Source organism: Cryptomeria japonica, chromosome 7 (genome assembly GCF_030272615.1).
Source record: "Cryptomeria japonica chromosome 7, Sugi_1.0, whole genome shotgun sequence".
NCBI lineage: Eukaryota > Viridiplantae > Streptophyta > Pinopsida > Cupressales > Cupressaceae > Cryptomeria > Cryptomeria japonica.
In genome coordinates, this window is record NC_081411.1 from 494,099,853 (window position 1) to 494,171,941 (window position 72,089).

A 72,089-nucleotide genomic window follows, 5' to 3' on the forward strand; every position below is an offset into this window, starting at 1 on the left:
GACTTGCCCTTTTTCTTCAATTCTGTGACCTCCATTCATAAGGCTAGTAATTTTTTGTGTACCATGAGTATAGTTGATTCTTTCTTTTTAGTAACGAGGGTCTGAACATCATATCTAGTAGGAAGTTTAGCACCTTGTTTTTCTAGTTCTAAGAAACAGTCTTCCTTCTCTCGGGTCATGATAGCTTTCATCATTTTTCTAAAGTCTTTGTCCTTTTGACAGTCAAGGATTTCTTTTTCTAGAGGTTCAGTGTCTTTGTCAGCCTCACTTGATGATGAGGAATCATTATCATTTTTAGGAATGTTATTATCATCCTTGTTTCTGTCATTGTGTTCCATCTCATATATAGTGGGAGATTTAGGCTCATCAAAAATTGGTTCGCCTGATGATGACGGTATGTTAGTGAGTGGATCCTTTTCATAAAATAGACTGTCAGTGTATGAAAAGGGTATTCCTTTGCCTTTGGCTTCTTTCTTACGAGAACTCCTAGTTTGTGTAGGCATTTTTATGGATTAGTGCGACCTAAAGCTATTTGTGATGTAGAGGTCAAGATCAATTTTAGAGCTAGTTGTTTGGTTAATGTATTTTTTGGGAGAAACAACTGAGATTCAGTCTGGTTTCAGGAATGATCTATCTTGTATAAGACGTTAATCTAAGTTGATTCTAAGCGTAGTGTAAGATTCAGTCTGGTTTTAGGAATGATCTATCCTGTATAAGATGTTATCTAAGTGACTAAAATTTGATAGGTAGTTGATTGAACTAGCTGAATGATGATCGACCAAATCATGCAACGCAAATGGAAGAGGTACACTATCTTGATTTGTTTATGCTCAGGAAAATTGATAACCAGTATTATGTTTGCTGTAGAGTGTTTTTAGGCAAGTTTAACTGTTCTATTCTAACAAAACCAGAGACTTGTACGACATGATTTTTTGAACCGAACGTCAATTTAGCAGTTAAAGGACGACAAAAGTTATGTTTCATACAAGTTGTTGTTTTATACCGTACGATAGATGGGTATGTTCAGGATGAAAAAAGTCTCAGAGCTGTTCTATTTCGTACGACATAGAATATAGAAATAGACGACAGATTAAAATGACTCGTATGACACAGGATCAGATGTAGGATGACAAATCAGAAGACTCATACGACATAGGATCAGATGTAGAACGATAAATTATCAGACTCGTACAACTGTTCATAGGACAGAGACTAGAAATTCTAAGTTTTTTCGATTGCTGAGTATGATAACTGAGTATGACCAATTCTGAGATGGACTGATTTTGGACCAGGATACAGATTTTTGACTTAAGATGGAAAAGTTTTTGACACGGGCAGATTTTTGACTTAGGATGGACTAGTTTCTGACACGGACAAAGTTTCGACTTTAGGATGGACTAATTTCTAACACGGACAGAGTTTCAACTTAGGATGGACTATCTTCTGACATGGACAAAGTTTTGACTTAGTATGGACTAGTTTCTGACATGGACAAAGTTTCGACTTAAGAGTTTCAACTTAGGATGGACTAGTTTCTGACATGGACAGTTTCAAATTAGTGAGTTGTTTCTTGTCTTCTCCAATTTTTGGTATTTTAATTTTTGTTTTAGGGATGAAAACACAAAATACAAGTAGTACATATAGTGACTCCAATCATAGCATGCAAACCCTAAGGAATTTGGTGAGGAAAGAAAACCTTTGCTTGTAGACTCAGGTACACACCCAATAGCTAATTAGAATACGGTCACTTTCTCATGCAATGGATTCTCAATGCCGTATTATCCGACTCCAAATGCTAATGGGGGCACAAAATGACAAGTATCTTGGGAGAGTTACTATCTCTCTTGCACAAAGATTATCTCCCTTTCGGAGGTGAACCGGGTAGCTTCTAATTTTGAATTGGATTTAGTCAGGGATCCATTCGATGCGTCGAGGTATAAACTCAATTAAGAGGTCTCCCAGCCTTGAAAACCAAGGTTTAATATACCCGAAGGTATGGAGGAGAGCTATTCCCAAGCACTATTGTTGACTTGATTTTCATCAAATCACATTTATTTTATAGTAGGTTGGAGTACTTGGCGTCTAGTCGTTCCCACTTAGGTCATTCCCCTCACACCGGTTGTAATGACTTTAAGAGTTTTTAAACCCCTCGGGAGGGCAGGCCTGCTAAATATGTACAAATCTCAAACAAAGAAAAAGCCTCAAGGGTCTGGATTTTTGATTGTCTAGAAAAAGACAAGAGCATACTCTCCTACCTCTCAGAATATTCTAAAAAAACATGAAAGACAGATTTGTTCTTTAACCAGATAGCAAGTTAGGTTCCTAAAAAATGAATTTAAAGAATACACGATGTTTAGTCGATTCTCCTTAGGCAACCTACAAAGACAACGAATCAGTAGTCATATTGTCTTTGTGCGACAAGCATATTCTTTGACAAGAGTTTTGCAAAAGCTAATTAGGCTATGAAAAATTCTGAGATAGACAGATAAACAGTCAGGGTCAGTCGTCAGAATAATCAAAAAATCATGAAAATTTGCCTTTTTTTAAAAAAAAAATTTACTAGAAAATACAGAGTCGTACAACAGTATAAAAACTTGTATGATATAGGATCCCAACTCATACGAGATAGGATTCCAGTTCGTATGCCACCTACAGTTTGTCATTTCATCCTGTGGGAATTGTCGTACGAGATGTACGGACAAAATCTGAAATCTGGAAAATAACAAAAACAAAGCAGTCAGTCTTAGAGGCCAAAAAATGTAATCTCCTACCCCACGGTCGGTGCCAGATATGTGTGTGTGAAAAAGTGGTCTGTAAGCTACAAGCACAACAGTTCAATTAAGTCATTATATGCATGGTTAGTAATCAATAATCAATAAGTAAAAAACCATAACAAAGCGACTAATTGCCTTCTAAAAGATGTGAGTATAAGATTGCTCTCAGATTTTTATAAGTAATACTAGTGACTAGACTACACCAAGATGAAGGATTTAATCTATATGATATTTAGCTATATGGATGCAAGATGGATGAATAATTCTAGCAAATAATCAATTCAAGCAATAATGGATGTAAAATGGGTGCAAATAATCTAAAATGCACAAAAATCTTCAATGACTCCAGAGCAAAATTAGTGTGATAATAATCTCCAAGCGTGTTCTCAAAAATCTCTGGGGTAAATTGGAATGAGAGCTGAAGATTGAATTTATAGAGAATTACCAAGAGAAAAGCTCAATTTAGGATTAATTGAAAATAATTGAGAAATCAAGTTTAGTTAACCTTGAGATAGATTCCAATTATAGTTTAATTGAAATGCATTCAAATTAGAAGTCCAAGTTGCATTGGAAATAATAATAAATTAATTCCATGCATTTGTGATAAAAATAGATAATTCTTTTATTTATTCAAGAAAAGAGTCTTTTCAATGCAACTAAACTTGTTTTTCTGAAAAGCTGAGTTCCAATTTTAGAGAATAATTCAATAATTCAATAAAATTGTTTTTCTGATTTCAAGTTCTAAATTTAGAAAAAGAAATAATATCTCAAGTTTGATTTCTCTCTCAATTCAATTCTTTTATTTTAATTTCAATTCAACTCTTGTTTTTTGATTAATTCCTCTTTTGTAATAAATTAATTCTTTTTGCATGATTAAATGGAAAATTATTAATTAATTAAATATGCAAGGATATTTAATAAATTAAAATAGGATAATTGATCAAAATGATATTCTTGGAAATGATTCAATTAATTAAATGAATATTTAATTAATATTGAGTAATTGATTTGCCATGTGATATTTGATGATTAAAGAATTAATAATATGCTCAAGATTGATTTAATTGCCTTTGGTTAGGACTTTGGTGATGTTGTTGAGATTAGGGGCCCATGGTTTAGATGACCATTTTTAGGGTATTACAATAACCATCTAGTTGCTCAATCTATACTTCTTCTAGTATCCCATTCAAAAATGCAGACTGTAGACGTCTAAAAATGGTCAATGCTTGTGTAATCATACTTTAACATTTGCGCATTGCCTTATTTTAGGGTTTTTGCGTCGCATTAACATTTCTCCTATGATTCGCACTTGTTCTTTATCATTTGCGAGCATCGAGTCTTTCTTCTGCATTTCTTCATTTGTCTCGCTTTCGAATTTGGTCTTGTTGATAACAACTTTCAGTCATGATTTTGGTCGATCCTTATCAACTTGTCAATCTTGTCATTTTATGATCAATTTGTCATCGATCATCGTCCTTCTCAATCATATCAATTTGGATCAATTAGTCATTGTTCCTCGTCAATTGGCGCATTTATTAATCAAATCGTTTGTCAGCATTGGTCCTTTATCAAGTCAAAATCATGATCAAATCGAATCGACATTAATTATCCTTTGTCAAGACCTAATTGTCATTCTTGCATTTTTCTAATTCATCTTTTAGGGTTTCATGATTTTATTCATTTAACTCTGTTTGTCATTTCTCCCTCTAGGATAAATAATTTGTTTATTTATCCTAGGTCTTCGTGTCACAATTAAATGTTTAATTTAATTGGCTAACTAATTATTCTTCTTTTTGTGAATTAATTAATAAATGACAAATTATTAATTCATTCACTAATTTCCTAATTCCTAATTTCCTCATTTTTCTAATTTCTTAAATTCCTATTTTCCAATTTTCTAATTTTCCTAATTTCTAATTCAATTTCCTCCTATTTTTCTCCTAATTTCATGGGAATGACATTTCAATTTGTCATAATTTGTCATAATTGACAATCAATCAATTTTTGACATAGAAATTTGTCATAAATTTTTATAAATTATCAATCAATCAATTTTGCATAAAAAGTGCAAATTTGTCATAAATTTGTCATAATTGACATTTTTTATTTGCAATTTCCATTTGAATATCTTCATGCTAATTTGATCATCTCTCCAATTTGTCTATAAATTGGATGAATTTCTTCAATCCCAAATAATCACATTATCGATCTAATAATCACTTCGTCAAATCAATCACGCTTCAAGTATTCTTGAGCAATCATCTTGTCCACTTGCTTTCATATCATGATCATGCACTAGTAGGTGAGATCCATAACAAAGCTATTTGAAGGAGAAAGAAGGACAATGGAGTCACATGAAGGAGACATTCAGATCTGCATTTGGTTTGCTTAATTTTCAAATCTTGAATGTTTTGTTTTCATGTCTCTATTGGATGTAATTAGGATTGATCATTGCATTTGTGCTTTTGTGATTGAGCTATGACTAATATTGATACTTGCTTTGATGATTTCCGATTTCCTATGCTACACAGACTTAACATGCATCTAGTATACCTTGAATTTCTTGCGTGTTGCAAATGCAAGTAAAGTTCTAACACCTTCCAGTCTTGCTACTGGTGCAAAAGTCTCACTATAGTCTTCTCCTTCCTCTTGAGCATAACCTTTACAAACCAACCTAGCTTTGTTGCGAACTACAACAGCATCTTCATTCAACTTGTTCCTGAAAACCCACTTAGTACCTATCACATTTTTATTTACTGGTCAGGGTACTATGGTCCATGTGTTGTTCTTCTCAATTTGATCTAATTCATCCTCCATAGCTTTAACCCAATGATCATCACCAAATACTTCCTTAGCAGTTCTTGGTTCAATAGTGGAGATCATGCAAGAATTCTCTGCGATTCTTCTTTTGGTTAGTACTTCAGCATCCTTATACCCAATAAATTGTTCAGGATTATGATTCAGTCTCACATATCTAGGAATAACATGATCATTATCTTCAAGTTTGGCTTCTTCAATATCATCATCTTCTTCTGAATTTATCTATTTCGATTGAACTGGTACATCAATATTTGCTTTGTTGGTTTCAGATTTCACAGTTTCTGGTTCCAAATACAAAATGCAAGGATCTTCATCCTTTTTCTCTGAACTAGTTTCCTCTGAGACTTTAGGATTTTCATCCACTCGAACATCATCACTCTCAATAATTCTCTATGTCCAGTTGTTAAAACACTTGTAGGCATTACTCTTGGTGGAATAGCCAAGGAATATACTTTCATCACTTTTAGCCTCAAATTTGCTAATATAATCACCTCTCTTAATAAAATATTTGCTTCCAAATATTCTAAAATAACTACCATCAAGTGATCTACCATACCAATATTCATAAGGAGACTTGTCCTTACCTCTCTTTACCAGAATCCAGCTCATAGTGTAGACAGTTGTGCTAACAGCTTCTCTCCAAAAAAATTTGCTACACCTACTTGTATCAACATTGTCCTAGCATATTCTACAATTGATCGGTTGTTTCTCTCTATGGTACCATTCTACTGTGGTGTCCTAGGTGCAGAAAGTTGTCATTTGATACCATTTTGTGAATTCCTTAGAAGTAAATTCATCGCCTTGATCTGCCTGAGACACTTTATCTTCTTACCGCTCTCTTTCTTAGCTAAGGCCCTGAATGCCTTGAACTTACCAAAAGTTTAAGTCTTATCCTTCAAGAATGTGACCCACGTTATCCTTGAGCAATCATTAGTGAAGATCATAAAATATCTATCGCCTTGAATACTTTTCATTCTTATTGGTTCACAAATATCTATATGAACCAAATCTAACAAATGTTTCGCTGAAAAATATTTTCTCTTGAAAGTTGAGGATGTCATCTTTCCCAATTGACATTCTTTGCACAAAGCATTAACCAATTTGTCTAATTGGGGAAAACCTCTCACTGTCTTGGACTTACTCACTTTAACAATGTTATCAAAGCTTATATGACAAAATCTCCTATTCCAAAGCCAGCTATCATCTATCTTTGCAATTAAATAGTTGCTGACTTTAGGATTAAGGTGAAACAAGTTACCTTTAGTTTGCTTCCCAGTTGAAATCAGTTCACCCTTGTTGTCATAGATTTTGCACATACCATTTTTAAACTCCAATGGGTATCCTCTATCACTGAGTTGTGCCACACTCAAAATATTATGCTTTAAACCTTCAACCCAGTAGACATCACCTGCACTACTCTTTCCATTAGGAGAAATACTTCCCTTACCTTTAACCATGCAGGGTGAGTCATTACCAAATCTTACAACTCCACCATCAAATTTTTTTAGAGAAATAAATTTGCTCTGATCACCAGTCATGTGATGTGAACAACCACTATCAATGATCCAATCATCAGAGTTATCCATCCTAGATACTAATGCCTTCTAATCTGACATCTCTTCTTTAATGGTTACAAACACAATGTCTTCATTAGCATCATCATCAGATTCCTCATCAGTGATACCACCATCAACAACAATAAGACAATCTCTTTTGCCTTTCCCCTTGTACTTCTTGAATTTCTCTTGTTTGTGCACATTATCACCATTAGGACAGTTAGCAGCAATGTGTCCAATCTTGTTGCATGCAAAACATTTCAAAGGTAATTTTCCTCTATATTTACCTGTACCTCTAGGCAACTGCTTGGCCAACAATGCTTCAAGCTAAATTAAATTGTCTTCATCATCAGCTTCTCTGCTGGATCTGGATTCATAACTATGACTGACATCTTTAATTTTCCTCATAGATGGGTTAGAAACAGAAGCTCTAAATGCAGACTCAGATTTCTGTACACTGCCATCATAACCATTTAATTCAAAAGCAGTAAGCTTGCCAATGATGGAGTCAAGAGTTACCTTAGATTTGTCAATAGACTTCAACTCCTGAATAGCTGCAACTCGAATAGCATAGACTGGTAGTAGGGTTCTCAGCACCTTACTGATCATTGTGGAATCTTCCACTTTACCTCCTGCACTCTTAATTTTGCTAAGTATCTCTTTTATCCTTTGACCATACTGCTAGATATTCTCACCTTCAGTCATTCGCATGTCATTAAACTTTCCTCTTAGAATCTCTTCTTTGGAAATCTTAACATGTTCATCACTGCTATAAATCTCTTCAAGTTTTTTCCATACCTCATATGCAGTTTCAAGACCATGAACATCTACATACGCTGCATCAGACAAAGAACTGATAATAGCCTCCAATGCTTGATGATTTTCTTGTTTCTCTTTCTTTCGATCATCAATCAACATCCCAGTAGGTGCAACATACTTAGTATCAACATGTTCCTAATACTAGCTTCCCAAACTCTTGATATAAATTTTCATTTTGTCACTCCATATCCTGTAGTTTTCTCTATTAAACTTTGGACCTTCCTTCTTCATCGTGATCTACAAATATTTACCTCTAGTTGTTAGGCTTAGACCTTAGATGACCTGAATTCTCTTATACCAATTGATGGTATGATGAAAGAATATTTGGTCAACTACTGAGAGGGGGGGGTGAATCAGTAGATAGAAAAACTGATGCAAACTTCACCAATCTCAAAAATTAATCTCTCAATGTAAACTTAGAATAATAACTCTGTCAAGATAAAAACTCATAGGATAAACCGGTTGATTGTTTCAACAAATTAACAGTAAACAACTTCTTCATATCTCAATACTTCTGGTTATCATGACTTATCAAAATAGTTAAGTAGTTAAGTAAATCAACCATGAAAACATAACCACCAAAACATTCACCACTTGCCACAAATATTTTTGATGTGGAAACCAAAATAGGTAAAAACCACAGTGAGATGAGACTCACAAGATAACTATATGAACTCTTCTGAAGCTCGCCCTATTAGGAGCCTAGCCTTTTAAAGCTTTACAAAAAGTCTTGTTAAGAACTGATCCTATTAGGAATAACCCAGTTAAGGGATTGACTACCAATGTCTTGTTAGAAGAAATACCCTAGAAGGAGTAACCTCAGTAGAGGATTTGAAAATCAAATCTAATGGACCACCTTGTTAGAGTATTTGAATAGCACCAAGCTTGTTAGAGATTACCCGGTTAGGGGATTTCAATTCTGCTGTAATTGTTAAAAAACAACAAGAGTTTGCTGATATGTCTGAATAGCACTACACTTGCTTGATTAGATCCATTTCATGCTCCTTATCCACCTTTACTCAAACTATAGATACATCATCTCATTTGGCAACCACACACTCAACTAAACTGTGTCTATCTCTTTGCTAACTCATTAAACTAAACAACTTCGTCGATCTTATAAACAAATCAATCAGGTCAGTAACACAAAAAAACCTTATTCTCATAGAGATTACAAACAAATCGATTCAAGTATGACCATTGGATTAAATAGCAATCTCTACACATCAATCAAGAAAACCTTGATCGCTCCTTGATCGCCGCTTCATCAAACTTAGTAGCTCATCACGCGCTTTGCATTAGATGCAATACATTTGCACATTCCCTAGACAAAAACTATTACAACAGCTCACCAAAATATCTTGGAATTGTCTTCATACAATAATCATATGTGTCATAATCATTACTGTTAGGGTTTCAAGCAGATCCGAAGCAAATATGAACTAACAATTATATGCAGATTTAAATACAAAAAGATAAAGAAATAAAATAGGACACAGATAACACAAAGATTTAACGTGGTTCACCCAAAATGGGTTACGTCCACCATACACAACCGTCCAATCTTTCTTATTATCTAGCAAAAATAGTACATCAACCTTCTAATGCCTTAAGCATCCCAGCCACTTATAACATGCATTTTTAGGGCAGCAAACAAAGTCGACCTTTTTAGGGTTTTATTACAATGTCGGTTTTCATCAACAAAAAATGGCAAAAAAAAATTTCTAGGGGGCTGCCGGCCCGGCCCCGGACCCCGGCGAGGATACATGCTGAGTGTACAGTACTTTGTCGATCAGTCACCACATTTCAACAATCTCCCACTTGAAGACTGATCAATCTCCACACCCAACAATATCTCCCACTTGGAGACTGATACTACACAACACCATTGTACATGCAACATCTGTTGGATAAAACACTAGGACTTGACTGGTATAAATTCCACAATTATCAATCAAGACCAACAGAAACTGATGAAGAAATCAGCTTCTCCTATGGAACTGCCTTTGTGAACATATCGGCAGGATTCTCACTTGTGTGAATCTTCTCAAGCCGTAACTGACCCTCCTCTAAAATAGTCCGGATGAAGTGGTACATGAGCTAAATGTGCTTTGTCCTTGAATGAAAAGCAGAGTTCTTCGCAAGATGAATGGCACTCTGGCTATCAGTATACAATGGGCTATCCTCTTGTGTCTAACCCAATTCCTTCAGAAAACATTGCAACCAAATCATCTCCTTGCTGGCTTCTGTAGCAGCAACATACTCAGCTTCAGTGGTTGAAAGTGCAACAACCTTTTGCAGCCTAGAAATCCAACTGACTGCAGTTCCCCCTATAGTAAAAACATACCATGTAGTACTCCTCCATGAATCAATATCACCCACCAGATTAGAGTCAACAAATCCACTCAGAGCAGCATTAGATCCTTTGAAACATAATGCCTTCGTAGTAGTTCCTTTCAAATATCGAAGAATCCATTTCACAGCATTCCGATGTTCCATACCCAGATTACTCATAAACCTGCTCACAACTCCCACTGCATGTGCAATATCTGGCCTTGTGCATACCATTGCATACATCATACTGCCAACAGCTGATGAATACGGGATGTTAGACATTTTATTAACCTCTTCCTGTGCCTTTGGGCACATCTCCTTAGTCAATTTGAAATGACTAGCCAAAGGTGTACTAACTACTTTTGCATTCTGCATGTTAAATCTTTTCAACACCTTCTTTATATACTCACTTTGGGACAAATTCAAGGTTCTATTTTTCTTGTCCCGTGTAATCCTCATACCAAGAATTTGCTTAGCTGCACCCAAATCCTTCATAGCAAATGACCTGGCTAATTTATGTTTAAGATTATTTATATGTTGCATGTTAGACCCAGCAACAAGCATGTCATCAACATAAAGCAACAGGATAATATAACTGCCATTATCAAATCTCTTAAAATATACACAATGATTAGAATAACATCTTTGATAACCGTGTTCAACCATGAAACTATCAAATTTTAAATACCATTGTCGGGGTGCTTGCTTTAGGCCATACAGACTTTTCTTCAACCTGCACACCAAGTTCTCCTTACCTTTGACCTCATATCCTTGTGGTTGCAACATGTAAATTTCCTCCTCCAAATCTCCATGGAGAAAAGTTGTTTTGACATCTAATTGTTCAAGATGTAAATCATCTGTAGCCACAAGACTAAGTACAGTTCTAATTGAAGTCATTTTTACAACTGGAGAAAATATTTCATCATAATCTATACCCTTTTTCTATGCAAAACGTTTTACCACAAGTCTGGCCTTATATCTTTTCTGACCTCCTTCCTCCTCCTTCAGCTGATAAACCCATTTGTTAGGCAAGGCTCTTTTTTCTGTAGGTAAAGGGACTAAGTCCCAAGTCTTATTTTTCATCAAGGAGTCCATCTTCTCTTTCATGCCTAGCTCCCACTGTTGTTTGGCATCTACCTGCATTGCTTCTTCATATTCTTCTGGTTCACTAGAATCCATTAATAAAATAGAATACAAAGAAGGAGAAAATCTTTTAGGGGGTCTAATTGTCCTCATAGAAGGTCTAACACTTGCAGGAGTTTGTGGGACAATCTATTGTTGCTGAGCATCAGGTACCTGTGGCATTTCATTTTTAGGAATCTCATCCAACACCACATATTCTTGTTTTTCCTATTCATGCTTCTTTTCCTGGATCTGTTCTTTATACATAACCTTCTCATTGAATATAACATCTCTACTTCTAATTATTTTATTATTTTCAAAATCCCATAACTGATAGCCATATTCATCTATCCCATATCTAATGAAGGTACATTTCTGAGATTTAGCATCAAGCTTGGTTCTGTTTTCTTTATCAACATGGACAAAAGCTTCGCAACCAAAAGTTTTTAGAAAAGAATAATTTACCTTTTTACCAGTCCATGCCTCCTCTGGAATACCACCATCCAAACGGGTTGAAGGTCCTCTATTTATCAAATAGATAGCAGTATGTACAGCATCTGCCCAAAAATGTAAGGGCAATCTAGCATGCAATCTCATGCTCCTCGCACGTTCCATGATAGTCCTATTCATTCTCTCTGACACACCATTTTCCTGTGGAGTTCCTGGAACTATCTTCTACTTTTGAATCCCATTTAAGGAGCAATAATCTTCAAATGCTTTGCTACAATACTCACCTCCATTATCTGATCTGAGACACTTCAACCTTTTTCCTGTCTCATTCTCAACCAAAGCTTTCCATTTCTTAAAAGTTTCAAAAACATTATGATTTTTGCTTTAGGAAATATACCCATGTTTTTCTGGTTGAGTCATCAATAAAAATAACATAATAACAAGAGCCACCAAGAGATGATACTTGAGCTGGCCCCCATACATCTGAATGTACAAGCTCTAACTTCTCACTCTTCTTCTCTTTCCCAACCTTGAGAAATCTGACTCTTTTCTATTTACCATAAACACAGTTTTCACAGAACTCTAAATCAATCTTCTTTAGTTCTGGCAATAGATTTTTGGAGTGAAGGATTTTCATCCCTTTCTCACTCATGTGCCCAAGCCTATGGTGCCACATTATTGAATCTATTCTTGCAACATTTATTATTGTTGTTCCTGCAGTAACTTTATCTGTAGCAGCTAAGGTAGAGTAAGTGTTACCAGTACACAGATATAATGTGCCTACCTTTGCACCTTTAGCTACTACTAATGATCCTTTAGTAACCTTCCACATACTATCTGAGAAGGTAACTATGTAGCCTTCACTACCTAATTGCCCTGTAGAAATTAAATTTCTTCTTAAATTAGGAACATGTCTTACCTCCTGCAGAAACCAGTCATTACCATTCTGCAACTTGATCTTTATCTTTCCTTTTCCAACAATTTGACAGGGCTCATCATCACCCAAATATACCTGTCCAAAATCACCTTGAACATAATCTAGAAAATATTTTCTATGGGGTGTAGCATGAAATGAAGCCCTAGAATCTATTACCCAAGAATCATTAACATTATCCAAACATAAGATTAAAGCATCTTGTAAAGTATTACTTGCAATATTAGCTTCCTTATTGTCATTTTCATTTTTGTCTCCTTCTTTGTTTTTCTGAGACCAACAGTCTTTCTTTAGATGACCAGGCTTTCCGCAGTACCAACAATCTTTCTTTCCTCTAGATTGAGAGCGTCCTTTCTTTGACTTCCCTCATGACTTCTCATTCCCAGGGCCTTTTCCTCTTTCCTTTGATCTTCCTCTATTCTCCACATTCAAAACACTACCCGATGATGTTGGAGTCTCACTTGTGCTTTTCCTTCGCATTTCCTCGCTTAGGATAACACCAACAATATCATCAAATACCAAAGTATTTTTACCAGAGACAGAGTTACTTACAGCCATAACCAAGCTATTCCAGCTTTCTGGCAAAGAACATAAAATCAAGAGAGCCCTAACCTCTTCTGCAAAGTTAATTTTTACCGAAGACAATTGACTGGTAATTGTATTAAATTCATTTAAGTGCTCCGCTACAAATCCTCCCTCACTCATTTTCAAATTAAACAAACGCTTCATAAGAAATACCTTATTCGAAGTCGAGGGTTTCTCATATAGCTTAGCCAATGTTGCCATCAAATCTACAGTCATTTTTGCTTCTGTTATATTGAATGCTACAAACAATGCAAGGCACAATCGAATGGATCCCATTACCTTTCTATCTAAAATGTCCCACTCTTCATCTGATATTGTGGTCGGTTTCTTTGCCTTTCCTTCCAATGGCCACCACAAATCCTTTTGATACAGGTAATCCTCCATCTACATTTTCCATAACTGATAATTTTGGCCGTTAAACTTTTCGACCTTGAATTTGGAATCCTCCATTGCTCCCACTCAAATCTAAAAGTCCTGCCAATTTACAGAAAACCTCACTCTGATACCAATTGTTAGGGTTTCAAGCAGATCCGAAGCAAATATGAACTAACAATTATATGCAGATTTAAATGCAAAAAGATAAAGAAATAAAACAGGACATAGATAACATAGAGATTTAATGTGGTTCACCCAGAATGGGTTACGTCCACCATACACAGCCGTCCAATCTTTCTTATTATCTAGTAAAAATAGTACATCAACCTTCCAATGCCTTAAGCATCCCAGCCGCTTATAACATGCGTTTTTAGGGCAACAAACAAAGTCGGCCTTTTTAGGGTTTTATTACAATGTCGGTTTTCATCAACAAAAAATAACAAGGATACGTGCTGAGTGTACAGTACTTTGTCGATCAATCACCACATTTCAACAATTATCACTCATCATCAGATCATAAACCAATATAACCAATTCACCAAGATTAATTGGCTAGGGTTTATCAAGAACAATAGGTAGGGTTTACCAGTTACAACAATAGATAAGGTTTACACCAGTTACTAATTCACTCTACAAATTCTTCCTACCGGTTACAGTAACAATATTACAACAATATCAACAATATCATTATCGGTTTAATTGACATCAATGACAACATAACATATCAATAATGCAATCTTCATGCAAATGCCAACACAACAATATCCCACTCAATCCACAATTTGTCTTTCTTGACAAAAATAGAGTCACGATCCTATATCCATGCCTCCTGCTCCTGCATAAATGAGGCCCTATCCTTAGCTTTGTATCACTGCTTTATAGATAATTCTAAACGAAGATGAGAAATCTGATCTTGAAGATTATGAATTTGTTCCCTAACCACCTATGGGTCGAGGATCTATGTAACATCCTTCCCAACCAATACATCCTTCAAATAAGACATTTGTACATTAGGCATATCAACTTCAATATGATCCCCACCCCCACCTACAATACCCTCATCACCCACATCATCATCATCATCATCATCACCCTTATCTCAATCATCATCATCATTTGAGTACTTTGAATCATCGTAGCTAGGTAATCCTGATGGCGAGTCATCACTATCATCCATAGACTCACTAACCTCCTCAATCTCCACCTCCATCTCCTCATCCCCATCTCCTACTACCACTGTTGATACCATCCCTAGGGAATCTCTCCTTACTACCAATCCTACATCCCTTACCCTAGCCCCATCTCCTCCTATAGCCTCAATTCCTATGTCTCTACCTCAACACCTACCTCCACATAAGAGCATGTTTTTCTTGTCCATCTCACACTCATATAACTCACATAATGCAGCAATACCTCAACATCGATCATATGCAATCCTTTCTCCATGAATGGGAATATGAAAAATATGCCAAACATACTTCACAGTCACATACACCTCTGTAGTGGGTAAATAAAACAAGTTTATCTCAAAGTGCCACCTCTCCACAAGCGTTGTGATCAAGCCCATGTTGGTTGTAACCTCTTGCATGTATAGAATATGGTAGAGATCAATATGTTGGAAGAAATCTTGATCCTCCTCATCTAACTAACAATGGAAAGTGAGGCCCTTCGGCCTATTCTCTCACATATGAAGCACAAAGAGAATTGCCTGCAAATGCACTTGATCATTGGCCAAAACTACTCAAAACCTTAAATAATCTAGTGCAAGTGCCTAAAATCATGCCTAATTGACATAATGACCAAATTCAACAATTACAAAAATGCAGGTGAACAAATATGAACTTATTATATAGTTGTGAAATACCATTAACACATGCAAAGAACAATGAATAATTATGGAATCATATTTTACAAATTCAAAAATAATAGTCATACAATTGTAGAAGATAACAGCCAATTGCAAACCTTTTAACAAATGTGAAAAATTATTTATACTTAGTGAAAATTTTGCACTATGAATGCGAAACTGTTATAAAATGTCCATCAAACAGAAAAATTTCAAACGATAAATTAATGCAAAATTTGACTAGAAAGGATGAAGTACTTACCCCACCACCTGAGCTCACTGGTTTCCCAAATGAATGGACTCACTTTGACAAGTGTTGCCTCCTCCCAATGCTCGACATTTCTCCCGAAGAACTCAACTTTTGCTAAAAATATGCTCTAAAATATATAAGCTCCAAGGATGCAAATGGTTCAAATGAACCCCTAAATTTATACTTATATCCAAATTGGAGCCCTAATTAAGGTTTCTCACCCTCTTGGTCACGGTCAAATTACACTTTAAAAGACTTGTAGGCTAGTCAAACGAGTTTGAAACTTCAAAAAACTACAAACTTGAGATCCTATTCACATTATTGTTTTTGATTAAGGAAAATTAGGTTTTAAGGGACCCAAAAACTACTTATATAATGAAGAGATAAGCAAAAGAGAACCTAGGAAGAATAGAACAAAGAGAGAAAGGCTACAAAAGAAAAGCAAAAAAAATAGCAGCCAAGGAAAAGAGCAGCACAAGGTCTACGAGAAACTGGCATCCTAAAACTAGATTACATATCAGATGAAAATCTTTACAGTCTCTTCTGCATCCTTAACCAGCATCATCATCGCATTAGCTACCTCTTTTAGTTCTTTGTTTTCCTGCATTTGTTGATTGTCTTTGGTTTTCAACTCTAGCTCACTAGTAGTTTTCCTAGTTTTGTGTTTGGAGGAGTGTAGAATAGAACTAGAGGCTAGCTCATCATCAATGATCACCATAACTTTATTCTACTTATTCTTCTCCAGACAAGCAACCAAAGAATTCATGTTTTGAGAAGACACCTTCAACACCGCCAGACTATGCTCCATGAATTTCTTCAAGGCATTCTTAGTTTTTTTAATCCGGTTGTTTATCATATCATTATCAACCTCACCCTTTTGTTTGATAATTCTCACCACATCTTAAAGATGCTTCAAATCTCCCTTAATCATGTCTTTTTCTGGCCAGTCCAGAATTTATTCTTTGTCCTTTGCATCACTAGTATCCTCCGCAGCATCCTCTTTACCTTTAATGTTGGTATCCTTAATCAAGTTCGCAATTTTATAATCCAAGTCTCTCTATTTATTCTGAATACTAGAAATGTTATCAATCACCCATTTCTAAAAATTGAACATTTCCAAGATACTATTTATGGCAGCATTCAAAATGGAATCCGCGTTCTCCATAACTAGAGTAGAGTCCACAGACCTAGGGTTTCCCTCCTCCATGTTGTGTTGAACATCATTCCTGCTATCTGAGACATAAGGATTGTCCTTCGCTTCTAGCTCTTCAACATCCTGTTTTCTCTGCTCATCCCCTTCCTCGCCCTCAACCTCCTTCTCCTACTCATTCTCTGCTTCTTCTTCCACCTCCTTTGGTTGTTCCTCCTCAGAACCAACATTCTCTTCCGTGTCTTCTTTAGCTTCATCACTAACCCTCAATTTCTTATGCAAAGGAAGATTAGAAGAATCTTCATCAGAATCAGAGCCATCATAACCCTCAGAAATGTGGGCATTCTCCACAAAGGGATCATCCCTATTATCCCTAGCTTTACCTTTCAATTTCTCATAATTAACAAAATAAGGCCTTGGTGAGCAATGGGGTAGGATTTAGGTTTCTTGGCATGGTTGGCCAAGCTATCATTAAGGGAAGAAGCCAAATAGAAGCACAACAAAATCTTTGAGCCATGGCGAAAATGGTTAAGGAGGACAAAGTGGTAATTGTAAACTTTCAAAAAAATTCCATCAACCATAAGGTATTCCATTAAAACTTTCAACATTTTCTGCCAGAAAGATTTTACCTGGTTAGGGAGGTAGTAGGACACATTTTCCTTCTTAGCAAGCTGAGCCCTTTCTTCTTCATTTTTAGGGAAATTCTTGGTAGCTTCCATCGAGAACTTACGGTCTCTGTAGAATTTGATGCCTTCCTTCTACAATCTGGTAACCTCTGCCACCAAATCTTCATCTAGCTTCCATGTCTGGCCAAACAGAGTAACTTTATTATTGTTCCAACCCTTGGCATAACCATGTGAAATAGGCTTCTTACTCCCATGCAGTTTCTCCATGTAATTAGTGAATCCATATCTATGCAACCTTTTCCATATTTTCCTTTCACTTTTCCAGCTATCACAGCTGGAAGGCTCATTGTGATTAAGATTTCCCCCCATAATGTAATGGTTGTTCAAGTCAAAACCCTCAACAGAGCACGAAATAACCAAATTTTGAAGAAACAAGACACTGGAATCAAAAAACAAGGTGATTTTCTTGTTGTTCAAATAGTCTTTTAAGACATTCAATATAAACCAACACTTAATATGGTTAGGCCCGTCACACCGGTGCTCATTATCACGATGCCTTAAACAGGTAATCAACTGACACTCCACATCACTCCAATATCTGTCATTGAGATCCGAACCCAAAAAGGTAATAATGAAATTAACATGTACCATGGACTCTATCAAATAATAATTACTCACAGACTCCATTTTTACATGAAACTTCTCCAATATACTTCGTATCCTCCTCTAAAATGACCCCCTCATTAGCTAATAAATCAGCTACCCTGTTACCTTCCCTAAAGGTATGGGTAATAATCACACTATCATAAGCATCTAACAATTTTTTAGCATTATCAATGATATTATGAATGTTCCAAGAGGGGGCACTAATACCTTTAATAGCCTGAATAATATTGAGAGAGTACCCCTCCAGCCATATTTTTTTAAAATTAAAACTCTATGTAAGCTGGAAACATTTTAACATTGCTAGAGCTTCTGCCACATGATTGTTATGAACTCCAAAGGGAGAGGCAATTGCAACAACACAAAAACCATAAGAATTTTTTATGACTCCTCCCCCTCCAGCCTTCTCAGAATTACCTTTAGCTGCACCATCAAAGTTCACCTTAACCCAATCATGAAGAGGGAACTTCCAAACAACATTATCTCTCCTGCTCTTCATATCAGATTTGTAGACCTTGTGTATCAACTTCCATTCAGTAAGGATTCTTTTCTCATTATCAGTCATGTTAATATAGCTACACTGCTTGTTTTTTTTGTGAAAGGTATTGATGTTTTCTTTAATAGCCCTGCAAATCTTTTCAAAAACCACCTAAGAAGAATACTTAGCCTCCCTGAAAAATTATATTGTTTCTCTCCTTCCAGATATGCCAACAGGTCATAGGAAGGACAAAGGACCAGAGGGTCTTAATGATAGGAAGTTTGGTAGGGAAGATCCATTGCCAGATGACTTCCTTAAGACTATTATGCATTACCCAATCAACTTTCCATTGAAGCCAAACTTTACTCCAGATTTCCTAGGTATAAGAACAATGAATAAACAAATGCTCCACAAATTCAGCCTCTTTCTGACATAACTCATACCTATTAGGAAACATGAATCCTCTTCGAGCTAGGTTATCAATGGTAAGAATCTTGTTGTGAGTTGCAATCCAAAAAAGCATGTTAACTTTAGGAATGAGGAATCTTTTCCAAATTTTAGTCCATATTGGGTTGCAGGTATGAGTAATAATTTTTTTATAAGTGGAGGCAACAGTAAAATTACCCCTAGGATTACTCTTCCATAGGAACACATCATTAGAATATTTACTAATAGAAAAGGACAACAAATCTTGCTGGAGCAATGAAAATCCAGCAAAGTCTGACCCATTTATTCTCCTTCCAATAATTACAAACCATAGAACCATACCTCCTTTTGCATTCTTCAATGAATTGGCTGCAATCCTGGTTAAAAAGAGGATCATCTTTAATCTAGACATCCTCCCAAAATCTAATTTTATCACCTTTTCCAAGGACCCATCTAGCTCCAACTTTAGCAACTTAATTTTATAGATTCGATCATACTATTCCATATAAAATATCCAGCAGGGATATCTTCAGAATAGAGAAGAGAATGAATTGGCTGGTTATGTATGTATTTATCAAACCACACCCTACTCCAATCTTTCTTAATACCATATGCCCTCCAAATCTGTTTAGCAAGAAAGGCTTTGTTGAAAGATTTGAGAGCTTTAATACCTAACCCCCCATTGCTTTTAGGATTATAGACTTTATCCCAGGCAACCAACGCAATTATTTTCTTATCTTCTACACCAAACCAAAGAAATCTTTTTTGAATTCTTTCTAAAGCTTTAGCAAATTTGACCAGTATACTAAACAAGCTAAGAGAATAAATAGGCAAATTCTAAAGAAAAGCTTGAAGAAGTTGAAGCTTACCATCCTGAGATAGCATAGCTCCTTTCCAACCTGCCAATTTTTTTTTGAGTTTGTCAATTAATGAATTCCAGAAAGAGTTTGGAGGAGCCAAACCAAGAGGGGGACCCAAATAAGTAGAGGGGAGCAGCTCCACCTGACAACCAATTATGTTAGCAATCCTCTGTTGCCTCAATAATGGGGTATTGATAAAGTAAATAGAAAATTTATCCCAATTAACCTATTGTCTAGTAGCTAGGGAATAAGATCTAAGAGCACCTTTGAAGGCAGCAGCTTCACTAACAGAAGAATATCCCAACAAAATTGTATCATCAACAAACTGTTGATGTGTATAGGAGACATTAGTAGAAGAGGGTTGCAACCCTTTGATGGTTTTACTCATTTTCAAATTTTGAATCAGTCTGCTCAAACATTCCACCAAGATAGTGAAAGGAATAGGTGAAATAGGGTCTCCTTGCCTAAGACCCCTAGAAGATTTAAAAAATCTAGACGGAGATTCATTAATAAGAATAGAAAAATTTGGTGTAGATATCTATTCTCTAGTAATTTTCATAACCTTCTCATCAAATCCAAAGGCCTCCATGACCCTAAAAAGAACCTACCATTCCACTCTATCATAGGCTTTTGCCATATCCAACTTTATAAGAAATCCCTCTTTGTTTGTAGCATTAAGAGAGTGGATATTCTCATGCACAAGAATAATAGAATCCAAAATCTGCCTACCTAGGACAAATCCTTTTTGCTCCTCAGAGATAACAAAGGGTAGAACAACCAGCAATCTAGAAGTCAGGACCTTTGAAATAATCTTGTAAAAAGAATTACAAAGACTTATTGGCCTAAACTTTCCCATAGAATCAGCTCCAGCCACCTTAGGAATTAGAGCAATAAAAGAGGAGTTGATTTCTTTAAGAATTCTTATGGATCCAAAGATTTCTTTGACAGCATTGGTCGTGTCTTCCCCAACAATATGTCAATATTCCTGAAAGAAAAACATAGGAAATCCCTCTAGGCTCGGAGCCTTATCCCCTTGAAAGGAGAAAACAACTTTTTTAATTTCATTAGCTATAGGGATAGCAGATAATATCTTATTCTGATGAGGTCCAATAATCTTAAGAATGGGTGGTTACCAACATTTATGCTCCATCTTCATCAATCATTTCTCCATCAATCATTTTCTTATTCCAAAATATGGCCACCCCACCTGACACCCCATTCAAACTACTACCACAAACACCCCCCTATTTGAAGAATTTTAATTTTTAAATTTTTTCTTTACTCATTTTAGTTTCCTAAACCAAGATGATGTCCGGCTTATGATCTCTGATAAAATTCCTTAATACAACCTATTTATGGAGACCATTTAGGCCTCGTATGTTCCAATAAATTACCTTCATTTGGAAACCTGGGAGCAGGGTTCCTGAATGGTTCATTGCCTTCCATCAGCTATGTTTTGTTTGCTCTCCTGGTCCCTGTGCCACTTCATGGTTTTACGTCCCTATAGGGATTTGGAAAGACCAATATCCGCCTTAGACCTGGTTCTAGTTTTAACCCCATTAGAACAACCCATCTTCTTGTTTTTCTTTTTTCCCACCCCTATTATCTCTTCATCATCTTCATATTTATATGTAGATTTCTTATTATTCCAAGGTTCTCCTATTCTCTGAGAAGAGGTGGGCGATTCAGTGCCAACACTTTGAAATAGAGAGTTAAGGTTAATCTGAGGTGATCTAAACTTGGTCTTTTTTTCAAAGATAACTTATGAACCTTCAAAGTCCTTTGGACACACTTTATTACTTTCCTTTTCTGTATCTTTTAGAGCCTCATGTTGTGATTCATTTATGTCACCAATCTCACCCTCTCAAAGAATTTCTTCTATGCTTACATTCTCTTCCTCCTGAATCTGTAAAACTTCAAATCCATTGACTGTTTTGACCTCAAATACATTATCTTCATCCTTTCTAACTTCCTTCTAAAGAGTATGCTTGGAAGGACTATCTTTCCTATCATCCTTTGTTATATCTTTTGGGTTACTAGGAAGTCCACTTCCTCCTTCCGCTCTACCCTCCTTATTTTTTTTAATCTTCTCTTTCCATATTTGTTTAACATGATTGTTATGCTTCTGAGCATTCTTGGGGTTACTTGGGCAAGCCTTTTCCCAATGTCCAGCTTTCTTACAAGAGAAACACACAAAGGGGAGGGAATCAAGCTCTATAGCTTGTTCCCACTTCCCTAGTTTGGAATTTATTTCAATAGAGCTAGGAAGGTCCATATTCTATGAAATATTAACACATATCCTCGCATACACCAACCTCTTCCATGTTGGTGTCATAGAATCTATAGCCACAAGCTTCCTGAAGGAGTTAGCAATGCCTGAGAAAAAATCCTCTAGCCAGAATTCAAGCGGCAAACTAGGCAACCGCACCCAGACCGGAGTAGATTCAAAAAAGGAGTCATTGAGCTCCATATTTGGAGAACATTTTCTTGAGGGTAAAGAAGATTTCCCAAACATCCAGGGTCCTCCACTCAGAGCCATTTCCAAATCTTCCCCACAAGAGAAGGAAAAGACAAAGAAACCCTTTGATAGGGTTGAAACATCAACTTGTCCTTTCAACCTCCATTTTTTCTTAACAAAAGACCTAATGACTTCAATATTAGGTCTTGGTCCAACAAATTTTCCCACTAGAGAAAAAGCCATTAGCGAAATACTTTGGTCTATAACCACATTTGGTACTAAAATAGATAGTCTGCCTATTTTTCTATCAGAAATATCTTCCACAGAGGGAAAAGATGATTTACCAATGGGTTTGTTTGCAAATAAACTATTTGAGGGTTTGAGAACCTTCACCTCAGCCATCTTTTCCAAATCAGTGTTCAAGATCTCGGGACCCAACTTTCAAGAATCTTCATTATTTTTAAGGAGAAGAGGAGGGTCTCGATGCCGTGGGTCCCCATCCTTTCGACCATCCTCATCATCCACCGTAGATCCCAAAGTGACAAGTTGTCCTTGAGCTACAGAGGCAGCAAAACCAGAAGAGCCAGCCGCGTTGTTCCCTCCATTCAAAGAATTCAAATTTCCCTCCAGCTGCACTATTCCCTCCATTTCTCTTTTGATACACTCTGAGATGAAATTGGGGAAGTTATGTTGTTATTTCAGAAGTTGATATACATGATTTCATGCTATTATCTTCAGACTGTTATGTGTAATTTTGTGTTTGATGGAATCATATGTCCTCTTGATAAATCTTTTAGATTTGTTGTTATTCACATTATTGTTAAATTGGTCTTCACATCATAATTCTTTGACCAATTTTTTGAGGAGGCACAATTATACCCTATTATTGTTGAGGCATACCAGGGCACATTTTTCTCAATTATTCTTTGAAACAATGCTTGAAAATACATTCTCTCAAAGAGGGACAAAATGTAGACACTCAAAATTGTCCTGCTTTGGTATTATGTCAATATCGCTATTTTTTCTTTTATTTTAATTAAATAGTTTTAATTATTTAATTAATCTAATTTTATTCTTCTAGGCCAATATTCCTCTTTTCCATCACAAATTAATTATTCAATTTCCATCTTAATCATTTAATCAATTAACCCTTTCCCCTTTAAATTAACTAAATAATTTTATTATTTAATTAATCTTGATTATTTACGTTAATTAAATGATCTTTATTGTTTAATTAAGTTCAATTTATATTTTCCCATAAAAAAATAATTTCTTTAAATTATTTAGCTATCTAATCATGTCATCCAAATTAAATAAATTTTATAAATTTATTTAATCTATTTCTCCTTCAATTCAAATTAACCAAATTCTCCCCAAATTCAAATTCAAATTCGTTTCTCCTTATTTAAATTTTATTTCACATTTTAAAAAATCTAAATGCAAATCAAATGACATTTCACTTTAATTTCCTACATCACATGACAAAATTCTTAATTGTCATTGACTTCTAGTTAACTATTCAATTAGCCTTTTCTAACTAATCCATCAAATTAATTAACTATTCAATCAATTTTCTTAACTCTCAATCAATCCAATTTAACTCTCAATCAATCGAGTTTAACTTTCAATCATGTCACTTAATTATTCTGTGACATGAGTGAATCTCTCAATCATATTTAGTGAGGATGAGTAGTTCTCTCCCACTAACTTGTCTCCTTTAATCTCGGTCATTGATTAATTCTTTCCATTGGCATTTGCCTATGTTTCGCCCTCTCACAAACTTTCCCATAATAATAATTAAAATGAGGACAAAAGATTTTCTTATATCCTTGTTTAATGATTAGGGTTTTCTAAGAAGCCTTAGATCTAAAGATTTAGATTAGTTTAATCTAATTGTGTCAATTTAATGACACTTAAATTGTTTCCCTTATTAGAAATAAAGTGTCTTCTTTTAAATTTAATTTATATATCTTTTGCACTTAATAAAATAATGATATTATGCTTTAGCAAAGAATAATCTCATTTATTTATTTCCTTGTTCTTTTATTTTAATATTTGTACAAACCTAGAATATAGAATGGAAGAGATTTATTACCTATCTATTAGTTTTTTTAAGAAAATATTCTAGATGGATAGATTTAAGAGACTATTAGAAATGGTTAGGAAAAATATAGAATCTATTGGATGATCATGATGTTCTGATTAATATGAAAAATAGGTTTTAAGGACCCAAAACCTTTAACATAGGAGCATAAGATAGATCATCAAAAAGAATCCAGACCAGCTTTAAAATAGCTTACAAAAAGAATGGCAAAAAGGCCAGTAAACCGAACAGACAGCTAAAGAAAGGAACAGCAAAGCGGAAAAACTAGAGAAAAGACAAAAATAGACAGCAACTATAAAGACTTAAGAAGATCAGTCGCCTTATTGACCAGCTGGTCATAGTTTGTCGAAGCAACTTTGAGCTCTTCCATATCCTTGTTTGGCTTCTTCTCCTTTTTGCCTCTGGTCCTTGTTATAGGTCCTTGCTCTTCTCCCATACCTTCAATGTCAAGTTCCAGCTCTAGGGAATCCTTCTTGTTCTCCAGTTTGTTGATGAGAATTTTGGTATTGTCGGTCAAGGCCTTCAAAATGCTATAGCTTTGTTCAGCAATACTTTTGAGGTATTTTTCAATTTTGTTGAATAAGTTCTCAGCTTCTGCCATTCTCTGGTCCATAGCATTGGCATTGGTTTTTATCTCTGTCAGGGCCTTCTCAATTTTCTCAAACCTAGGGTTGAAGGAATCTCTTATCTCTTCGACTCTGGCAACGGTTTTACTCAAATCCTCAACCTATTTCGCCATTGATTTTCCTTCACCAATACTGATTGTCTCTAGAATTTGGACCTTGTGGCTTAGCTTCTTATTATCCTCCACAACTTTCTTGTAACTGTTAATTAACCAATCGATGGTGTCCACAAAACCTTTCAAACCCTCAATGGGAGGATTTTAAGGGGGGGTTTTCTCACTAGGATTGTCCTGTTAATTTTTGGGGACATCGCCACTAGTGATCTTATCGACATTTCCACAAACCCTCTGATCAAAACTTTCCCCTATGATCTCCTCCTCCAATTTCTTGTCGACATCGGGATCCTTTCTTTGCACTTTATCCTCCAACCCCATATCATAATCTTCATGCCTCTTATGTTTGTTCTGTATCTGAATGGAAGTTTTAGTTTTCTTTTTCTAAAGAGGCTGGAGTTCATCCTTCTCAGAATCCTCAGAGACCTCCGAGGAGGAGGAGGAGGAGCAGATCTGGAAATCCTTTTCTTTGGTTTTTTTCTTACCCTTCGAAGAGGAGGGCTTGGTACTCACATGTTTTCTTTTCTTACCTATTTCAGCTTCAAAGTCTTCTAGGCTCTCCTCTAACTCACTCATTGAATCACTTTCAGACTCATCACCCATAGAAAAACTAGAATCCGACCCATCCTCCTCAAACTCAGAGATAGAAGGTTGGGGATGGGCAATTTGGTTAGCTTTTAGATGGTCATAAATTAACACCATAAGACCTTGATGCATGGTTGTATCACCCTTAGGGTTCTCTCTATGGGCTTTAATGGTATAATTCATTGAACACAACAGGAAATATAGAATATTAACTTTTTCATCATACCTGAAATGATTAAGCAATACAAAATGATAGCCATACACTTTTGTGAATCTACCATCCAAGGTAATGTAACACATAATAGCAAACAAAACCTCCCTCCATGGCTTAACAAATTCCCTAGGCGGGTAGTAGGTTTTACTTAGATATACCAGGCATTTCTTCTCCTTTTCCATTTTGGAGTATCACTCAATTGCCTCCTTGCTTAGTTTTCTATCTTTGTAGTATTTGCTTCCTTCCCTATGAAGACTCGTGACCTGAGCGATGAGATCTTCATCAATGGAGATTGTTTGATCTCACATCTTCAGGGTGCCCTTCCTCTAGTTTTTGCAGAAAAAGTTAGTGATTGTGGCGTCCCTCCCATGGAGCCTCTCCATAAACTTCTTAAACCCACCCTTCTACAAGATGTTCCAAATAACCTCCTTTTGTTTCCACTCCTTATAGTTGTTGGGTTCATAGAGGCATCTATTTCCTCCCATTTTTTCACTTTTCAAAATAGAAGGCTGAGAGTTGTAGAGAGCTATAGGAAAGAAATTTCTCGAAGCGACCACATATACCCAGAAAGCGTGGGAAAATGTGGCATTTGTCTTGTAATAAATGGTACTGACATTATGATAATTACTCATAGCCCTCCTATTAATCCGTTTAATCATTATTTTTTCCATTTATGTTCTTTGGGGTACTATTATATCGATCCATGAATATGATCGATCTGACATCATTGAGGAGACCCTCTTCACCCTTCTAGGTAACCATATTGTTGTGATTGACCACCACATTGGCTGCCCAGTCAGCTGGACCATTAGCTTCATGAGAAATGTGGGAAATATAGCATTTCTTGAAGGTGTTGATGAGATCTCTAGCAGCCTTTATTATGTTGTTGATAGTCCATGAAGGCTTAGAAGTTCCTTTTAGGCACTTGATGATGTTATTAGAGTCCCCCCGCAATCCATAGATAGGGACAGTTCCATCTTTTAGCCAGGAGAATGCCTTGGAGAACCGCCATAGCTTCCGCCATGTGGTTAGTTTGGCAACCTATAGGAACATCAATCATTTCCTTACAACTGCCATTTTCATCTCTGAGAATTGCACCACATCCCACTGGGCCAGGATTGCCTTTGGTAGCTCCGTCAAAGTTGATTTTAAGCCAACCATGAGGGGGAGAGTGACATCATACTTCTAGTCTCTTGTTTTGTTTGGGATTAGTACTACCAACACTCTTCAAATTCCAGGAGTTGAAAATGTGAGTTTCCAAGGGGTTGGCAGAATTGCAAGGATCCCCAATGATCCTAATGTTCTCCACAATAGCCCATTGAATTTTCTGGAAAACAACAGCCTGGGTGAGAGAAGTGTCACTGAAGATGCAATTGTTCCTTTCTTTCCAGATCCCCCATAGAATGTGAGGGAGAGATAGCTGCCACAAAGATCTCAAAGTGGGGTTAGACCAATGTTAACTCCAAGAATGGAACAATTCTCGAAAGGAGTTAGGAAACACCCATTCCATACAAAAATTCTTAAGAGATCTTTCCCAAATTGAAGCAGTGAAGGAACAGTGGATAGCCAAATGGTCCACAGACTCTTCCTCCTCAAGACATAAAGCACACCTATTAGGGAAGGATAAACCTCTTACCATAAGATTATCTAAGGTTAAATATTTGTTTTTAAGGATTGTCCAATAGAAAAAAATGATCTTAGGGATAAGACCCTTAATCCAGGCTGTAGACCAAAAGGGATTCTCTGGGGGGTAGGGGAAAGAACACCATACATTGAAGAGATAGTAATGTTTCCTTTAGGTTCATATTTCCAAATAAGATCATCTTCCTCATTGTTCAACCAGGCAGAAGACAGATGGTTCTTAAGATTGATAAGGTCAGGGTTGATACTTTCAATGTTCTACCATTTATCACCTATCCAATACCCCTCAACCAAGGAGCAAAAGACTCTAATACAGGGGGTAGAAAAAGGGGCCCAATCAAGGATTTTAATCAAAGACTTATCAAGTAACCAGGGGTCCTCCCAAAATCTAACTTTCCTACTATCACCAACTCTCCATTTCACCCCTTTAGCAATGTTGTCTTTACACTTAAAGGCACGATTCCAAATATGGGACCCATTAATACAGAAATCGGAATTGATGAAAGAGAGAAGGGAAGAAGATAAAAGAGGATACTTACTTCTCCAAATTTTACACCATTCACTGTCAGAGTGGAATAGTCTCCAAACCTATTTAGACAAAAGAGCTTCATTGAGGGTGCAGATTCTTCTCAGGCCCAGACCACCTTTATTTTTCGATCTGCAAACCTTGTCCCAAGCCACTAATGCCATTCTTTTCTTTTCCTCAACCCCTGACCAAAGAATTTTTTTTTTGAATTTTCTCAATAGCATCATCATACTTAACTGGAATTCTGAAGAGGCCAAGGGCAAGGGCATAAATAGGAATGCTTTGAAGGGACGCTTTAAGAAGTTGAAGCTTGCTAGCCTGGCTTAAGAGATCACCTTTCCAACCAGCAAGCTTTCTTTGAAATTTATCCACTAGAGAACTCCAAAAGGAATCAGGTGGAGCAATGCCCAGGGGGAGACCAAGATAAGTAGCAGGAAGATCAGCAGTCCGACATTCCATAATTTTGTTGATTCTATGTTTTCTTCTCTTAGGAGTGTTGATGAAAAACACTTCACTTTTAACCCAGTTGATAAGTTGGCCTGAAGTAGAAGCAAACTTACAAAGGGTGTCCTTCAAGATTCTGGCTTCCAAAATGTTTGAATCCCCCATAACAATGGTGTCATCCACAAACTGTTGGTGGGAGCAAGTATGAATAGTAGATGAAGGTTGGAGACCTTTAAAAATACCTCTAGTCACCATGCTTTCCATGGACCTACCAAAACATTCAGCCATAATAATGAAGAGGATAGGGGAAATGGGGTCCCCTTGCCTCAGTCCTCTAGAGGTGTGAAAGAAGGAGGAGGGAGATCTGTTAACAAGAATAGAAAAGGAGGTAGAGGAGATGAGTTGCTTGAAGAGGTCAACACATTTGTTACAAAAGCCAAAAGCCAAAAGGACCTTCATCAAGAAAGACCAATCAACCCGGTCATAGGCCTTAGATGGGTCAAGCTTCAGGATAAAACCTTGTTTCTTAGCCATAACAAGGGAGTAGATATTCTCATGGACGGTTATGATGGAATCAAGAATTTTCCTTCTTGGTACAAATCCATTTTTTTTATGAGTAATCAAAGAAGGAAGGACTTGCGGGAGTCTGGATGTTAGGACCTTGGAAATTATCTTATAAAAAGAGTTGCATAGGTTGATTGGCCTGAACTTATCCATGGAGTCAACACCTTGAATTTTAGGGATTAAAGCAATGAAGGTGCCATTAATCTCTTTCAGAAGTTTTCTAGCCCCAAAAAATTCTTTGACCCCACTGGAGACATCTTTCCCAACAATATCTCAGAATTATTGGAAGAAGAAAATGGGGAAGCCATCAGGTTAGGGGCTTTGTTACCTTCAAAAGAAAAGATAGCATTTTTGATCTCCATGTTTGAAGGTATAGAAGTTAGGAAGGCATTCTTCTGCTCATCAATGAGGCAAGGAATATTCTGAAGGAAGGAAATTTGAATATCAACATCCAGGCTTTGATCCCTACAAAAAAGATCAGTGAAGAATCTTTTGGTCTCATTTCTTATCTCCTCCTCCTTAACCAGCTCCCCATTGTCCACCATCAGTTTTTTGATCCTATTAGCCGCTTTATGTTTGATAGTCAACATATGAAAGAGTCTAGTATTTTTATCTCCTCCTTCGGCCAGATACATCTAGACCTTTGCTTCCAAAAAGCTTCTTCTTTAGCAATGATTTCATGGTATTTTTTGAGGATTTCATTTTCTTCAGCAATAGTCACAATAGAGAATCCATCCTTCTAGATTTGGACCTGAATTTTGTTGAGGTCTTCCTGAATTTTTCCTTTGGCCTCAAAAATATTCCCAAAGATGGATTTATTCTAGGTCTTTATATTGTCTTTTATGCTTTTGAGTTTCTTTACAACTCTATACATGGCAGTACCCTCAACTTGAATGTTCCACCATTCCTAAATTTTATGGGTGAGATCCGGATGAAGAGTCCATATTTGTTCAAATCTAAAAGGAAAGTGCCTTCTTCTATTAATAGGGTCAGTAAAAAGAGTTATGGGAAAGTGGTCAGACCGAACCCAGATGTGAGCAGACAGAGAACAGAAATAATGTATGTACCAATCATCAAAAATAAGAGCCTTGTCAAGGCGAAATTGAATGAGGTCATTTCCAGCCCTCCTGTTAGTCCAGGTGTAATTGCAACCTTGCATCTCCACATCATTAAGAGCCTGAGTGTTTATAAAATCCATGAGGGCCAGTTTTCTATCCAACTGAGAAAGGATTCCACCAAATTTTTCCTCCTCTCTCTAAGGGGTGTTGAAGTCTCCCATGTCCAGCCAGCTGAGGTTCTTGAAGTTGTCCCTTATTTCCATAAGCTTTTTCCAAAAAAATGCTTCTGGCTTTCAAGGTGTTAGGAGCATAAATATTAGTGAGGACCCAAGAGGTTCCATCTTTTAAATGCTCAATTTAATGCAAGAAAAATTGCTTTCTTGAATAAGAACATGACCTTTAACACTATTGAGATTCCAAATAGTTGCAATGCCTCTAGAGGCACCTTCCGAGATGCCACCACTAATTCTCCTAGATTTAAAGAATTTCAAAGCTTCAACCTTATTTCTACTCATCTTAGTTTCTTAAATAAGAAAAATATCATGTTTACTATCCCTAATCATATTCCTAATAATATCATGCTTGTGGGGATTATTAAGTCCCCTAATGTTCCAAGAGACAATCTTCATGATTACTTACCAATTCCTAACTCCTCCAGAGTCTTCTGATTCCCATCTGCTATGTTCTTGCTGGCCTCCTTGTCACTGACTTTGTGGTTTGAAGATCATCCTGGGGATGAGGAGACATACCCGACATCAACTTGAGCAATTCTACTAGACTTCCTTAATTAGGCGACCGAGGGAGTGGATCCTTTTTTGTTTATGTGTTTTGGAATTTTCCAATCTGCTTCTTTCTCAAAAACCACTTCAGGGTTACTAAGAATTATAGAAATTTCCTCTTCATTTGCCCAATTAGGTGATCTGGAATCATGTGAAGAACTATTGACTATTTTAGAGGCTTGGTCTGAATCCGAAAGGTTCATGCCCAATATAGCACATTTCTGGGCTTCTTACATATCAAACCTGATCATGAGAGGGGAAGAGTTAGTCTTTTCTTCTTGTGAGCCATTGATCTCCCCTTCCTCAGATTGTTTAGCTTCTTTGGTGTCCTTATCCTTCTGATCCTCTTCATTGGGAGTTTCCTTACTGGCCAAGGTGTCAGTGATTACCATCCCAGTAACTTCTTTAGAAGATTCATTCTGATCTTTTATTTCCTCTATTTGGATTTGCCCTACCAGGGGGTTGTCTACTTTCCTTTGTTCCTTCCTCAAAGCTTCCTAGGGGGGGAGATTAGAGATAGAGGAAGAGGAGATCACTTCCTTATTCTCCCCCAGGGGTCCAAAACAATTGGTATCAACAAGGTCAATTGACTTGCCATACCTTTTTCTCTTAAACCTTTTTTACTTTCTACTAAAGGTTTGGCTTTCTTGTTCTCCCCTTTAGGCTTGAGAGGAAAATGTTTGGCCCAATGACCTGCTTTCTTGTAGTGAAAGCAAGCAAAGGGGATGGATTCATATTCAATCTCTTTTTTCCACATTCCAAACTTTGAAGTTATATCTATCTGCTCGGGCATATGTACATTGTGGGCAATCCCTACACAAAATCTGGCATGAGTGAGCCTCCTTCTTGAAGCTGTGACTAGATCTATTGAGAGGATCTCACCAAAAGAGCTTGCTATACTTGAGAAAATACTTTCTGCCCAATACTCAAGAGGCAGACCTGGTAACTTAACCCAAACTAGGACTTGAACTAGAAGAGAATCACTCATGTTTAGATTCGGATTCCATTTCTAAAGGACCAGAGTTGTCTTTCCAACCAACCAAGGACTACCACAGAGGATCCTTATTTTATCTTCTTCATAGGAAAAGGAAAAGGTGAGGAGGCCTTTGGGCAGAGCCAAAATTTCAACATTACCTTTCAAAGCCCATTTTTCGTTTGATATAAGCCCTAACAACTTCAATTTTTCAGCGTGGTCCCATGAATTTACCCACCAAAGAGTTCGACATACTACTTATGTTATGATCCAAAACTGAATCAGGGATAGAAATGGAAAACTTACCACTAGTAGGGTTCGAAATATTCTTGACAAGAGGCAAGGAGGATTTTCCAGATGGTCTAGTTTCGAAGAGGGATGACCACTTTCTAGATTCTTTTCCATTCTCCAAAACAGCTTCACGTGGGATGGACCCCCCCACCATGTTTCCAGAACCCACATTCTTCTCTGGCAGAGTACCGTCAGCCTGCTGAATATCCGGAGGCTTGTCCTTCTCCCCCATCGGGCCAACTCCATCAATTTGGTCGCTCCCTCCATTGGAACCAGAGTTCCTGCCTTGCAAATAATTTCAATTTTGAATTCTTCCATTGTCGCCTTCTCCACCTCCACACGAGCTCTCCATTTTTTATCGCCTATGAACATGATGTTTCTATATGGATGAATGTCATAATATTTAGTGGGGAGATTTTATGTTTCTATTTAACTAATTATTATTATAGGAACTTTATTTTTAAATAATTGGAAAGTAGGTAAAATAATATCTGGATATTATTTAATAAATAATAATGATTGTAGATGTTTGCAAATGATAAATGGGGTTTATCAATTATATTGAGATGTTATTTATTATATAATAAAATTAGTATATAGATATTTTTCATAGTGAAATTTATATATTCAAATTAATTAGATTCACACATTGAATAAATCTTCAATATATTATATAATAAATAAAGAAATCAACGCTTAAATGTTAATTATATCTAATAAAATATTTTGACTTGTATAGTAATGAAAAAAAAACTTTAAATTTTAATTTATCAAATTATTTCATTCCAGTTAATTTGAGCTAAAACTTTATTTAACTGTAAAGAAGTGGGAAGTAATCTTTTTGGATTGTCTTTTGAAGAAAAAGTAAGTTAAAAAAAATTACTAATTAGCTAACTTTCCTATTTAATGAGTTGTAAGATTTAAACTTGATCCATAAGTTATCCTTACTATTTATTGAGATTTTTGAGAATTCTAAAATTTAACAAAAAAGTCCTAGTGTGAAATGGAAAATTTATGATTAATGTATTAATTAGAAGTATTATTTATGTGTTGGAAATTTAATTTAAGGAAAGTAATTCTTTTTATTATTTGGTTATTGTTATGGATTAAGGCAAAAACAGGTTTTGAAAGGACCCTGAAACCCTTTACAAAATGATTCTAAGAGGAATAGAATTAGAGATTAACATCCAAACCAGAATGGGTTGCATGGAAAAGCATTAGAAGCAATAGCCAAAGAGACAACAAAAGCCTAGTCGGGAACAAAAAGACCAGCAAGGAAACAGAACCCAGACATAGACAAAACCAGCAACCAGAAAACAACACAGACCTAGTTACATAAGGCTTTTGAGGGTCTCAATGACCTCAACCTCAAGGACATTCATTGTATCAGCAACAATCTTCATTTCTTTGTAATCCACATTCTGAATAACCTCATTTTGCTTCATATCCCCATGAGTCCTTTTGCAGGGTCCTTCTCCAACCTGAGTCACCTCAGCATCATCCCCAATAATGACGACACCCCTATCCAATTATTGTTGGGCTTATATTCATTTAAACTTTGTCATGTCCACACTATTTATTGGAGTGTCACCTTAGAATATTTAAACACTATATAGCCTTTATACTTGTAGTTAAAATTATTAGAGAGAAGTAATTAAAAATTAGCATACCTATATTTTTTAAAATCTAGGTAAAGTACGTTGAGAGATCAAATTTAAAAAAATTTAATAATCATAAATAATAGTAAAGAGTTGATTGTTATAAAATTGATGTGAAATGGTTCAATAAATCACTTAGATTGCTTGAAGGAAAATTAAAAATATAAATATTTAACACTTAATTTATAATGATATACTTATATATAAATATAAGGTTTAATATATATGTTATTTATTGAAACCTAACCCTAGATCATATATCTAATTCTAAGTGTAGCCCTTACCTTAACCCTTTATCTAATACTAAATATAACCCCAATTGAATCTAAACACTAACTGTATTTAAACCCTAATGTAACATTGATCCTAATGCTAATTTATTGCTAACCCTAATCATATCTTTAATTCTAATTATAAACCTAACTTTAAACCTAATCTAACATTAAATCTAACCCTCGTTGACCCCTAATGCTAAACCTATTGAAACCCTAATCTAACATTAACCATAACCATAATTAATCTCTAACCTTAACCCTATTTAAACCCTAACCATATTTTAACCCCAAATCAAATATTTTTCATATAACCATAATTATATGTGAGGCCCTACCCTAAGTCCATCATAGCACTTCATGAATCTTTATTTTTCACTATGTACTTATCATTTGATACATTATTTTAATGCATTGTGAATTTAGAGACTATTTGATAGATGATTTGGTATCATTGGATATGATATATCCCATATCATGTTAATTTCAGCACTTATGTTGATGATGTTATGATTCATGTGTGCATGTCTAATTGATGATTATTTTATATGATTTCAATGATGTTGCACTTTAGTAAATGGTTACATATGGATTGTTAGGAAAAGTAATTGGATTCTATCTTTATTGTTCTTTGATTAGGAGATCAATCCATGATATGATGTGAAATTGGATGCTATGTGTTTAAAAGTGTATTCCTTCATATATGTATGTATATTGTTTTGGACCTACTGATATGTGGATTGATATGTGTAGGATATTAATCCATGTGACCATGGAAATAAATAGGAGAACTAGAGACAAACCTATGTGCGATTGTGAAGTCAAGGTTTGTCTATTTGGTGAGACAATACCTCGTTTGTAATGTGTTTATTTTTGTATAGGTGAATGTATGTGTGTGTGTTCAATTTGTTTAATTTTAATTTATCTTCACCTTGAAAAGACATGTCCAAGTGTACGTTGATGTATTATATTTTATGGTGTCACTTGAAACTTGTGATGTGTTGTGAGTTGGCATGTGACATGTCTTTGAGAGGGAAATGTGAAAACCTATGCATTTTTTCAAATCCCATTTAGTTTTTCCAAAAGGCAACTTTGTTAGGGAGCCCTTGGAATGGTCAAATCAAGTTTGACATGTAGGTAAACATTAGGTGGGTTTCTAGGGGGTCAAACTAATTCCTATAATTGAGGTTAAGTCATCTTTGAAGGCACACTTGATATACCTATGGGTAAGGGCCATTTTTGGGCATAAAACCACCCACGTGTGATTTCCAAGTCACTTCAAAAGTGACCTTTTCTTCATGGACTAAAATCAGCTTTAAACGTAGGCGGGATATGGGGTGGGTGAACCCAGTAGAAAGTGGCACCACCGGAGGCCATGACCCACATAGTGGGTGTGTGGCCCACATCCCTGAGGATCGCGACCCACACAGTGGGAAGCAACCCACTATGTGGGCCGCACCCCATTGTGTGGGCCGTGACCCACCAGTGGTTGCAATCCACACGAGGCACGACCCCTTGCAAATCCCCCCTGTGCATGCATTACGCCATGAAAATAAAACAAACCTTGCATCGTAGGATCGGATTCGGCCCTACAATCATGTTCATTGATTTCGGGTCCCTGCAAAATATCAAAAAAAAAAGAAGCCATAACATATGTTAGGGCTATAATATAAAGGAGGGGTCATAATATTAAAAAAAGAGAGAAACCCTAATAAGGATTAAAAAAGGGGGTTTTAGGGTGGGTTTCTTTAGAGTGGCATCTTGGGATAATTTTATTTGTATTTAATTACATGCCCATGGGGTATGTAGTTAAATATACATATGAATACCCATTTCTATATATAGACTTTTAAATAAATTAATGGGATGCATTTCCTTTCATCTCATGGGGTTTTATATTTATATATATAAAGATAAAAAATAAATAGACACATTGGGGATTAATTAATTAATATTAATATCCGAGGGTCATTTTAATTTTAAATATAGTGTAATGACCCTATCGATTTTTAGATAACCATGACTATTAAATTAATATTAATATAAAAATTTATATTAATATTAATGTATTAAAGTAGGGAAAGTAGTAATTAAATGATACATTTTGCATTAAAGATTAAATGGTATTATTTGAGTTAATTTAATTAACTCTAAACAAAAGTGGACTTAAATAGTTAATTCTAGGGAAATCGTATTTTAATACCTAGATAGGTTATAATTAAATGAATGGACATATTCGAACTCTTAGTTGTGAATTTAATAAATAAATTAATCAAACTAAATACAGTATCGTTATTTACCCTAGGGATGGTATCTTTTATTTTGAAGAACTATTCCCCACTGAGTGTAATAAAGAGCAATGGTTTAAGGGGTTAATTTGCCCCACATACTCAAAGTACATTACATGTTGTCATTTTAATTTAATTTTAAATAAAACATTTAATCAATCGCATTAAATATCTCAATAAGTTGACATTTAAGTAATCGAATTAGTGAACCTAAGTGTTCATCCACATCTTAACATTATGTAAATAACAAGTAATTATGCTTTAAAAAACAAATTGTTGTGTTTTGCCCTTAAAGTTTGGGCAATACATTTTAATATCAAGGTCGGGTTTTCAACACTAGGAACCTTTTTCCATTAGGTTTCGCTTAAAATTATTTTCAATTGATCGTGTAGGATTCCTCCAGCTATGTGATAAGCTCGCAGATGTGGAAGGGGTCCTATACATGCTCACATGGCACATGAAGATGTTGGGCAGGAAGAGTCAGTTCCTTAAGGGAATCAGGAAGTTCCTCTCCAACAACCTATAGACTCAAACTGAGACATATTGAATGCAATGTAGAACCTGATAGGGATAGTCCAGGATAGACTACCACCAGCAAGTCACCAAATAGAACAATAGGGTTCAGAGGGTCATAGATCAGAAGCTAGAGAACGGAGTAGGAGTCCACCTCCTATTTATGTCAATGGATAGGAAGATAATGATCCTGAGTCAGTTCATCTACCATAGCCAACACCAGTTATAGCACCAGTGGTTGTAGAGAGAGCACCCCATGATCCAGGAGATCATATTAGAGAGCTTCTATGCTGACAACCACCTTTATTTGTAGGATCTCTCGATGGGGTAGAAACAAAGTCATGACTTTTGATCTTAGAGAGGTTCTTCAGATTGCGTCCCTATCAGAGCAATCTGAAAGCATGATTTTCTATACATCTACTAAGAGGGTCAGCTTCCACATGGTGGAGGCAAGAGGAATATAAGAATGACATACTAATTGACACACTCACTTGGGGTACCTTCTTAGAGAGGTTTAGAGATAGATATTTGTCAGAGCACTTTAGGCAGCGCTAGATTGATGAGATCCATGACCTTCAACAAAAGGGACTCATGGTGTCAAAGTATGAGAGAAAGTTCTTTTAGATTCTACCTTATGTGGATTACATGAAGGATGAGAAATTGCTAGTTAACCATTTTATCAAAGGACTGAATGTTGGGATAGCAGGACCCATATGCATGGCAGTTCCAGGGAGCCTTCGGGTTGTCGTGGAGAAGGCCTTATTAGCAAAGTCCGATTCAGGGTAAGCCACATGATACACGAGATCAGTTTCAGAATTGAAACCTTGCACCACAATCATTCAAGTTTTAGAAACCCCATTGGAAAGGCAATCATAAACATTCTGTAGGGTCCTACAAACCCCCTCACCCTTAGCAGCAGTCTCAGTAGAATCAGAGGAATAGACCTCAACAGGGACATCAGGGCTTTAATCCCAAATAGTGGTAGACATAGGGTCCTAGAAATGATCAATGACCACATTTTACATACACACCTCTGACATGGACTCAGCAGTCCACCAGGGGTGGTTATAGTGGATCTAGCAGGACAGGAGGACAATTGTATTCCAGACCACAGAACATTCAGATTCAGACACTTGGCACTTGCTTTACTTGTGGCACCATGGGACACATGGTGAGAGAGTTCCCACAGGGACAAATGAAATGTAGTCAGCGTATGGTAGGTTCAAAACCTATAGTTGGTGACATGGGTAAGTCCCATAGAGTTTCTGCAGTGGTTGATAACCACCAAGTTGAGCATTAGGCCATAGTTATAGAGGCCACAGGTATGATCAGAGGTAGCAGTGTTACTATCCTATTTGATTCAAGAGCTATTGATTCTTTTATTTCTCCATTGGTTGTGGAGTGTTGCAGGCTAGTGGAAACTAAGCAGGATGTTAGTTGGCAGGTTGAGTTAGCATCAGGAGCTACAGTGTTGATTGAATCAATAGTTAGGGATTGTCAGCTTCATATTGGGAGTATGACCACCACATAAGACCTTTGAGTTACACCACTAGGGTCTTGTGGAATTGTTCTTGGCATGGATTGGCTATATGCCCACAAAGCCAAGATTGATTATTAATAGAAAAAGATTGAGTGTGTAGATGAGCATGGTACTTCCATAGTGATTTTAGGAGTTCAAATGCCCATATCCCTTCGTATGATCTCCGCTATGAAGATTAAGCAAAGCATGTGAAAGGGATGTCATTTATTTTCCATTAATATTAGTGACAGGGAAGAAGGGGATGAGAAGGAACCCTCGCTTGATGATCATTCTATTCTTAAGGAATTTGCAGATTTTTTTCCTTCTGAGATACCTGGTATGACACCTTGTAGAGAGATTGATTTTCATATAGACCTTGTACCAGGAGTTGAGCCAGTCTCAAGAACACCTTATAGAATGACTACTAATGAGATTAGTGAGCTTAAGATTAAGCTTGCAGAACTTTTAGAGAAAGGGCACATTCATCCTAGCATCTCCCCTTGGGGCGCACCAGTTATCTTTGTAAAGAAGAAGGACAAATACCTACAGTTGTGTATGGACTACCGATAGTTAAACAAAGTTACCTTTAAGAACCAGTATCCATTTCCCAAGATTGATGATTTATTTGATCAGTTACAGGGTGCCAAAGTGTTTTCTAAGATAGATCTGAAGTTAGGGTACCATCGGTTGAGGATAGTGGAAAGTGATATTCACAAAACTGCTTTCCAAACTAGATATGGTCACTATGAGTTCATAGTAGTACCTTTTAGTCTTACGAATGCTCTAGCAGTATTCATCAGTCTCATGAAGGGTGTCTTCCACACCTTCCTTGACAGATTCATGGTTGTGTTCCTCAATGATATATTGATATATTCTCGGAATGAGGAAGAGCATGAAGAGCACTTGCGTCAGGTATTGTAGTGTTTGAGAGAGAATCTATTTTATGGCAACTTTTCTAAGTGTGTCTTCTTTCATACAGAGGTCTGATATTTAGGACATGTCATATCAAGTGATGAGATCTCAATTGACCCATCGAAGATTAGAGATATCATGGATTGGCTAGCGCCAACCAATGTGACATAGGTCAGGACCTTCATGGGATTAGAAGGGCATTATAGATGCTTCATTAAGGATTTCTCTAGGGTGGCACACCCTATCAAATCTCTTCAATGAAAGGGAAAGAAATTTGAGTGGACAGAAAAGTGAAAGAGAGCCTTTCAGGAACTCAAAAAGGCACTTACTAGCGCACCTATTCTTGTTGTGCTGGATCTCTCGGTTGATTTTGTGGTATGCACGGATGCTTCCTTGGATGGTTTGGGAGTAGTACTTATGTAGGGTGGTCGATCTATTGCATTTGAGTCTAGGAAACTTAAGACTCGCGAGCTCAACTAGCCTACTCATGACCTTGAGCTTGTAGCAGTGGTGCATGCACTAGTGAAATGGAAACATTTTCTTTTAGAACATCGCTTTGAGCTTCATTCTGATCATCAGAGCTTGTAGTACATATTTACGAGCAGCCTAACCTTAATGAACATCAGAGGAGATGGATGGAGTTCTTCTGTGAGTATGATTTTGATGTTCACTACATCAAGGGAAAAGAGAACATAGTTGCAGATGCATTGAGTAGGAGGCCTCATGAGTTATACTCTATGTCCACATATACAGATTTGAGAGATCCCATATTGCAACACTTGCCTGAGGACGAGTGGTATTTAGAGGTGTGTTAGGTAGTATGATCTCAGAGGGGGCTAGAAGGGAAATATGCAAATTATTCTTTGGAGTTTGATGGACTAATACGCTATAGAAGGTGCATTTATGTACCTTCTTCCAAGAAATTGTGATATTTCACTATGACTGAGGCTCATAGAGTATCCTATGCAGCACATCCCAGGGTTAAGAAGTTACATGCAGATTTGAGATAGTTGTATCACTAGCCGGGTATGCAGAAACACATTGCAAAATTAGTATACTGATGCCTTGAGTGCTAGAGAGTTAAGGCGGAGCATTGCCATCTAGGTGGATTGCTTCAGTCTCATGCGATACCAAAGTGGAAGTGGGACACAATTTCGATGGATTCTATCATTGGTCTTCCTATGTCATCTCATCGCCATGATTCCATCATGGTGACGATTGATAAGTTGACCAAAGTGGCTCACTTCTCACCCATGTGAACTAATTTTATAGCGCCAGTAGTGGCACAAGTGTTCTTGCAGGATATTGTCAGACTTCATGGAATTCCATGCAGGATCATTTTAGATAGGGATTCCTTCTTTACTTCTTCCTTTTGGAAGGCATTATAGGCAGTGATGGGTACCAAACTCAACTTTAACACAACCTATCATCTAGAAACAGATGGACAAATAGAGAGGGTGAACTAGGTATTAGAGGATATGCTCTATATGTATGTCATGGATCATCAAACCAGATGGAAAGAGTATCTTCACTTGGTGGAATTTGCCTATAACAATGGGCATCGCACTTCCTTGGGGATGCCACCATATCAAGAATTGTATGGCAAACCTTGTAGGACACCTTTGACTTGGGATTGCATTGAGGATAGAGTATCCATTGGTCTTAAGTTAGTTCGAGATATGGATCAGCAGGTGTGTTTAATTAGACAATGCCTTAGAGAGGCTCAGGATAGACATAAGAAGTATGCAGATGTGAAGAGGATAGATTGTAGCTACATGGTTGGAGATAGAATTTTCTTGAGAGTGCAACCGCATAATAGTCCAATCCATTATGGAATGGGTTCTAAGCTCACACCTCTCTTTGTTGGACCATTTGAGATCCTAGAGAAGATAGGACCAGTTGCTTATCATCTAGCCTTTCCACCTAGCCTGTCACGTATCCACGACGTGTTTCATGTGTTTGTACTGAGGAAATATATTTATGATGAGTCTCATATTCTAGATTGGGATGCCTTGCAGGTGGAGCCGAACAGGCACCTGGCATTAGATCCCATTTGCATTTTGGCTCGTCAGACGTTGTCTCTTCGAGGCTAAGAGATGGACTAGGTTAGGGTCCAGTGGGATTGTTATGACGAGATTACAACATCATGGGAGGACACAACACGGATGAGATCTTAGTATCCCCATCTTTTTTATGAACTCTGGGAGGAAGTTCATGCCTAGGGGGGAGGGTGTGAGGCCCTACCCTGAGATCATCATAGCACTTCTTTATTTTTCACTATGGAATTATCGTTTGAAACATTATTTTGATGCACAATGGATTTGGAGACTATTTGATAAATGATTTGGTATCATTGGATATGATATATCCCATATTATGTTTAATTTCAGCACTTGTGTTGATGATGTTATGAGTCATGTGTGCATGCCTAATTTATGATTGCTTTATCTGATTTCAATGATGTTGCAATTTAGTAAATGGTTACATATGGATTGTTAGGAAAAGTAATTGGATTATATCTTTATTGGTTTTTGATTAAGAGATCAATCCATGATATGATGTGAAATTGGATGCTACATGTTTAAAAGTGTATTCCTTCATATATGTATGCATATTTTTTTGGACCTACTGATATGTGGATTGAGATGTGTGGGATATTAATCCATGTGACCATGGAAATAAATGGGAGAACTAGAGCCAAAACTATGTGCGATTTGGAGAGACAATACCTCATTTGTAATGTGTTTATTTTTGTATAAGTGAATGCATGTGTGTGTGTTCAATTTGTTTAATTTTAATTTATCTTCACCTTGGAAAGACATGTCCAAGTGTATGTTGATGTGTTTTATTTTATGGGGTCACTTGACACTTGTGATGTGTTGTGAGTTGGCATGTGACATGTCTTTGAGAGGGAAATGTGAAAACCTATGCATTTTTTCAAATTCCATTTAGTTTTTCCAAAAGATAACTTGGTTAGGGAGCCCTTGGAATGGTTGAATCAAGTTTGACCCATAGGTAAAATTTAGGTGGGTTTTTGGGGGGCCAAACTAACTCCTATAGTTGAGGTTAAGTCATCTTTGAAGGTCCACTTGATATACCTATGGGAAAGGGACCTTTTCTGGCATAGAACCACCCACATGTGATTACCATGTCACTTCAAAAGTGACCTTTTCTTGATGGACGAAAATCAGCTTTTAAAAGATTGAGTCTTGGTAAGACAACCTTCCATTCTTGTGTTGGATGCACTTTCCCAGCTTACACTTACCTTTTCAATTTCCTCTTTTAGAAACCTTGTAAGAGGGTTGGGAAGACCAACCTATGAGCTCTCACCATAATCTTCCAAGGAAGTTGGAAAGTGTGAGGAGAGATGTCTATGTAGGAAAGAAATTCAAACATAAAATTTTTATCACTCACTCTCCAATCTTGGATATCAAGAGTTGTTGAATGAATTGAATTTTGAAGAAGAAAATTTAGCTAAGGAAGCTTGTAGTTGGTGGAAATTCTATTGGCTTGGATTGGAGGTGATGGGGAGGTATACTCAAAGAGAGTCAATCCTTTGCCAAAGGGAAGTTAAGTGTTGTCCTAGTGGGCTCCCTTAATTGTTCTCTTGTCTATAAATCAAATTAGACATCTCAACTCTCTAGGAGTGCTCCCAATCAGGATGTGCTCACTAGTTGCTCGGGCATGGTTGAGATTCACAAGGGTAAATCCAACCTTACACTCTGAAACTCCTAAAAAATTCTTGTAGAGGTTATAGTAGGTGTTCATGAGGTTTTCCAAGGCCAATCAACTGGTTTTGAGTTTGGGTTTGATCCATTTCTCCATCGCTCCTTCTTTTCCCTATTTTCTAGGCCTAGTAGCCCTAGATCCCCAATTAGCCCTACTTAATTGGTTTTTGTGGATTTGCTCACAATTTCCCCAAAGATCCATACAAAATATTTGGTGATCTATGTACCCTTTTGGAAGTACTACAAAATTTATAAAATGAGAAATCTCAGTCTAGCCGTACAGGTACAGAACCCAAGAATGGCTTGTTTTAAGGGGTTTTAGGCTTATTTTGGTCTTTTTCCAAGGATTTGGTGTCTTCCCTGATATGACACACCTCCAAAATCTCACATATGCTCTACCACACCCCACTTGTTCATTCCAAACACTCTACAACTCCAACCCTGCTCATCCCTGCAAGCATTTGCATAATTTCATTCATTTCCTAACTGGGCTATGACTGAGCTCGCCTAGGAAATGATGTCCATTGGCCTTTCAATGACCTCCAAATGAAAATAAATACTATGTAAAATATACAAAGGTTCCATGGCTCGAGTCCCAAGGGTTGTTGAGAAGAAATCGAAGGACTTCAAGCTGGAACCATGTTTGGGCCTCTCAAACCCTTACTCAGGCTGAGAGCTTACAAAATTAAGAACTCAATTCAAACCTGCAACAAAACTAATCAAAATTCTTCCTAACCACTACAAGAATATGTAAAAAATAATGATCAAAGTTTAGCAATACAATCAATCCATGAAGTCCAAACTGTTGCTCTAATTCTTAGAAAACACAAGGTAAAAGCTCAAAAATGGTCTCCAAATTGTATTTAAATCTACTCCAAGCATTCACCAACCTCATTAAATTCATTCTCAGGGAATTTATATTCCATTTTTAGCCTAACTAATTCTCCATTGGTTTCCTAACCAACCCTTTTCTTAAAAATGCAAAAAGTTGCTCAACGTTGCAAAAACTTGTCAAGCAACTTTGACAACTTTTGCCAAAAAGTACATTTTTGCATTACATGCTTTGTTCCCTTCTCCAAACCATCTAGGATGACTAAAACCCACTACTTTAATGTGACCCAATGCCAAACAAGGCTATATAATACATTTTACATCAAAATGCATGATTATGCCATTTTAGGCTTACAAGGGCTTACAAGCCAAAATTGAGCAAATGCATTGTCCTATGGACATCCCACCTATCAAAGCATTTCAAAAGCATATGAGTACCTATGAGAAGACTCTTATTCACCATCCCAGAACCAAGCTATGAGCAAACACACCAAAATGAAGAAATTGCACTCAAAACTAGGTGCTCCTACACCATACTCCCCCAATGGAAAAGAAGTCAAATGACTCCTTGAGGCAGCAAAGAAATGGGAACTCCATGCTTAGAAAAGTTTGCCTTAGGTATCCAAGTAGCCTTTGATGTTGGAAGGTGTTTCCATTTGATCAAGTGCTCCATATAGGCAATATGCCTTGTTTTCTTCAAAACTCTAGAATCTAACACCTTCTCGGCTTGGGGAATGGGTGCAGCTGGTAAGGGCAAGTCTGAAAGTTCTTGAGAGACCTCTAAGACTCTACTATCTTCTACTGGAAATGTACCCTTATACTGCACCAAATCTGCCACATTGAAAATGGGTGATAAAGCCATATCACTGGGTAAGTCTATCTTGTATGCATTATTGCCATATTTGGCCAAAACTTTGCAAGGACCTATCCTCCTCATCTAAAGCTTACTAGGGACACCTTTCTGAAGCCTTTCCTTGTTCAAATGAACCATCACCATGTCACCAATAGTAAATTGGATATCCTTTCTTTTTTCATCTACTCTTTCCTTGATCCTTTGAGTAGTGTCAAATAGGGTTGTCCTAACCTGCTCATGAATCTCTTACATTGATTGAGCCATGTCTAAGGCATGTCCACTCTACTATCCCATCTTTCCCACATCTCTGATCTCCAAAACTCCTCTAGGATGAATGACATACACAATCTCAAAAGGGCTTTTACCAGTGGACCTATTCACACTATCATTGTAGGCAAACTCAGCTTGATGGATGATCTGATCCCAAGCTTGACCATACTCTTTTGTCAAGCATCTAAGAAGATTTTCAAGTGTCCTATTGACCACCTCAGTTTGGCCATCGGTTTGGGGATGATAGGCTGAATTAAAAGACAAATTAGTACCTAATCTTTGCCACAAAGTCTTCCAAAATTGACCAATAAACTTTGCATCCCTATCTGACATAGTGCTAATTGGTAAACCATGAATCCTAATAACCTCTTTGAAAAACAAGTGAGCAATGTGACTAGCATCATGAGTGACCTTACATGGAATAAAATGAGCCATCTTACTAAACCTATCTACCACAACATAGATGCTATCAAAACCTGATTTGGTTTTAGGCAAACCAATAACAAAATCCATGCTCACACATTCCCATGGCCGGTTGGGGATAGGTAAAGGCTGATAAAGACCAGCATTGGAAGATATACCCTTAGATCTTTGGAAAACCACACATTTCTCCACATATTTCCTGATATCTCTTTGCATTTTAGGCCAATATTAGAATCTTTGGACAAGTTCCAAAGTCTTGTTCAAACCAAAATGTCCACTCAAGCATCCATTATGCTTCTCTTGCATCAAGTTTTCTCTCATAGACCCTTTAGGCACACATATTTGTCCTCCTTTGAACAAAAGGCCATCTTGCAAGGTGTAATATGCATATTCACTATGAAAATGGTTTCCAAACTCTTGGCAAACCTTGTAGGCAGCAGCAAAGTCTTCATCTTCTTCATACAAATTATTGAAACTATCCACTCTAATGCTTTTGAGCTGCACTTCCTGCATTGTTAGTAACCTCCTACTCAATGCATCAGCTACCTTATTACTTTGTCCTTTCTTGTTTTTAATGGTAAAGGTATATGACTGCAAATATTCTACCCATTTAATATGCCTATGGTTTAACTTTTCTTGAGAATTAAGAAAGCTAAGAGCTTGATTATCAGTGTAAACCACAAATTCCTTATGCAAAAAATAATGCCTCTATTTCCTAAGAGATTGGACAAGTGCATACAATTCCAAATCATAGGAGGAATGCCTTTTCTTTTCATCATTGAGCTTCTCACTGAAAAAGGCAACCGGTCTAGTGTCTTGGCTTAAAATTGCTCCAACTGCTATGTTGCTTGCATCACATTCAATGGTGAAGAGCTTGTCACAGCTTGGTAGGATGAGTACCGGTTGAGTAGCCATATTTGTCTTCAAGAGATCAAATCCCCTTTTTGCTTCCTTCGTCCATACAAACTTGGTTCTCATACCTCCCTTGATTGTCTCAAGCATGGGTGCACATATTTCACTAAACCCTCTAATGAACTTTCTATAAAACTAAGCCAAGCCATGAAAACTTATCACTTCACTTGTTGTCTTAGGTGTAGACTAATTGATTATGGCTTCCACCTTAGAGGTATCCATCTTCAAATCACCTCTTGAGACTACAAACCCAAGATACACCAACTCTTGTTTCATAAACTCACATTTCTCCAAATTGATGGTTAGTTGCTCATCACATAGTTTACTCAATACAATTTCTATATGCTTAAGATGTTCATCTTTAAACTTTCTAAAAATTAAGATGTCCTATAAGTAAACAACAACAAATTTACCAATGTAGTCCTTGAGTACTTCATTCATGAGTCTCATGAATGTGCTAGGAGCATTTGTGAGTCCAAATGGCATAACAAGCCAATCATAGAGTCCTTCAGTAATCTTGAAGGCTATCTTTCATTCATCACCCTCCTTTATTTTGATTTGGTGGTAACCACTCTTGAGATCTATCTTGGAGAAGTATTCAGCACCTCCCAAACAATCCATCAAGTCTTCAATTATTGGGATGGGAAATATTTACCTGATAGTAATCCAGTTTATGGCTCTAGAGTCAGTGCAAATTCTCCAAGTACCTTTGTTCTTTGGAGCTAAAACAATGGGTATTGCACATGGGCTGATGCTCTTTCTAATTAGTTCATTGTCTAGAAGTTCTTGTATTTGTTTGGCTATCTCCTTGTCAAGATCCGGTGTCATTTTATAAGCTACCTTATTGGGCAATGAAGCTCCGAGTATAAAATCAATTTGGTGACTTATGGCACATTGAGGAGGCAATGTAGTTGGTGTTCCATCACTAATGATGTCCTTAAACTGATTTAGGACCTATTGTACTTCTTTAGGAATGTACACTTTCTTCTCTTTGTTGTCTTCTTTTGGATTTACAAAAATGGCAAACCCCACTCCTTCTCGCTCCTTGAGTGTGTTGATGAACTCTTTCTCACCAACTAGAAGTACATTAGAACCTTTGGATCTTCCCTCTACTTGGTCTCCTAAGGACTGGATTTTGTAGATGGTTCCATCCTTTTGGAAGGTATAAGCATTCTTCTCTCCATGGTGTATTGTTTTTTTCTCAAACTGTCATGGCCTACCTAAGAGTAGATGGCAAGGATCCATGGGCAAGATGTCACACAAGATTTTGTCCTTGTATCCTCCTATGGTGAACTCCACCCAAGTTTGTTTAGTTACAAGAACATGTTACCCCTTGTTGATCCATGTAACTCTATAGAGATCACTATGTGGTATTCTTGGCAAAATGAGCTTACTCACTACTTCCTCTAACACTATATTTTCTGTGGATCCTGAATCCACCACCACTCTACATACCTTTCCTATGATCTTACATTTTATTCTAAACAAGGATCTCCTTTGGTTAGGTTCCTCCTTAACCAGTTCTTTAATCAAGACTCTTCTTATCATGAGGTTCTCTCCAACCTCTGAATCCAAACTCACTTCTGATGCTTTCATGTTTTCTACATCCTCTTGAGCATAATTTACTCTCCTCTCACCTCCTTGGGATGAAGAAGACTTCTTAGGGCATCTATAGGCCAGGTGTCCAAGTTGATGGCAATTGTAGCACTTCAAGGTGGCAAAATAGGATCCTCTTCTTGATCCACTAGACCTTCCTCTACTAGAGCTGCTAGATCCCCTTCCTCTATAGCTGCTCTTGCTATTGGAAACCCCACTTTGCTTAACCAACTTGAATTCCCCTTGGGATCTTTGGTCTACACTTCTTCCACCAAAGCTACCTCTCTGACCTCTACCATCTCTTCCCCTACCTCTATCTCTGTTGCTTTGTTCTTGTTTCTTCTTTCTCTTTTCCTCCACTTTCAGTGCTAGTTGATAGCACTTATGCATGGTATTAGGGCATAACAAACTTAATTCCTCTTCAATATTCCATCTCAAGCTATTCAAGTATCTAGCTACCTTGATGCTCTCATCCTCTACCACCTTGGATCTCAGACACAACTTCTAAAATTCCTCAATGTAGTTGTTCACATCCAAGTCTCTTTGTCTCAAATTTTGTCTCCTCTTGTGCAACTGGATCTCATAATCTTCAAGGATGTATGCTTCTTTCACCTTGGCTAACATGCCCTTCCAAGTAGCTATGGGGTTCTTACCCTCTTTTTGCCTCTCTTCTTGAATAAATTTCCACCAAGTCAATGCTGCTTCTCTCAATCTAAACTTGAACACCTTCACCTTTTGTGCCTCATCGATTCCATCACATTCAAAGTGATTCTCCAATCCCTCTATTCATTCCAAGACTACCTCAGGTTCCATTTTTCCACCAAAAAGTGGCACTCCTTCTAGGAATTTTCCTCCTAAGGATTTGATTGCTTTAAGGAAAGGTTCTTCAGGTAGAATAGGGTCTGGTTTGGGTGTTCTATCCTCTTCTACAACTTCTTTACCCTTCCCTTCATTGACCTTAATTGTCACTTTCTCAGTTTTGTCTTCAATTGCATCTAGTTTTCTCTCTAGTTGTAGTAATCTTTCTCTAAGGAGCCTATTTTAGTCCTCTTGATCTTCTACCTTCTTGGCTAACTCTTCATTGGTCACCATCCTTAGACTATTCTCTCCTATTGATTTAGTGTCTATCATGTACTGGCTTCTTCCCAAATCTTGGTTACTCTAAGACCGCTATGATGGGGAGGTATACTTAGAGAGTCAATCCTTTATCAAAGGGAACTTTTCTCTAGTCTATCAATCAAATTATACATCTCAACTCTCTAGGAGTGCTCCCAATCAGGATGTGCTCACTGGTTGCTCAAGCATGGTTGAGATTCACAAGGGTAAATCCAACCTTACACTCTCAAACTCCTAACAAATTCTTGTAGAGGTTGTAGTAGGTTTTCATGAGGTTTTCCAAGGCCAATCAACTAGTTTTGAGTTTGGGTTTGATCCATTTCCCCATCACTCCTTCCTTTCCCTATTTTTAGGCCTAGTAGCCCTAGAGCCCTAATTAGCCCTACCTAACTAGTTTTTGTGGATTTTCTCACAATTTCCCCAAAGACCCACACAAACTCTTTCATCATTTTAGTACTCTTTTGGAAGTACTGAAAAATTTATGAAATGAGAAATCTCAGTCTGGTCGTACAGGTACGGAACCCAAGAATGGCTTGTTTTAAGGGGTTTTAGGCTTGTTTTGGTCTTTTTCCAAGGGTTTGGTGTCTTCCCTAATCTTCCACACCTCCAAACTCTCACATATGCTCTGCCACACCCCGCTTGTTCATGCCAAACACTCTGCAACTCCAATCCTTCTCATCCCTACAAGCATTTGCATAATTTCATTCATTTCCTAACTGGGCTATGACTGAGCTCACCTAGGAAATGATTCTCATTGGTCTTTCAATGACCTCCAAATAAAAATAAATACTATGTAAAATATACAAAGGTTCCATGACTCGAGTCCCAAGGGTTATTGAGAAGAACTCAAAGGACTTCAAGCTGGAACCATGTTTGGGCATCTCAAACCCTTACTCAGGCCGAAAGCTTACAAAATTAAGAACTCAATTCAAACCTGAAACAAAACTAATCAAAATGCTTCCTGAGCACTACAAGAACATGTACAAAATAATGATCAAAGTAAAACAATACAATCAATCCATGAAGTACGAACTGCTACTCTAATTCTTAGAAAACGCAAGGTAAAAGCTCAAGAATGGTCTCCAAATTGTATTCAAATCTGCTCCAGGCATTCACCAACCTCATTAAATTCATGCTTAGGGAATTTATATGTCATTTTTGGCCTAAATAACTCTCCATCGGTTTCCTAACCAACCCTTTTCTTAAAAATGCAAAAAGTTGCTCAACGTTGCAAAAACTTGTCAAGCAACTTTGACAACTTTTGGCAAAAAGTGTATTTTTGCATTACATGCTTTGTTTCCTTCTCCAAACCATCTAGGATGACTAAAACCACTACTTTAACATGTCACAATGCCAAAAAAGGCTATAAAAGACATTTTACATCAAAATGCATGATTATGCCATTTTAGGCTTACAAGGGCTTACAAGCCAAAATTGAGCAAATGCATTGTCCTATGGACATCCAACCTATAAAATCATTTCAAAAACATATGAGGACCTATGAGAAGACTCTTATTCACCATCCCAAAACCAAGCTATGAAAAAACATACCAAAATGAAGAAATTGCACTCAAAACTAGTTGCTCCTGCATCAGGAGGCTCTTCATAAAATCTCTCACCACATTCCATTGCATGAGTTGAGGTTGGTGCATTGTCACCCTTAGGTTTTAAATGCATATTTTGGTTGTTTTTGTGAAAATTTGCAACTTGAGTGTTGTGTTATTTTGAGTATTGGTTGAGTTTTGCTTTTTGTAGAATGCTTACATATGTATGTTGTTTGTGGGAGTCAAGACCAAACTCACCCTTGGGAGGGTAGAGTAGTCTTTGGTTGAAGGGAGTTTGACATTCATAGGGTGTAGAGTCTCTCTTCTGGGAAGAGAGGGAAACAAGGATCTGGGATCCTTGCTGCACTTTATTTGTTTAAATTGGGGGTCATAAGGGAAGATTTGGCTTGAAAGATTTAGGGGGACATAAGGGTTTTATTTTTGTGGTCATGAGTGACCAAGTTTGAAAGGATATTTTTGCCTTGTGATGGCCTTGGGTTATTGTATTATACTTGCAGATCTCCCCATGTCTAGTCCACCTTCACCCCTATAAAAATGTCATTTTTTATGGCTATGTGTTAAGCTTGGGATGGGACTTTTGTGTTTAATGTGTTCTCTTGTATTCTAAAAAATTGTATGTGTGAGTTGCTTGTTTGTAACCTGTTTGGCACCTAGTTCTCCCAAGCTTGCGGGTGTCCTCTTGTAGGCCTAGGTTGGGAGGTTACCCTCCATGGTCACAACCAAAAGGAGTTATTTAATTTAGAGGTCTGCATTTTGGATATAGGAGATGGAAGAAGGAAGGAGGAAAGTTACCTATGTGGTTGTTTGAAGTATGTTTCAAGTTGCAACTTCATGACTATTTTAGTTTTTGCTTAATAGTGAAAAAGAATGCAAAAAAAAGGATAGAAACCTATGTATCTCCCTTTTCTACTATTGAGTTTTCAAAAGAAATGTATGTGACAAGAATGTATCTATTGCATTAAACATATGTATTTAGAGCAAAAAAAAAGATACAAGAAATGTGTAGTATTCTGTTGTAACTCTTATTAAATAAATACAAGTTGGAAAGATTTGCTTTTTAATGACAATACGATGTTGTGTTTTAGATTTAAATTATTGTTAAATAAAGAAAACCTTGCAATCACTAAACTAGTATTATTTATATTTTGTTTAAACTCATGGTTAGTTTATCTCTTAGCAAGTTCATTCTTACAAGAAAAAGGAAGTTTCATTTTATTCCAACTTTTACATTTGTAACATATAGGAAAGTAAATTACTTGAAAAAAAAAGAAATGGATTTAGATCTTCTTATACTTCTGTAAATGTTCTTAATATCTTCTTATTAGAAGATTTGGATTTAAAAGCCATTTTAGCATTTCCTTTACTCTCATGAAAATAATAATATTTTAACCTGAAAGTATATTTATTTGAAGCATTTCTATTATTTCTATTATTCATCCCACAACTAGTTAATCTGTTTAAAAAAGAAATAACCAGATGGAAATAAATATCCTTCTAAAGGAAGTTATCAAAATATAGGTGCATATATATATAGTCAAACCATGTACATTAGCAAACTAGAAAACTGATATTAAAAAAAAAGGAGATATCAGAACATATGTTTTAAATCAGCATGTATATATATTTATTTATATATATTTTTTAGTATAAAAATATATATAAATACTTATATATACATATAACCTGTTTCTTAAAAAAAAAAAAAAAAGTTTGATTTTAAATCTCATATAAACTATGCATTGTATATTCAAATCAGCATGAATATGCTATTTTATATATATATATATATATATTTATGAAATTGTGCTTTTTAAAAATCTGTATATGCATCTCGCATATATATTTATATATATTGTTATATATAAATATATGCACACACACACACACATATTATATATATATATAAAAAATGAGTAATAAAAAAAAAATTAAGTGCAAGCGGAATATGGGGTGGGTGGACCTAGTGGAAAGCAGCGCCACCAGGGGTCGCGACCCACACATGAGTGGGCAGCAACCTAGTGTGTGGGTTGCGACCCACACAGTGGACAGTAACCCACTTTGTGGGTCGTGACCCACATAGGGCACAACCCCTTGCAAACCCACCCCCTGCACATGCATTCTGCCATGAAAATAAAAGAAACCCTACATCGTAGGGTCGGATTTGACCCTGCAATAACGCCCATCGATTTCGGATCCCTACCAAATATCAAAAAAAATAAGAAGCCCTAATATATGTTAAGGCTATAATATAAAGGAGGGTTCATAATATAAAAAAAGAGAGAAACCCTAATAAGGATTAAAAAAAAGAAAAGAGGGTTTTAGGGTGTGTTGTTTTAGAGTGGCATCTTGGGATATTTTTATGTGTATTTAACTACATACCCATGGGGTATGTAATTAAATATACATATGAATACCCATTTGTATATATAGAATTTTAAATAAATTAATGCGATGTATTTCCTTTCATCTCATGGGGTTTTATTTATATGTATAGGTATGTATACACACACACACACACACACACACACACACACACACACACACACACATATGTATATATAAAGATCAAATATAAATAGACACCTTGCGGATTAATTAATTAATATTAATACCCGGGGGTCATTTTAATTTTAAATATAGTGTAATGACCCTATCAGTTTTTACATAACCATGACTATTAAATTAATATTAATATAAAAAGTTATATTAATATTAATGTATTAAAGTAGGAAAACTCGTAATTAAATGATACATTTTGCATTAAAGATTAAATGGCATTATTTGAGTTAATTTAATTAACTCTAAACAAAAGTGGACTTAAATAGTTCTGATTAATTAGAAAAATAGGTTTTAAGGACTCGAAACCTTTTACATAAAGATCAAAAGATAGACCAGCATAAAGACAACATACAATAGATTGGGGCCTATGAAGGGAAAAAAATGGAGGGAATAGCGCAGCTGGAGGGAAATTTGAATTTTGTGAATAGAGGGAAAAGCACAGTTGGTTCCTCTGGTTCTGCTACCTTTGTAGCTCAAGGACAACCTGTGGGATCTACAGTGGATGATGAGGATGGGAAAAAGGATGGGGACCCATGGCATTGGGACCTTCCTCCTAACTGTAAAAATAATGAAGATTCTTCAAAATCGGGTCCCAAGATCGTTAACATTGACTTGGAAAAGATGACAGAGGTGAAGGCTCTCAAATCCTGGAACTGTTTGTTTGCAAACAAACCCACTGGTAAATCGTCCTTCCCCTCAGTGGAGCACATTTCTAATAGAAAAATAGGCAAATTTTCTATTGCAGTACCAGATGTGGTTATCGATCATAGTATATCTCTAATGGCTTTCTCTCTAGTGGGAAAATTTGTTGGACCACGACCCAATATTGAGGATCTTAGGTCTTTTGTTAAGAGAAAATGGAGGCTGAAAGGTTAGGTTGATGTTTCTACCCTATCAAGGGGTTTTTTTTTTCTCCTTCTCTTGTGGGGAAGATCTGGAAATGACCTTGAGTGGCGGACCATGGATGTTTGGTAAATCTTCATTATCCTTAAGGAAATGGTTTCCAAATATGGAACTCAATGACTCTTTTTTTGAATCTGCTCTGGTCTGGGTGAGGCTGCCTAGTTTGCCACTTGAATTCTGGTTGAAGGATGTTTTTTCAGGTATTCCAAACTCCTTTGGGGAGCTTGTAGCTATAGATCATATGACAGCAGCACGAAAGAGACTAGTGTATGTGAGGATTTGTGTCAATATTTCTCAGAATATGGATCTTCTCAGTTCTATTGAAATAAACTCCAAACTTGGGATGTGGGAACAAACCATAGAGTTTGAGTCCCTCCCCTTTGTGTGTTTCTCTTGTAAGAAAGCTGGACATTGGGCTAAGGCTTGCCCAAGTAACCCCAAAAAGGCCCAGAAGCCTAACAATCCTGTTAAACAGATATGGAAAGAGAAGACTAACAAAAAGGAGGACAGTAGAGCGAAAGGAGGAAGTGGACTTCCTAGTAACCTAAAAAATATAACAAAAGATGATAGGAAAGCTAGTCCTTTCAAGGTTACTCTTCAAAAGGAAGATAAAAAGAATGAAAATAATGGATTTGAAGTTTTACAGACTCGGGAGGAAGAAAATGTAACCATAGAAGAAATTCTTGAAGAGGGTCAGATTGATGACATTAATGAATCCCAATATGAGGCCCTTCAAGTTTCAGTAACAAAAAGTAATAAAGCTTGTCCAAATGACTTTGAAGGACCAGAAGTTATTGCTGAAAAAAAGAACAAGTTTGGATCACCTTAGGTTAACCTAAATTCTCTATTTCAGAGTGTTGGAATTGAGTCACCCACCTCCTCTCAGAAAGTTGGAGAACCGTGGAATAATAAGCAATCTGCTCATAAAGATGAAGATGTTGAAGAGATAATAGGGGTGGGAAAAAAGAAAAATAAGAAGACAAGATGCTCTAATGGGGTTAAAACTAGGACCAGATCTAAGGTGGATGTTGGTCTTTCCAAATCCCCGCAGGGATGTAAAACCATGAAGTGGCACAGGGACCAGGAGAGAAAACAAAGCATAGCTAATGGAAGGTAGTGAACCATTCATGAATCTTGCTCCCAAGTTTCCAAATGAAGGTAATTTCTTGGAACATTCGAGGCCTAAATGGTCTCCATAAACAGGATGTTTTACAGAATCTTATTAGAGATCAAAAGCCGGATATCATCCTAGTTCAGGAAACCAAAATGAGTAAGGAAAAAGTTGAAAATCTAAAATTCTTCAAACAAGGAGGAGTTTGTGGTAGTAGCTCGAATGGGGCATCAGGTGGGGTGGCTATATTCTAGAACAAGAAAACTATTGATGGAGATCTGATAGATGAAGATGGTAATATTATCTCTATGAAAGTAAAAAGTATTACTGAAGGAAAGGAATGGGTGGTTACCAACATTTATGCCCCAAATTCTAAAGCTGCTAGGAGTAAATTTTGGGACAAAATCCAGCAGAAAAGAAGGTTTTATTCTCAGGATAGCTGGCTGTTGATGGGAGATTTCAATACCCCATTGCAAGGAATTGACAAATTTGGAGGAACTCAAGCTCAACTAGATAGTAGGACTGGCCTGATGGACTTTATCAATGCCAATGCCTTGATTGATGTTGATCTTACTAAAGCTTCCTACACTTGGTCTAATTGAAGGGATGAAGGAGACCTCATTCAGGGAAGGCTTGATAGATCCCTTATCACTCTTGACTAGATCCTTCCACATAGATGTTTTTTGTCTATCATTAATAGAATTGGTTCGGATCATTATCCCATTTCTTTTGTTGCTAAGTCTGTTAAGAGAAAACGTTGTTTTCCTTTCTGGTTTGAGAAAATGTGGATTTCACACCCCTCTTTGGAAAATTCCATTGCCAATTGGTGGAATATTAATGTGGATGGATCTGTCATGTACAAAGTTGCTAAAAAACTAAGAAATATCAAAGATAACATCAAGACCTAGAATAAGAAGGTTTTTGGAGATATTTTTGAATCAAAAAAAAGGTTGAAGGAGGAATTAGAACAGATCCAAAAATTTATTCAGAAGGATGGTTATAATAAGTTTCCCAAGGCTAAGGAAGATGAGATTCTAGCCAAACTTCACAACACTATATCCAGGGAAGAAATCTACTGGAGATGGAGATCTAGGGCTATTTGGTTGGAAGCTGGGGATAGAAACACTAAATTCTTTCACATGACTTCTATGAAACATAAAGCTGCCAATAGAATATCTAGATTAATTTCTAATGACAAAATCCTTCTTAAAGATGATGACATTGGGGATGAAGTTGTTAGGTTCTTCTCTAATCTCCACACTAGTAGTAGGGATATTGACATTGCTAAGCAACAAGACCTGGTTGATAACATTCCCAAGATTATTGAACCTAACCAGAATAAGACATTATCTGCTATCTCTACTGCTGATGAAATTAAAAAAGTTGTTTTTTCTTTTCAAGGTGATATGGCTTCGAGCCCAGATGGTTTTCCCATCTTCTTCTTTCAGGAATATTGACATATTGTTGGGAAGGATACAGTCAATGCTGCCAAAGAATTCTTTGGGTCTAGAAGAATCCTTAAGGAAATCAATTCTACTTTTATTGCTCTAATTCCTAAGGTGGTTGGGGCTGACTCTATGGGAAAGTTTAGGCCAATAAGTCTTTGTAACTCCTTTTATAAGATTATTTCTAAAGTCATGACTTCCAGACTTTTGGTTGTTCTCCCCTTTGTCATCTCTAAGGAGCAAAAAGGATTTGTCCCTGGTAAGAAGATTTTGGATTCTATTATTCTTGTGCATGAGAATATCCATTCTCTTTATGCTACTAACAAAGAAGGGTTCCTGATAAAATTGGATCTGGCAAAAGCCTATGATAGAGTGGAATGGCAGGTTCTTTTCAGGATTATGGAGGCCTTTGGATTTGATGAGAAGGTAATTAAAGTTACAAGAGAAATGATATCTACCCCAAATTTTTCTATTCTTATTAATGGGTCTCCGTCTAGATTTTTTAAATCTTCTAGGGGACTCAAGCAAGGAGACCCTATTTCTCCTATTATTTTTACAATCTTGGCAGAGAGTATGACTAGACTAATTCAAAAATTGAAAGTGAATAAAACCATCAAAGGATTACAACCCTCCTCTGCTAATGTGTCCTGTATTCACCAAGAGTTTGTTGATGACACAATTTTAATGGGATATTCTTCTGTTGGTGAGGCTGATGCCTTCAAAGGTGCTCTTAGCTCTTATTCTTTGGCTACTAGTTAGCAAGTTAACTGGGAGAAGTTTTCTATTTATTTCATAAATACCCCTATTATGAGGCAACAGAGAATTGCTAACATCATTGGTTGTAAGGTGGAGATGCTCCCCTCCACTTATTTGGGTCTCCCTCTAGGTTTGGCTCCCCCAAACTCCTTCTGGAACTTGTTAATTGACAAACTCAATAAGAAATTGGCAAGTTGGAAAGGATCTATGCTATCTCAAGCTGGTAAGCTTTAGCTTCTTCAAGCCTCTCTTCAGAATCTTCCTGTTTATGCTCTTAGCTTGTTTAGTATACCGGCTAAATTTGCTGAAGCTTTAGAGAGGGTTTAGAAAATATTTCTTTGGTCAGGGGTAGAAGACAAGAAAAGGATAGCCTTGGTTGCTTGGGACAAAGTGTGTAATCCTAAGTGCAAGGGGGGTTTAGGTATTAAAGCTCTTAAAACTTTTAACAAAGCTTTGCTTGCTAAATAGCTATGGAGGGCTTATGGCATTAAGAAAGATTGGAGTTGGTGTGGTTTGATAAATATATTCATAACCAGCCACTTCATTCTCTTCTCTACTCTGAAGATATCCCTGATGGGTCTTTCATATGGAATAGTATAATCAAGTCAATAAAAGTTGCTAAAGCTGGAGCTGGATGGGTCCTTGGCAAAGGTGACAAAATCAAGTTCTGGGAGGATGTTTGGATTAAAGATGAACCTCTCTTTAATTGGGATTGTAGCCAATTCATTGATGAATGCAAAGGAAGGTATGGGTCTATGGTTTGTAATTACTGGAAGGAGAATAAATGGGTGACGCTTGATGCTATTTATGCTGGTTTTTCGTTGCTTTAGCGGGATTTGTTGTCCTTTTCTATTAGTAAAGACTTTGATGATGTGTTTCTTTGGAAGAGAAATCCTAGGGGTAACTTCATTGTTGCATCTGCTTATAAAAAAACTATTACTTAGGTCAGCAACCCAATATGGACTAAAATATGGAATAGATTCCTAATTCCTAAAGTTGACATGTTTTTTCGGCTTGCAGCTCACAACAAGATTCTCACCATTGATAACTTGGCTCGTAGAGGTTTCATGTTTCCTAACAGGTGTGAGTTATGTCAGAAGGAGGCAGAATATATTGATCATTTGTTTATCCATTGCTCCTTTACCTGGGAAATCTGGAGTAAATTTTGGATGCAATGGATAGTTGAATGAGTTATCCATAACAGTCTCAAGGAAGTCATTTGGCAATGGACCTTTCCCACCAAATTTCCTCTCATCAAGACCCTCTGGTCCTTTGTCCTTCCTATGACCTATTGGTATATCTGGAAGGAGAGAAATAACAAAAAATTTAGGGAGGCCAAGTGTACATCTCATGTGGTTTTTGAAAAGATCTGCAGGGCAATTAAAGAAAACATAAACGCTCTTCACAGAAACAACAAGCAGTGGAGTTATCTTAATATGAATGATAATGAGAAAGGTATCCTCACCGAATGGAATCTGATTCACAAGATTTGCAAATCTGACATTAAGAGTAGGAGAAAAAATGTTGTTTGGATATTTCCCTTTCATGATTGGGTTAAGGGGAATTTTGATGGGGCAGCCAAAGGCAATCCTGGGAAGTCAGGAGGGGGAGGAGTCATCAAAAATAACCATGGTGTTTTTGTTGTTGCTATTTCCTCTCCCTTTGGAGTTCAAAACAATCATGTTGCTGAAGCTCAGGCAATGTTAAAATGCCTCCAGCTTGCTCAGGGTTTTAACTTTAAAAAAATATGGCTGGAAGGGGACTCTCTCAATATTATTTAGGCTATCAAAGGCACTAGTTCTCCCTATTGGAACATTTACAATATCATTGAAAGTGCTAAAAAATTATTAGATTCCTATGATAGTGTTTTCATTTCCCATACTCTAAGGGAAGGTAACAAGGTTACTGACCTATTAGCTAATGAGGGGGTTTATTTAGAGGAGGATACTAAATATATCAAAGAAGCCTTTTGTAAGAAGGATATCCGGGTGCAATTATTATTTGATCGAGTCCATGGTACAAGTTAAGTTTATCATTACTTTTCTGGGTCCGGATATCAAAGACAAAGATTGGAGTTATGTGAAGTGTCAATTGATGATCATTTTTAGGAATTGTGATTATGATCATTGGTGTGATGGGGATAATCATAATAAGTGTTGGTTCATTGTGACTGTTATTAAAGACCTTTTCAAAATCAAGGAAATTACCCTATTTTTCGAGCCCAACATTCTGTTCAAGAGTCTATGCTTAATTCCTGGTTTTCATTTTTTGAGTAACTCATGCTCTGTTCAAGGATTTGACCTAAATTACAACATGGGAGGCAATCTTAATCAGAATGAGCCCTCTGGCTGTGATAATTGGAAAAGTGAATGGAAAGTTTGGTGGAGGTTGCACAGACATGGTTTCACAAACTACATGGAAAAATTGCATGGTAGTAAAAAGTTGGTGTCTCAAGGTTTCGCCAAGGGATGGAACAATAACAAAGTCACTCTGTTTAGGAAGACTTGGAAGCTGGATGAAGACTTGGTGGCAGAGGTTACTAGTTAAGGAAGGAAGGTACTAAGTTTTACAAAGATCGAAATTTTGCGGCGAAAGCCATCAAGAACTTCCCTAAAATTGATGAAGAGAGGGTTTGGCTCACCAAGAAGGACAATGTATCTTACTACCTCCCTCATTAGGTAAAATCCTTTTGGCAGAAGATGTTAAGGGTTTTGATGGAATTCTTAACAATTGATGGTAGGTTAACGAAGGTTTATAATTATCATTTTGCTATTCTAAACCATTTCCGCCATGGTTTTAAGATCTCTTTGCCTTTATATTTAGCTTCTTCTTGAATGAAAGCTTGGTTGACCATGCAAAAAAACTCAAATCCTATCCCATAGCTCACCAAGGTCTCGTTCTACTTATTTATGAGCATTTGAAGAAAAAAGATAGGGTTAATAAGGAAAATCCTTTGGTGGCAAATGCCCACATTTCAGATGGTCATGATGGTTCTGAGTCTAACGATGATTCATCTAACATTCCTCTTCATAAGAAAGGGAGGGTTGGTGATGGAGATAAAGAGGACATGGATGTGAATGTTGGTTCAGAGGAGGAACAGGGGAAGGTGGCTGATGATGAAGCGAAGAGTGAGAAGAAAGAGGTTACGGAAGAGGAGGAGAAGGTGCAGAGAACATAGTATATTGAAGAGCCAGATTCAAACCCTATTATCTCAGATAGTAGGAATGAAGCTCAGCATACCACGAAGGAAGTTAACCCTAGGTCTGTGAGCTCTGCATAGGGTATGGAAATGACGGACTCCATTTTGAATGCTACCAGAAATAGCACTCTGGAAGTTTTCAATTTCCAGAAATGGGTAATTGAAAATATCTCCAATATTCAGAACAAACAGAGAGATTTGGATTATAAGATTCAGAATTTGATTAGGGATACCAATACTAGGAAAGAGGATGCGGAGGCGGATACCAGTGAGGCAGATGATGAAATTGAAATGCAGGACTGGCCAGAAAAAGAAATGATTAAGGGAGACTTGAAGCATCTTGAAGATGTGATCAGAATCATCAAAGATAAGGTTGAGGTTGATAATGAAATTATTATCAACCGGATTACTAAAACTGAGAAGGCCTTGAAGAAATTTATGAAACACAACCTGGAGGTTTTGAAGGTCTTGTCTCAAAATATGAACTCCCTAGTTTATTTTCTAGAGAAGAACCAATAGAACAAAGAGATGGTGATCATTGACGATGTGCCGACCTCCAGCTCTGCTCCTCAATCCTCTAGACAAAGAACTAGGTAGACTATCAGCGACCTGCAGATGAACACTAAAGACACCCATCAAAAGTAGGAGAACAAAGACCTGAGAGAAGTTGCTAAGGCTATGATGATGCTGGTTAAGGATGCGGAAGAGTCTATTAAGTTTTTATCTGAAATGTAATACTGGTCTTTGGTTTCTAGTCTCTCGCTGACTTTTTGTTGTCCTTTTCCTTAGCTGTTGTTTTCTCTACTGGTCTTTTACACCTTTTCTTTCTATATCTTGTTTTCTCTAGTTTCTTTCATGCTTATCTTCTCGTTATGTAAGCGGGTTTCAGGTCCCTTAAAACTTGATTTTCCTTAATCAAAAACATACAAAAGACTGGCAAGAAAGCTAGCAACCCGAATGGACAACAAAAAAATAGGAACAAAAAAGTAGAAAAAAATAGAAATAAAGACCTAGACAACTAGCAACACCTACAGAGACTTAAGAAGTTCAGTAGCCTTGATGACGAATAGGTCATAATTCACCGAAACAACTTTGAGCTCTTCGATTTCCTTGTTTGGTTTTTTCTCTCTCTTCTTGCCTCTGGTCCTTGCTCTTGGTCCTTGCATACCTTCCATGCCCTCCATGCCAGGTTCCTACTCTAGGGATCCCTTCTCATTCTCGAGCTTACTGATCAGGATTTGGATGTTGTCAGCCAAGGCCTTCAAAATATTATAACTTTGTTCAGCAATGCTTCTGAGATAGGTTTCAATTTTGTTGAGTCTATTTTTAGTATCCACCATTTTCTGGTCCCTAACAGTGTCATTAGTTTTTATTTCCTCTAGGGCCTTCTCCACTTTCTCAAACCTTGGATTGAAGGCGTCCCTAATCTCTTCACCTCTGGCATTAGTCTTTCCCAAATCATCAACATTCTCAGCCATGGATTTACCTTCACCAATGCTAATAGTCTCCATAATTTGAATCCTATGACTCAGGATCTTAGTTTCCTCCAAAGCTTTCTTGTGATTGTTTATGAGCCAGTCGAGGGTGTCCACAAACCCTTTCAAACCCTCAATAGAGGGGTTAGAAGGGGCGGTTTTAGTTTTGGGGTCTTCACCACCGGTATTCTGTTCGGCATCACCACCAACACTCTGGTTGAAACCATCCCCTGTAATCTCCTCCTCAAATTTTTGGTCTGCATCTGAATCCTTGCCCTACTCTTTGTCCTCCATCTCCGGCGTAGAATTGCCCTACCTTTTCTGAAAAGAAGATTTGGGTTTCTTCTTCCAAGGGGACAGAGAGTCATCCTTTTCAAAGTCCTTAGAGACCTCCGAGGAGGAGGAAGAGTGAATTTGGAAGACCTTCTCTTTTCTTTTTTTCTTGCCCTTGGAAGAGGACAGATTACTACTCTCCTATTTTCTTTTCTTGCCCAATTCAACCTCAGAGTCCTCTAGGCTCTCCTCAGTCTCACTTTTCCAATCACTGGCAGAATCCTCACCCACAGAAAATTTAGAGTCTGACCCTTCCTCCTTAGATTCAGAGATAGAAAGTTGGGGGTGGGCGATTTGATTAGCTTTAATATGATCATAGATTAGAACCATTAGACATTGGTGCATAGCAATGTATCCCTTAGGGTTCTCTATGTGGGCTTTGATAGCGGCATTCATCGAGCAAATTAGGAAATAGGTCTTGTTAAATTTGTCTTCATACCTGAATTGGTTGAGCAACATGAAATGGTTGCCATAGACTTTGGTAAATCTGCCATCCAGAGTGATGTAGTGAATGATTGCAAACAGAAACTCCCTCCAAGGCTTAGAAAAGGCCCTAGGAGGGTAGTAGGTCTTGCTAAGCTTAACCAGACACTTATTCTCCTTAGTAGTTTCAGGGTATCACTTGATGGCCTCCTTGCTAAGCTTTCTGTCCCTGTAGAAATTACTTCCCTCCCTTCGGAGACCCATCACTTAAGAAATGAGGTCTTCCTCGATGGTGATATTCTGATCTCCCATTTTTAGAGTGCCCTTCCTCCAATTTTTAGTGAAAAACTTAGTGATTTTAGCATCCCTCCCATGGAGTCTTTCCATGTACTTCATTAGCCTTCTCTTCTGCAAGATACTCCATATTTCCTCCTTTTGTTTCCATTCTTTACAATTACTGGGCTCATAGCGACGCCTGTTACCTCCCATGATTTCACAGCTCAAATTAGAAACTCGAGAGTTGTAGATAGCTAATGGAAAGAAATCTCTAGATGCGACCCCAAAAACCCAGAAAGCATGGGACAAGGTGGCATTCGTCTTATCATTATTGGTATTGACACAATAATAATTAATATTATCCCTCCAAGTCATGTTATTAATCATTATATAATCCATTTAAAATCTTTGAGGTGCAGTTATATCGATCCATGAAAATGATCGATCTGGCATCATTAAGAAGATCCTCTTCACCCTTCCAGGTAATCATGCTATCATGAGTGACTGCCACGTTAGCTACCCAATCAGTGGGGCCATTTGCTTCTTGATAAAAGTGAGAGATAAAAAATTTATCAAAGGTTTTAATAAGATCCCTAGAAGCCTTAATAATATTGTTGATAGTCCATGAGGGCTTGGTAATTCCTTTAATGTAGTTAATGATATCGTTAGTGTAGACACCTAAAAATGGTCAATGCTTGCGGGATCATACTTTAACATTTGCGCATTGCCTCATTTTAGGTTTTTGCATCGCATTAACATTTCTCCTATGTTGCGCACTTGGTCTTTATCATTTGCGAGCATCGAGTCTTTCTTCTGCATTCTTCATTTGTCTCGCTTTCGAATTTGGTCTTGTCGATAGCAATCTTTAATCATGATTTTGGTCAATCTTGTCAATCTCTTATCAACTTGTCAATCTCGTCATTTTATGATCGATTTGACATCGATCGTCATCCTTTTCAATCATGTCAATTTGGATCAATTTGTCATTGTTCCTCGTCAATTGGCGCATTTCTCAATCAAATCATTTATCACATTGGTCCTTTGTTAATCAGAATCATGATCGAGTCAATTATCTTTAATCAAGGCCTAATTCATCTTCTAAGGTTTCGTGATTTAATCATTTAACCTTGTTTGTCATTTCTCCCTTTAGGATTAATAATTTATTTATTTATCCTAAGTTTTCTTGTCACAATTAAATGTTCATTTAATTGACTAATTATTCCTCTTTGTGAATTAATTAATAAATGACAAATTATTAATTAATTTACCTAATTTCCTAATTTTCATCAATTTTCTAATTTCTTAATTTTCTAAATTCTTAATTTAAATTTCCTCATATTTCTCTCCTAAATTCATGGGAATGACATAGAAATTTGTCATAATTTGTCATAATTGACAATCAATCAATCCTTGCATAGCAATTTGTCATAAATTGTCATAAATTGTCATAAAATCCTTGCATAGCAATTTGTCATACACATGTCATAACTTTGCTATTCTTGATTTGAATTTCTATTCGAATCACTGTCATGCTAATTTGATCCATCTCTCCAATTTGTCTATAAATTGGATGAATTTATTCAATCAAAGCCCTTAATTAATAATTGGTAATCAGACTATCGAATTTATGCTTCTAGTACTCTTGATCAAAAATCTCGTCTATTTGCTTTCAATTATGTGTGTGCACTTGTAGGTGAGATCCACAACAAACCATTTGAGGAGGAAAGAAGAACAATGGAGCCGCATGAAGGAGCATTCAAATCATACCTTTGGTTTTCTTAATTTCTAGTTTTGAATGTTTCAATTTTCATGTCTCTATTGAGTGTTGTTTAGGATAGATCATTGCAATGAATGCTTTCGTGATTGAGCTATTGATTATTACGTTTATCTTGTTTTGTGATGATTTCCTATTTCCTAACGTACAGTTAGATACCCCCTCGATCCATAGATAAGGACTATTCCATCTTTTAGCCAGAAGGATACCTTGGAGAGAAACCATAGCTTCTGCCATATGGTTAGTTTGGCAACCTATAGGAACAACAACAATTTCCTTACAAATGCCATTTCATCTCTGAGAATTTCACCACATCCTATTGGTCCAGGATTGCCTTTAGCAGCAACATCAAAGTTGATTTTAAACCAACCACCGCTGGAGGTGGTCCTGGCATATGCACTGATGGTTTAAGAAATAGTTAAATCCATTTGCCCTAGCCCCACCCGGGCTAGGGTTTAACCTCTCCCAAAATAAACTGGTTCCACCACTGGAGGTGGTCCTGGCATATGCACTGACTCTGGCTCATTCCCACCCTGACTCTCTATAGGAATCAGAGCTGGGCTCCTGCTTCGTTCTCTATCAACAGATCTATGACTCCCAGAGTCATGACTCCTAACCTGAGGGTTCTCTGCTGGGATCCTTTCCTGAACAATGCCAATAAGATTCTGAATGGCTGCTAAGAGGTCTCGATTAGATTCATTTGGCTGTTCGGGAGGTGCTTCTGGGTTCTCCTCTGAAACCGATACCTCCCTCTCTACCTCATCGCGTGCTATGCGCACACGTCTAGGACCCCGTCCGCGCTTGCGAGCTTGTCGCGTCGTCGGTGGCATCCTAAGAGGAAATAAAGCATACAATTAATTTATTTCTTTTAGAATTAAATTCAATTAAATTCAAAAGTCTGATAAAATCAATTTAACAAAATAATTTTAAATATTCTAAGGTGAAACGTAAGTGAGTAAGGTTCCTAGTGTGGAAACCTTGCTCTGATACCAAAATGTGATGCCCAAAATTTAGGGCAAAAACGAAACGAATTTTTTTTTTTTTTTTTTTAAATACTAATTTAATTAACATGTTCGCTCACACAGCAAGTGTTAATGAAATCCCGATAATTATATTCGAGCTAATTCTGAAATGAACCAAGCATCGATAATTTGTTTAATATTATTTGCGGAAAACTAACTGGTTTAATTTTATCTCCTCGTGATACCTAGCCATTAGGCTTATTAAATCAATCATGCTAAAGGAATAGGAGAGGAAAAATTAATTTAATCTCCAATAAGACATATAGTCTAAACATCCAATTTAAATTTTAAATACTCTAATTAAATTACACGGGACATTATTAAATACATTTAAAATTATAAAAGCTAGGCTTACCTCCGATAATTTATTTATTTCACTTTACTTGCTTCAAATTATAACCAAAATTATATATATATATATATATATATATATATATATATATATATATACATATATATATATATATTTATAATTAAATACTTAATCCAAATTATGACCAGAATTTATATATATACATATAAATATATATATATATCCATATATATATATATAGATACATATATATATATATATATATATATATATATATATATATATATATATATATATATATATATATATATTACATATATTTTAAATATTTTAATTCTAATTCAAAAACATAATATCTTTCTAAATATTAATCCATATCTCCCCAACTCTAATTAGGGTTCTATTTTCTCATATTTATATTTTCAAATCTAATTATCATATTATTTTTATTTTATTTTTAAATCCATTTGCCCTAGCCCCACCCGGGCTAAGGTTTAACCCATTTTTTTTTTTAACAGGAAATTTTTCATGTTGGGCCGAAGACCCCAAGGCGGCCATGGTTTTTTTTTGTTTATTGCAGGTTCGGAAGTGGAGGCGGGGAGGCCGTGGTGCTACTGTGTGGGCGCACAATGGGCGTCGCGGCACCACTGTGTGTCCACATAGTGGGCGCCGCTAGCGGCTCCCCACTGTGTGGCAACATAGTGGCGGCCGCGGCCGTCCACTGTGTGTCCACACAGTGAGAGCCGAAGCGGCTCCACTGTGTGTGCACACAGTGGGTGCCGCGCGGCCCTCACTGTGCGTACACACAGTGGGGTCCGCGTGGACCCAAAACAAATCTTTTTTTTTTGTTAAAAATTTATTTATTTATTTTTTATTTTTTTTTTACTATATAATATATATAAATATATATATATATATAAATATATATTTATTTATATGTATATATATTTATATTTATATAAATTTATAATCATAGTTAAAAAGGGGGAAATATTTCAATATATATATATATATATGTTTTTTTTTATTAAAAAAACAAAGATTTACATGCAAAAAATTTAAACTAATATAACAAAGGGAAAAGCATTAAGCTAATTCAGGAATATATATATATATATATATATATATATATATATATGAGAAGCTCTTTAAACAACTCTAACTAAAATACAATTTAGAAATACATTTTAAGAAATACAATATACTCACTAGAATATAGATAAATAAACTTAAGATCTTTCAAATAAATAAACTCCTGTTTTGCCACAAGTAAAATATAGATAAAATTTAAATGAAATCTATTCTTTTTTTTTTTATAATACAAAGAAGCTTTTGCATACAACCCAAAATAACTTTTCTTTTACTAAAAACCAGAAGTAGAAATAAAACAAGCTTTCTTTTTTTTTTAACAACTCTAAGATATTCTACCAATTTACAAGATGTTTCTTGAATAGCCACAACAGTAAAACTTCAAGTCTATTTTCAATAATTACAACTTGCTTCTCTTTTCCATGAATGAGGCATACTTCTATAACAAATTTAAAACAAATATCTGCAACTGGATTTAAGTATCTTCAATAATAATCTTCTGTATCTTTCTCATGGATCCTATTCTCTTTCACCTGACTTTCCTGCATAATAGATAAACACAATATGACCACGGAGTGCTCACCTCCCAGCCTAGGCTAACTGGTAGCCACCCCCGAGCTTGGAGAACCAATTCCTAGATGGGTAACAAATAGGTAAACACATAGAAAGCAATGCATACAGATATTCCAGACACATTCCCAACTTGGCTTTCACAGCACCACACTTTGGTGATGAACATTTTCAATGGGTGGTAGTGGACCAAATCCCTGAGGAGAACTGCAAGTATGAAATAAATAAGAAGCCACCTCATGGCACAATAATAATATCAAAAATCTCAACCCCTTATTCCTTATGCCCCCCAAAGGCATTCTAGCCTTATATCCCTCCTTGTGACCCCCATTGCACAAACAAGCCATGTAGCAAGGGTCACAACAAAGATCCCTTGTGATCGCTCTCAAAGAGAGTCTCTCACTCGAGGGTTGTCACTGCTACCACCCTCAAGATCCTCTTCTCTCCCAAGAGTAAGAGATCTTGAGAAAACTCCCAAATCACAACAATTCATAAAGCAAAAATACCAAAAGATTTTCTAACACAAACTTTCAAGAACACAGATTTCTTACACCAACAATTTCCAGACATAAACAAGAAGAAGACATTAAAATGAATAACTGAAACCAACCTTAATCTGCCCAAAGGTTTTATGATATTTGATGAAGAGCTGCCCAATCCACAAATCTTTTTCCTTCTACCCTTAATCAATTTTTTTCTATTCCATAACCTTATTTTCTTTTCAAATTTTCTTCTGTCTCCAAAAATGGAGAGTGGGTGATTACCCTCCAATTCTCAAAAATCTTCCTTAAGAAGCTCACTCACTGAGTTCTCACAAGTTTCTAAAAAACCAAAAAGGAAGAAAGCAAAAATGCAAAAAGACTCTCATTCCAAAAGGAAAAAACTTGATTAGATTTAACTTCCAATTTTCAATTTTCGTTCAACTCAAAAAAGCCAATTTTTAAAGCATTAAAAAGATCATTATAAAGTAGAAACTTGCCTAAAATTACCCCTAACCCCTAGGTATACCTTATGGGCTTTAGGAAACCCTATTAAACTACCCCTAGGTGTTCATTTAACCCATTTTAAACCCCTCTGAAGTTTATTTTCGGGTCAAACATAAGTTGACCACCCCAAATATTATATTCCCAAAGTATTTATGACAACACATTATTTTATTTAAGAAAAACTATAATTAAACACTTTCCCACCAAGAGACCAATTAAAAACATTTAAATTTAAATCCACACATGTGTCAAGTGACACAAATAAAACACTTTTACAAAATAAAACATGAAATTGTCTCTTGTGGTTTTTAAACAATAAATTTAAATAACACTTAACACTCATGCAGCATATACTGTTACCAATAAAATACAACACAAACGGGGTGTTGTCTCTCCAAATAGACAAACCCTGGCTTACGAACATACATAAGTCTAGGTTTGATTCTCCGTAATTTTCCATGGTCACATGGTAAATTTCCTACGCATCTCAATTTACACATTAGTACTTCCAACTATCCATATATAATATAATTCAAAAATATAACAATGCACATCATTACTTGCATACAATTTTCATATGCACAGATTGAATACATCTTTAATCAAGCAAATTCACATAAGCAATTTCATCCCAATTCACATAAACTAAACATACATCATAGTTCTATATTCAGAGTAAAGTCCTGCAAATTCAATAACGACATCTATCATTGCAATATCATCCTATCTAACAATCATGTAGTGTTTTATCTCATAAAGCATATAAGTAAATCATCAAATCATAGCAATGTTATCCAAATCCTGAAATCATATAAGTTCTAAGTCTCAAAATGCATCAAAATAAAGTATCCATAATAGTCTAAATGCAAAATCCACTGAATGTCAGACTGAGTCGAGGTGAGGCCTCACATCCTCCCCCTCTAGGCATGAACTTCCTCCTGGAGTTCATCAAAGAGGTGGGGGTACTCTGATCTCATACGTGTTGCGTCCTCCCATGAAGTCATAACCTCATCATAACAATCCCACTGGACCCTAACCTGGTCCAGCTCTCGACCTCGAAGGGACCTAGTCCGGCGTGCCAAAATGCGAATGGGCTCCAAAGCTAGCTGCCCGTCCGACTCCACCTGCAAGGCATCCCAATCTAAAATGTGAGACTCATCATAGATATATTTTCTCAAAACTGAAACATGAAACACATCGTGGATGCGTGACAAGCTAGGTGGCAAAGCTAAATGGTAGGCAACTAGGCCTATCCTCTCCAGAATCTCAAAAGGTCCTACAAAGCGAGGTGCGAGTTTAGAACCCTTTCCGTAATGGATTGGACTCTTATGCGGTCGCACTCTCAAGAAAACTCTGTCTCCAACCAGATAGCTATGATCTATCCTCTTTGCATCGGCATATTTCTTCTAGCTATCCTGAGCCTCTCTGAGACGCTGCCTAATCAAATCCACCTACTGTTCCATATCCCAAACTAACTCAGGACCAATGGCAACTCTATCCTCTATGCGATCCCAACTCAAGGGCGTCCTGCAAGGCCTGTCGTATAATGCCTGGTAGGGTGGCAAACCCAAAGAAGTGTGATGCCCATTGTTATAGGCAAACTCCACTAAGGGAAGATACTCCTCCCACCAGGTCTGATGATCCATGACGTACATTCGAAGCATATCCTCTAACACCTGATTGACCCTCTCTGTCTGACCATCTGTCTCCGGGTGATAGGCTGTACTGAAATTGAGCTTAGTGCCCATAGCTGCCTGTAATGACTTATGAAAGGAAGAAGTGAAAAGAGAATCCCTGTCAGAAATAATCTTGCGGGGTACGCCATGTAGTCTAACAATGTCTCGCAAGAACACCTGTGCTACTGCTGGAGCTGTGAATGTAGTACGAACTGGTGAAAAGTGAGCTATTTTGGTCAACTTGTCAACTGTCACCAAGATAGCATCATGGCGACGAGAAGACATAGGGAGACCAATGATGAAATCCATGGATATAGTATCCCACTTCCACTCTGGTATAGCATGAGACTCAAGCAACCCACCTGGATGGCGGTGCTCCGCCTTTACCCTCTGACACTCGAGACATCGAGCTACTATCTCAGCAATGAGCTACCGCATTCCCGGCCAATAATACAACTGCCTCAAGTCAGCATGCAACTTCTTAACCCCGGGATACGCTGCATAAGGAGCTCTATGAGCTTCCATGACAATGAAATCTCGCAACCCTCCGGAGGAAGGTACATAAATGCGCCCTCTGTGGCGTAACAGTCCATTGGACTCCAAAGAATAATCCACATATTTCCCTTCTAGAGTAACCTGAGAATGTAATACCTGACAAACCTCTGCATACCATCCATCCTCTGACAAGTGCCAAAGTATATGGTCTCTCAAGTCTGTGCCCATGGATATGGTGTAAACCTCATGACGTCTCCTACTCAAGGCATCTGCAACTACATTTTCCTTTCCCTTAATGTAGTGAACATCAAAATCATATTTGCACAAGAACTCCATCCATCTCCTCTGACGTGCATTAAGGTTCGGTTGAGTAAAGATGTACTGAAGACTCTGATGATCTGAATGCAACTCGAAGTGATGTCCTAAAAGGAAGTGTCTCCACCTCACAAGTGCATGCACTACTGCTGCGAGCTCAAGGTCATGAGTGGGATAATTAAGTTCATGAGTCTTAAGTTTCCTAGACTCGAAAGCTATGGCCCTACCATCCTGCATAAGAACTGCCCCTAAACCCTCTAGGGAAGCATCTGTACAAACCATGAAGTCAGCTGTAGGGTCTGGTACAACAAGGATAGGAGCGCTAGTAAGTGCCTTCTTGAATTCCTGAAAGGCCTTCTCGCACTTCTTTGTCCACTCAAATTTCTTCCCTTTACGCTGAAGAGAAGTAATAGGGTGTGCGACTCTAGAGAATCCCAAGACAAAATGTCGGTAATGCCCTGCTAAACCCATG